The sequence below is a fragment of the Opisthorchis viverrini genome, assembly GCF_000715545.1.
Source record: "Opisthorchis viverrini unplaced genomic scaffold opera_v5_145, whole genome shotgun sequence".
NCBI classification, from domain to species: domain Eukaryota; kingdom Metazoa; phylum Platyhelminthes; class Trematoda; order Opisthorchiida; family Opisthorchiidae; genus Opisthorchis; species Opisthorchis viverrini.
Window position 1 is genome coordinate 1,020,910 of NW_008751802.1, and position 72,089 is coordinate 1,092,998.

General features: G+C 44.7%; 4 protein-coding genes across 4 annotated transcripts in view; 2 read left to right on the top strand and 2 right to left on the bottom strand.

Annotated features, from left to right (window-relative positions):
* Nucleotides 1-5,062: 5,062 nt before the first annotated feature.
* Nucleotides 5,063-56,013, top strand: T265_14129 (hypothetical protein; the record flags this gene model as incomplete). Its single annotated transcript, XM_009172147.1, has 11 exons — nt 5,063-5,154; nt 5,197-5,285; nt 5,317-5,423; nt 5,460-5,616; nt 21,155-21,846; nt 25,456-25,893; nt 38,692-39,062; nt 42,895-43,174; nt 45,346-45,642; nt 49,727-49,864; nt 55,088-56,013. Coding segments are annotated over 11 exons (2,754 nt in total), but the record flags the coding sequence as incomplete, so codon positions are not given.
* T265_06777 (hypothetical protein) lies at nt 30,620-47,459 on the bottom strand (the record flags this gene model as incomplete). Its single annotated transcript, XM_009172130.1, has 2 exons — nt 30,620-30,778; nt 47,223-47,459. The coding sequence occupies 2 exons, from the start codon at nt 47,457-47,459 to the stop codon at nt 30,620-30,622; spliced, it is 396 nt and encodes a 131-aa protein (XP_009170394.1).
* Nucleotides 56,014-60,192: 4,179 nt separating the features above from the next.
* T265_06778 (hypothetical protein) overlaps nt 60,193-72,089 on the bottom strand; it is a gene marked incomplete at both ends in the record, with an annotated part of 11,961 nt that continues 64 nt past the window's right edge. The window contains 6 exons of the mRNA XM_009172131.1: nt 60,193-60,447; nt 63,452-63,550; nt 69,703-69,837; nt 70,923-71,018; nt 71,056-71,157; nt 71,955-72,089. The exon at nt 71,955-72,089 is cut by the window's right edge and continues 64 nt beyond it. Coding sequence (XP_009170395.1) covers nt 60,305-60,447; nt 63,452-63,550; nt 69,703-69,837; nt 70,923-71,018; nt 71,056-71,157; nt 71,955-72,089 — 710 coding nt within the window. The remainder of the gene's footprint in view (nt 60,448-63,451; nt 63,551-69,702; nt 69,838-70,922; nt 71,019-71,055; nt 71,158-71,954) is intronic.
* Nucleotides 63,034-70,562, top strand: T265_06779 (hypothetical protein; the record flags this gene model as incomplete). Its single annotated transcript, XM_009172132.1, has 2 exons — nt 63,034-63,141; nt 70,326-70,562. 2 exons carry the CDS (start codon nt 63,034-63,036, stop codon nt 70,560-70,562), a joined length of 345 nt encoding a protein of 114 aa, XP_009170396.1.

Sequence of the window (72,089 nt, forward strand, 5' to 3'; positions counted from 1 at the left end):
AAGACTTCACCCCCTTGTTTCCGGGTTCTGATGCAATAAACAATGTATGATCCCGTCCCCTAGGACCCGACAGGCCGCATCGAACACTTGACGTGCAGTTTTTAGCTGTGGAAGTCACCTAGGCAGATGAAGCATGCACTATGCTCCCATATGCGCCTCAACCCATCGGGAACTTCCATAGATCGCAAGCGCCGGCAGCCGAAAATTGGGTGAGGCTGTAAACATAATGGGCAATCGCTTAGACTACTATATGCCTCTGGTCTTATCTTAGATAGTGAAATCGTCCAGTCTAGGAGCTTAGCTGGTGAAAGCTAGCCGCATAGGAGGTCGTCTTAAATCTTCTCGACTTTGTGCAACCCTGGGGCGCGTGTTCACAAGCTCTGCCAAGTCATTGAACGTTGGGTCCCGGTCGGTTATTGATATTTCATCTGCCACTTTACCACGTTTGTGCTGCAGTGACGAGGGAAGAAAACGCACTACCCTACAACCGCAAGTGAGTGCAACACTGAAACGTAAAGTACCTGTGTCAGCGTAATTTCACAACTTCGCATTTTTATGCACAAGTACGACAGAAACTTACTGCTCCAGTGGTATGTCGTGCCAGTGGAAACAGGCTTTCAGGTAGAGATTGGGAAGTAATATAAGGCTAATGAAAAATTTGCGTAGAATCTTCGAGCTCTGGAGCATCACAATTGTTCATTGACTCCCTTCGTGTCGCCTTGATAGTAGTCGATCAGATACAGAAGCCTCTGACCTGGCATCCCTCACCTTGCTCTCACTATGTATCTCACATTGGCGCGAGAACCTCCAGTAATTAATCGGACTACTAACAAAGTGTGATAGTTCCAACTTGGGTGGTTTCACAGTGGCTGTCACTGTAGTGATAAAAGCAGCCGGTTTCGGCCCTGGGGACGGCCATTTGATACCAACAGCATATCTTAGAGGGCTTTAAGCTATCTGACAGGGTTTCACGTACCGCGTTACCCAGTCAGTTGAGGCCGCTGGTTCCAAGACCTCACCTGATGGGTCTTGTTTGGCCTCCAGCTCATTTTTAGCTGGCTCGACATTGCTCTGTTCATTCAGAACAGCTCGCTGGAGTTTGAACTCTGACTTGGGACCAGATTAACAAAGTGACTCACAAGAACCGGGGCGCAAAGCAGACTGCATTACAATTGTTTCCTCCACAGCTTCAATAGTGTCCACGTCCTGGACTATTGTCCCCATCGCAATGTTTCCAAAGGTTGACATCCTTATTTTAAACAAGACAACGTAAGTTGTCGAGTGCTTTAACGGGCAAACGGTGTCTTCGAGTGACTCGTAAAGTCAGAACCCCTGGGCTCGACGGCAGATACTCGTCCACAGCAAATGGTCCACATCGATCACAAAAGTACAGACCAGGTTAGCACACCGGCTCCCACGTTAGATAGACACATGTGCGCAAAGTCAGCTAGAATATGTGGATGACCCCAAGGTCAAATGAGTGAAGTGATAAGAAAAAAACAACAGCCACTTCGTATACACGCACTAAACATAAAAGTAGAGTGGGGGTACAAAAAAAGACAAGAAGCGTGAAAGTTTTCAAATGTCAAAGTAATGGTCGACAAAGTTTGAGTGATTAAAAGGAACGCTAGTCACACAAACGTTACACGTAGTGGAGACTCAAATAGACGCAAAGTACATAAAAATGGTATCAGCGTTCATGAATGCCGTGAGGGGGTTGATCCATGGAAAGCTGAACGAGAGACCTGCATCTCCATCGTATGCGCCACAGCTCAGGCACCTCAATTTAGAAAAATTAAGAACTTTTCATGGCCGCCAGCTCAGTAAGCACCACACAGCTAGTGAACGATACCAGAGGGTAACTGTTCATATGTACTTCCGTGACAACATAAATGGCGTACATCGACATCTTTCTGCTCCTGAATAATTGCTACCTGAATAATGGCTGGCTTGCTGCAAAGTTGACATGGAAGCAGTTTATACCTATACACACGGACGGTTATTCGTGGTAGTAAAAATAAATGAGGGATTGCCAAGTGCAATTTGAAGATACGCATTCTGTGGGTGTATCTTATCAAGGTATTTACTACTCATCAAGCTGTTTAGTGCTAATTGCAATTGGAATATATCTGCTCAGGGGGCTGTTAATGAAGCTGATTCCAACAGTTAAGACAGATGATTAAATTTGTCATCAGATTTTGGTGAGGTGCCATCTGTCCATCAAAGCGAACCCAACTTATTCAATGACCATTTGGGAGTACTTTCAGCCAAACATATTGGCTGGAGAATCAAAACTTATGACAGCCTGTGTGGCATCACGAAAATAGATGTATCGTTCAGCTGCTTCTATGCAAAGGAGGTCTGCACACCATCTGCACTCTTACTACACTTCAAAATAAGGTTCTTTTTCAGATCGAAAACCCGCAGTGGATAGACAGTGGACAGAGTGGTATAAACTCCTTGTATGTTTGAGTTCATATGCATAAATATGGTAGCAACAATAACCAACTTGGGAACGTTTAACTATTCCCCCATTTGGCCGGCGCCGTCCAAAGGTTTGTTCGGAACTGTGCTAAATGTCAGGGGAAATAGAAGTGCAAAGAGTCAGTGGCATGACCAATGATGTCGATGTTTCCGGTTTCGAGTTGTCAAGCTGATAATGCCAAGGTTGAAGTTACTAGCGTACAAGGTCCCCTGGCGACTTTCCTGTTTCTCTCAAACAAATGGTGTCTACGTAATAATATCAGCTTTTATTTTAAACTGGTCGGTGGCATACCGTCAGGCATGATCAAAATATTTTGGTCAAAATAAAATCTTGACTGGTGGGATTGGTGTATACCGAGTATTGCATGGAAATGAGGCAATCCCACAAAAAGTAGGTATTATCCGACATCTATTTGGTCACAACCGAACCTGCGCGATCTAAATCCAGTGGATGTCAACGGCAAGAAAGCTCAGTTCTCATGGCTTTATCTATCTTTTGGGGAATACATCAAACCGAAGCAAGGTCAGATCGTGAAAATTTGGAGATAGCGGGCAAAAAAATGACAAACGATTGCGAATTGTGGTAAATTAGAAACCGGAACATAGGATCCGTTGAAACCACTGTAACCATGCCACACATTCCACATCTCCACTCCAGAGTAGCCACCCGTCAGTTAGTAAGGTACCCATCTCCCTAGCCGATATTTTCGCCCTTCTTCGAACCCTTAAGTACTCCGTCGCACCGGAGGGCGACAGGATACCAACCCGTGTTCTGAGACATGGCAGTCAATATGTCATGCCCTAAGCATTTTATCTACTCACTAAATTCCGGAATCGCCCAGTTCCAGTCAAAATAATCTTCATTCACTTCTCATTTCTAGTCCGGATCAAGACAAGCCTCATCCAACCACAGAGGTGTCCACCGCACCCCTGTTTCCACGCGAACCATTAAAAGTCTGGTCAGGGGCTACCACTCAGATTCCTCTGGGCTACAAGTGCCATAGTTGACCACCGTAGCAGCCCATGATGTCAGAGACTCCATTGTAACTATCTATTTGGATATCCGAAAAGCATTTGGCCGGACACTTCATCCGTTCCTGCTAGAGAACCTTAGTTATGCTGATGTCACTGAATTCTTGTTTCAGTGGTTTACTTCTTACTTAGGTAGGACGAAAATGACACAAACTGGCGTTGAACAACCATTTATACTTGTGGTCACTAGTGGCGTCGCTTGAGGTAGCGCGCTAGGCCTGATTCACATCTGCATATTAACGACGCCTTCGGCGCCATGTCTCCTGGTAAACCCTTCCTCTTTGGACGACGATATAACAACCGCTTACAAATTTCTTATCTCATCTTAAGCACTTGCCTTTTGCTAGATCCAGTAAGACTTGAACTCTCTGACTCGCTGATCGGATGTTTCCGGCCTGAGGTTTCCTGCTGCCAAGCCAAAAATATCTTCCCGTAACTACTTCCTCCCAGCCGATGCTTTCACAAGTAATATCAACCCTGCCAATTATTTCACAAAGATCAAAGGTCTTGGTCTCGGATACTCTCAGTCCTTTAGTTCTTCCCACAAAGTTCAGTTCCAGTTCACCCGAGCACGTAGGCTATGTTTTTGATGTTGCAGTTCTTTGATCTTCGAGACACAAAAGTCACAATTTTTAAGCTTCGCGTGCTCCTTGAAAACGTTCGATTCTCAATCGCTAAAAATTTGTTCCCGCATTTTAACTCTCCCTCTCACCACACTAACTCCTTTAGCTATTATGACTCAGACGGTTCGAGCTGAATTTAACTCTCTTAACCATCTGTTGCACCAAGGTGCTTTTGTGTTATAGGCTGAGCCAAAAGTAAATTCACGTACTGGCTAAAAATTTAGTGGCTCCAGCAACTTCTTAGTGTGCTCTTCAGGTTGTACCAACTTTCACCACGACTTATTTCGAGTTTACTAGGCTCTCATCTGGAATCGCTTCCCCGATCTGCCTTGGAGTAGCACACTTGCTCATATTTTTTGCAGTCCGTTGATAGTTCCCTTGCTTGCGAAGCCGCTTCCAACCGAATTAATATCAAGCTACTCGCTGGCCTCCTCTTTGAACACTCACGACGGTACAGATTGAGGGCAAAAAATAAAAAAATATTTATAAAACACCTATCTCCTTGACTAGCTTCAAGCGGTGGTTTCCTGATCTGATTGTGCTTTACGGTAACCCACAGGCGCAGCATACCGGAGCTTCATCCATTTTATTTCGCCTAAACATCATGTATCAATACCAAATGATCCCAGTCAACGGGCTATTAGCGTTCTGCTAGTGTATGATCGTTCTGTGAGTACCGTAAGTACAAATAGGCGCGCGTCACTCGAAAAATGACGTTACCTCCGGACTCCGGTGGTCGCTAGTGTCATGAGCTGCTTCCCATATGGTTCTCGGGGTTCTTCCCCCCCGCATTACAACAGAAGTCAAATGGAGGTTAGAAGATTAAACGTTTCTGCGTATTCTTCTTCTGCATTTTCTTCGGTGATGTCTGGTTCCATGTGTGAAATGACACCACACAAAATATGTACACACTTTTCTTCCAGCGACTCGCTCCTGTCAGTGTCTACAAAAACGCTGCAGAAGAAACGGAAACACCGCCTCCACCTCTTCGGACGCATAGCACTTCGGCTCTTCAGTACGTTCCAGGTGTGATTTATGACGGATTTTTTAACTTTAGGCCACATGAACAATTTGCTCACAAGTTGAATAAGCCATTACCTCCGATCCCCACAGAAGATGGAAAAAAGGATAGAAAAAAGTCAAAAAGTAAGTGCCTCCGTTAGCCTTTATATCTCAGACAAAAATCTCAAAACGAAACCTAATACAATGCCCAACATTTCCGCCCCAATGAGCGTTCTCCACAAGATACACATTACGATAGATCCAAACACCGGGGAATTAGAAGTAAGTTTGCCGTAACATCTAATGTAACAAATATAGGGAATGCCTGAAGAGTGGGTCCGGATTTTCGGCGAGGCTGGGATCACTCAATTTGAACAACAACGGAATCCTCGTCTCTGTCTGAGTGTATTGAATATTCTGTCAAAATCAGAACATCCACAAGAAAAGTTCATGTTTGTCCCTTATGAACAATCGGGTGAGTTATTTTCTGATTATCGCTCTTTTCATTAGCAAACCAGGCCAGTATCTTCCTGGTTTGTGTAGCTATTTCTTAATGGACCTCCTTTATCGAAGTATGCAAACGTAACCGACGGATTCAGCCACGCTTTGAATCCAGCCCCCCACTCCCGAAGTAAGAGCTGTCTGGATAAGACAGGGTCGTCATTTTCACTAGAGAGCTCTTCGCCCATCGTCTCTCATATCTATTCGCTGTTAGACTGTTTCACTGCGGTCAGTCCATTTGTCAATGCCCCAACGATTTCTTCATGCCTAAACTGTCGCCAAGCAAAGCAAAAGTAAAAAAAAAACTCTCCTGCTCAAAAGCCCACATCCACGTTTTAGCTTTCGGTTTTCATGCTGTCTGTCAAAATGGACACTCAGAAGCCGTGCTTTCCCTTTCTGTCGATGTATTTCGTCTGTTAAGCATCCATAGGACAAAAATTCAGTCGTGCACATCAGGACACGCAGGACGGGCTCGGATATTGCACTCAGGGTAGCTGATTATCCTCTGGTATCTATGGTGCGGGTGTCGGATAGCCTCACTTCTGAAATCGCTTTGATACACTGAATCACGGTAAACAGTCGCCTTCGGTTGTCTGGTACAATAAAGGCTAATGCGGTAAACGGCTTTAGTAGTCGTGCCCCCATACGCCCTTACAGACTGCATTTCTGAAGCTGAGAAAGATGGGTTTCATCGAGAGCTGTCAGTCAGCAAGAGGAATGGACTTTGTCATTCTGGTGGGTGATATGAACGCTCAATCTGGATGATTTAGCCTGGAAGCTCCGTTTGGTGGTAGATTACAGGTCTGTGCACAGCGTGCGGATATTGCAGCGGCCCTAACTTTATTCTGAACAGCACGAACCTTCAGCCCAAGTGGTCACATCGAGTTACCAGGGGGCTACCAAACAAAGCCATGCGCTCTGTTGGGACATGTGGCTGTCAGTTGCCCATGAAGAGCCTCACTTAAGGATTTCAACGCAACTTAACTCTGATCTTGTGCAGGCTCTGTTTTCGGTTCGCACCCCCAGGGTTAGGCATGTGGGTGCAGAACAGTTTTTTGGACAAGTTTTGGTAGTTGATAATATGAGGTACTGGGAGCCTTCAGTTGCGTTGATTATGAATATTGTTTGGAGGATGAAAGTGGGAGGATGCAGAAAGCTATATTCCTAGTTTTTAGGACAGATTGGACCAAATCGACAGATGTCGTTGATACCTGCAGATATCGAGGATATAGAAACCATACCAGGAAATAGCGACTACGATGACGCACACAAATCTATCTAATACCGAACATTGACGCATCAAAAGTGTGACGGAAAACATTGGCAGGCTGCGAAGTCTCAGAAGATAAAGAAGGGTTTCGCTACCGGCAACAGTCACGTCCTGATTCGGTAAACCAGCCACAAGAAGACAGGCCTCAGTGAAGCTAATCGTAAATTGTCTTTAGTGATGTGATGAACGCTAGAAGGATCCAACGACCCTGAATGGAACGTCGAGACCAGCTCGCGGTCCACAACAGTAGTCCGGCGTGAACCATCATTTTTCCAGCGCCACAAGGCACCTGGTCTCGATGTTATACAACCCCGCGTTTTTCAAAGGTGGTAAAGTCCCGGCGAGCAGTCTGACGACCCTGTTACGGAAGATTTGCAACGAAAACAGAAGTCTGATAGAATGGAGTCCTTCGACCATAATCCATAGGAAAAGGACAAAAGAAGGCCATGCGAAAAACCGCGGCATCAGCCTGGTAGCCGTGACATTCAAGTTGGTCACGCCTTATATTTCAAAGATCGGTTAACTGTCGGTAGAGACATTCGTGGGAACCAAGTTGGGTTTCGTTCTGGTTGAAAACGAATGGACCGTATATTTATTTTGGCACAGGTTCTCGAACAGTGCTACTTTCGAAAGACCAATGAAGATCGTTTTTTAGTGACCTGAAGGCTGATTTTGATCCTCCAAGTCGTTTGCAACTATGGTGGTGTCTGGCGGCCAAATGTTTTCTCTATAGGTTACACAAGTTAGGACGTGTGCTTCGCGTGTCGCGGGAGTGTCTCCATCGTAGTATCCTTTTCGCTCCATTCTGTTCTGAGAGAAAGCGATCGGGAAATGGATAGTTTGTGACCCAAGGACAAAATATTGTAGCACTAACCAGTAAACTTAGTCGGTTGAAAACTGGTAGTTACGAAGCAGTGTGTATTACTGAATTTTTACTGTCAACGACAAAATGACGATTGAAAACGGTCACCTCCCCGGATGGAGACCCCGGGACCAAACTCAACAATGCTCGACTCTGGTAGACATGACTCAACCATGCAGTCAGTGGCATTCGTGCTTAGAGTCTATCGCTTTCAATGCGTAGCTACTCACTCCGCCTTTCTTCAACTATCTGAATTGGTTCAATACGAATTGCATGCTTATACCACAATCTCCAGTGCTTGGCTATATCTCTTGCTCTTTCATTTTCCCGTGACCGAAGTCATGCACCTTTGTTACATACACTGAAACTACTGTCAGGAATACTGTCAGTGATGAACGATTGTAAACACTGATGCCTAACTTTCGTACAACCGTGTCACTTTTAACCGTCGCTCAGTATTCGTCGTTCCGATCCGAGAAAGCTTCGGATTGAAACCGGTAAGGTGTCGGATGGATCGCATCTCACAGGTTTTTAAAAATAGGCAGCTGATCGAGTGGAAAATACAATTGCACTTGAATTATTGGCTGTTTTATGAGTAGCTGTACGGTAGTGAAGCATTGGTGTTGAACACTGATGTCGTGCTATCGATGATGATTTATGAGTAGCTAGTGTTGGGACGGATGCAGTACTATCCGCGGTCGATTTTCAGTGTTCGGAGACGCTACCACGGTCGGTTGTGAGAAGCAGTGGCACTTATCGAAACTGAAGGTATGGTTGGTGCGACCCGGGTCAGGACGCGAATGTTTTCCAAGGGTGGATCCATCTACGTAGGATAATACCAGAGAGCACCTTGAGGGCTGTGACAACTAGACTGATGCCTTGGTTTTCAGCGCGCGATATCCTTGTAACCTCTTTGAAAATATGAATCACCGTTGATGCTTTTGTTTTATGATAGCTGTACGGTAGTGAAGCATCGGTGTTGAACACTGATGTGCTATCGATGATGATTTATGGGTAGCTAGTGTTGGGACGGATGCAGTACTATCCGCGGTCGATTTTCAGTGTTCGGAGACGCTACCACGGTCGGTTGTGAGAAGCAGTGGCACTTATCGAAACTGAAGGTATGGTTGGTGCGACCCGGGTCAGGACGCGAATGTTTTCCAAGGGTGGATCCATCTACGTAGGATAATACCAGAGAGCACCTTGAGGGCTGTGACAACTAGACTGATGCCTTGGTTTTCAGCGCGCGATATCCTTGTAACCTCTTTGAAAATATGAATCACCGTTGATGCTTTTTATTCTATTTGTATTCTTTATTCATCCCGGGCTAGCTCCAGGGAGATTTGCCTTTCCTGAAGATTGCAGGATGCGACTCTCTGAGTCAGTTGGTCCCTTATGCTGATTCAATATCATCACCCGCTGGATTTCCGTTGTTGATGGAGAAGTGTTTCCGACATCTCATTCAGGATTATATGGTCCCTGAAGAGGTTGGATGGGTGGAGGCCAGTTGAGCTGTTCTTCAAGGTGTTCAGCCCATCATTCGGGAAGACGTTTGTGTGAATGAATTGAGATCCTACTTTTTTCCGGCACTGTTTCTCTAACACTTCTCATCGAACCAAGTCCTTTGACTGGCTAGAATAAGGTGCGACTGTTTCCCAGGCTTCGCTCTTCAACAACACTTTCTGTCAATTCGCCGGCACTTGAAGGATCTGCGTGCGCTACCAGAATCTTTATCGCTGATATTGTTTTCTTAATATTTGTTAGATCCTGGTCCTGACGAGATCCGGTCTTCTATTGAAGCATACCCTTTAAGTTCGGAAGACTCCAGCCAATTCCGTTCAATATTGGGCTATAGGGAGGCTTTGCTGGCGGTGAACTGAATGGCCTTGCATCCACCCTCCCATTTATGAATGGAAGCGAACTGATAGACATGACCACTCCACGCAGTGGTCAGGTTCAAGCCTATTATTCCAGGCTAAACAAAAATATCGTATTGAAAGTCTCCACCGGCAGATGACTGCCACATGGTCTAGCTGATGCCAAGGCTGGTTTGCAGCCGATAGTCTCTATGTAATGCCTTGTGAGGGGTTGTGCTAAATATTTGTTATGGCTAGAAACAAATGATGTCCTGAGCACAACTGAAAAAGTAGCTTTCCGTTACGGATGTGGCGAACGTCATCCCCGATTCGACCGCCAGGATGGGCTTCTGGAAATTCATATGACATGCCAGGATCACGGTAATTGCTGACACAAACAACCCTGACATCCCTTCAAGGCTGTCGAATCAGATCTGCCGTCCGTTGGGGCGTATGCTTTAGCGTGTCAAAATGGTGCGTACAATTGTACGGCAGCAAAGCATCAGTGCTGAACACTGATGTGCTGTCGACGGTAATGACGGTGATGTGTCGAAATGCGTTGATCTTAATGGACTCAGTCAACCCAGCATCTCAAAGGCAGCTGTTTACTGGGGTCCTTTCTAGTAAATCGCATTCAACCCTGGGTTCAAACTTGACTCCCATACCACGGGTGCGACAAGTAGTTGCAACAAAATCGCCAGACTCTCAAAAATTAAAGTGCGAGATATCTTGTTCTTCCCTGAGCTTTTTGAGGTGCATGACTGAAAAAGAAAACTGTTTGGGCAGGAGGTGCCTGTTGACTTATCGCGTACGAATTACGGGCGCTGAAAGCTGCAAGGTGTAGTAGGTTCTTTGATAAGGGTTTATTTTGTTGGACAGAAGTTTTACTACAACATCCACATCATCATTGTCAGCTGTAGGAACCGCGTACTCGTCGTACAGTGGTTGTAGCTGCCGCAGTTTCGTTCACCGATGATTTGGGGGGGGGGTAGATAGCTGCGCATTGCACGCGCGAGCTGCTAAATTGGTGCATAAATTCAGCACTGTTAGTGGGCTGTCAAGTGGTGAAGGGGTTGGAAAAGGAGCTATGCATTGAAGGCAATAGCTTGGATGCACGAGCGCCATTGAGGGCGCGACTGGGCCATGTTTGATAATGTCTCTAGCCATTGATGTGGCCCGTCTTGGGGTCCCCATCCAGGAAGACGGCAGTGACCAGCTCAGCTGAGTTTGCTGGTAATGGCTTTCATACTTCGCTGCCAAGTCATTGTTTGAACGCCTCTGGCTCTCTTCCACCCTTCACATGGTTGGGCGAAAAGAGCCCTTCGAGGAAGTCGGTCGACTGGCATACGCAGCACGTGGCCAAGCCAGCGCAACCTGTGCAGTGTGATCAGTTCATCTATCGAGGGTGAGTTATTTCTCCCGAATACCATTCGACGTACTTCAGCATTGCTGATCCGGTGTTCCCACCAGATTCGGGCAATGCTCCGAAGACATCGATGGTCAAACACTGAAAGTATTTTGACGTCCTCAGCGCGCAGCGGCCAGGTTTCTGATCCATATAGTAATATGGACCGCACTGTAATCTGACACATGCGTCGTATGAGACCCCGCAATGTATTTTTGATACCAAAGTAATGTAAATTGGCAAAGTCAATTCTGGCCTTTGAAATTCGTGCATTGGCCTGGTCTTTCACACTATCGTCAGAGCTAATGCATCTTCCGAGCAGTGTGTATTGTTCCACAACTTCCAGTGTCACTCCTTGATTCTTAGAGGTATGTTCAAAGACTATACGCCCCGCAGCATGGCTTTCCACTTTGTGGGTGGGAAGCACATTTCGAAGGATAGGATTACCTCTGTATGTCCTTTCATCATATGCATATTCCAGGTCGACAAGGTTCTCGGTTGGAAAGGTCACCTAATTGCTTCATTGACAGAATTAGACAAAAAATGGCGAGATGTGTATTGTTAACTTCCAGTGTCACTCCTTGATTCTTAGAGGTATGTTCAAAGACTATACGCCCCGCAGCATGGCTTTCCACTTTGTGGGTGGGAAGCACATTTCGAAGGATAGGATTACCTCTGTATGTCCTTTCATCATATGCATATTCCAGGTCGACAAGGTTCTCGGTTGGAAAGGTCACCTAATTGCTTCATTGACAGAATTAGACAAAAAATGGCGAGATTGCTCGATGATTAAGCGCGAACTCGTTGCGCGGAAGCCCCATGGTTTGAATTTAACCCTGACATCTTCACTGCTCTCGTCTATACTTGGGGAACCTGACAGTATCCGGGACCTCGTAATTCCTTCTAGTTGCATGATAGTCAAAAAAGAATCGTTCAGCCATAGTACCCTTTCGGTGCCTAACTGCCACCCCACCAGAAGGAAGCATGAGGGCTGGTATACTGCCAGGTTGCCCAAGCCTAGACAGGGGAAGTCGAGGGGTAGCGGTCAGGTTCGAACCACGGACCTTCCGGTCCGAAAAGTCGCACTCTAACCTCTGAGCCATCTTGCCCTTCCCCATGGCACCTAGGCACCGAAAGGATGTTACAGCTGAGCGATTGTTTATTTATTATTATTATTATTATTACACCATTTTGTGAGAACGCTTCTGGGGAACTCTCCGTGCACTCACGCACCCACAAATATGTTAATACAAACAGTGCATGATATTCGAGAACTTGGGTATACTTTGTTGCGCAAGCATTTTGAAAAGAACGAAACGACTTGCAGAATCGAACACACTTGAAGTCAAGGAACACAAAGGGCGCCTACACACATACCTATGCTGCAACATTTGACAGTGTATGAAGATGTAGTCCACAAAACCGCCTCCCGACCGGAATTCCGTTTTCTGTTCTCGGGTCCCCTCTTCATCCAACTTCGTAAAAGGACGCAAAATAAGAGACACAGAGTTTTTACAACGAGGGTCAAGCAATTTCCTCTGCAACTGTCACACACTGTGAGTTCCTTACCCCCAAGAATCGCCGTACACCGACTCTTAACGATGACAGAGTTAAGGAGGGAAAGGTACGGAAGGCAGTCCCGTCTGACATCGAATGTAGTGAGCTTCATGTGTCCTCAGCACTTTAGGGCAGGTCAATAATTCGTGGGGATGCCTTTGCTCCACAGCCACTGTCATAGTGTCCGTTGATTAACAGGGTAATTCTCCAAACAGGAAAGTTGACCACTATTGATTACTGAAGACACAATGACCACCGCAAGTTCTGCTAGAGAACAAACATATTAGCTAGCCACCCTCTTGCAGGAGTGAACTCATTGGAATTTTTACGGATTCATCTCTCCGCCAATCTGTGAGGGATAAAAGGGTTGACAACTTGGATATACTTGTTAGGGTGCCTCATTCTGTAGGTACCCTTTCTTCACTACAGTTACCAAGCAGTTTTTTAGTTTCCCTGCGCCTCTAGACCTTTTTGCGTGGAATTGGATACAACCTGTCCGGAATTATTGGATTGTTAGGAAGAGATGTATATATTTTGTTGATGCGCATTTGAAGTCCACTTTCCATTCAGGTAATGTAGTGTCTCCGGAGGATGTGGTGCACGAGGTCAGCCAAACAGTTCAAATTATCATTTCGTTGACATTTGCCAGTCGAGTTAGGAGGAAAAAAGCTTAGCTTTTTCCAGTTATAGAAGCGTCTTCTATTTCTTGAGCGTCAACAATCCGCAAGAACTGTCGTTGTTTCCTGAGGCTTCGTCATTTCCTTTTTTTTTTTTTTGGGGGGGGGGGTTAGTGTGATTTTCTGATTAAGTGTTTCGAGGTGTATGTACCTCAGAATGCTTTCGGTAGGTTAGCAGTAGGTCTCTTCTCTGTACAATCTTTCCCCTTTTCGTATCGAAAATTCTTGTCGGCTAGGAATAGTTGGTGGTCAGCGCGCAGCTAGAGGAGTTGCTCTCCGTTGCCTTTGTCGCCAGCATCGACTCTGAATCAACCACTTGGATGTGGATCCACACGGCCCAGACGGCCGCCTGCAGCATTAATCTCATCCGGATGACCGTATCAGTGTCTCTCCCTTGATGAAGCAGTCCCGACGAATCTCCCTGCGCAGCTTCGGTGTTCAACTTTGTCAGAACAAATCATCACTGAAAACAAGCATCAGTGTTGTTTTCGAGTAGCGTTCAGCCGGATTGGGCTAAGAAACCGAATGCTGAAAAATGTCTGTTCACTGGAATACATTCCGTTACAGCTCGTCCAACCCTCGGGCTTTTTAATTGATCTAGTGACTGCTGACCTGTTTGCCGACTCTGGCGACTACCCTCAGGACTCCCATACCATGTACGGCACGAGCCACAGCTTCAGTGTTTGACCATCGATGTATTCGAAGCATTGCCCGAGGCTGGTGGGAACACCGGGTCAGCAATTCTGAAGTACTTCGATTGGTTTTCAGCAAAAATAACCCACCAACGGTGGATGAACTTATCACAGTTCATAGGTTGCGCTTGCTTGGCCATGTGCTCCGTTTGCCATTTGGCCGACTTTCTCGAAGGTTTTTTTTCACGCAACCACGCGAAGGATGGGAACGAGCCAGAGGAGATCAATCACACTTGGCATCGAAGTATGAAAGCCATTACCAGCGAACGCAGTTGCTCTGGTCATTACCCTCTCGCTGGATGGGTACTCCGAGACGGGACACATCAATGATCAAAGACAATTAGACATGGCCCGTCGAGCCCTAAATGGCGCTCGTGCATCCTAGCTATTGCCTTCAGTGCACAGCTCCCTTCCCAATCGCCTCACTTAAAAGTCTGCTGACAACCCTGTGTTTACGGATCAATCATGTCAGCTCCGGTCTCCAGTGCACAGCTACCTCCCCCACCTACCCAAATCATCGGTGAATGAAACTGTTGCAGCTATAGCCACTGTGCGAGAAGTACGCGGTTCTTACAGCTGCTCCTTCTGCTGATGATGAGTATATGTCAGTGGGCAGCGGCCTGGATAGGGCTATCAGTCGAATAACCTGGGGATGTCTGCTCTTAGGGTATGAGGGATTTGGAAGCGAACAAACCGTCAGAGTAAACGATACTTCCCAGCTGCCGGAGTCGAGGAAGAGGGCTTAGTTGGGGTACCCCTTGAACCATTGACTCGAGACTCTAATGCACAAAGAAGTCGGAGGATGGGGATTTTGTTTAGTGACCCGGCCCCCTAGCTTCTCATTAAAAAACATAACACTAAAGGCAACGAACAGGAGAGTCTCCTTGGATGCCTCTGGCCGGCGGAGGTAACTCAGAAATCCGACTCGAAAGGCCTATCCAAAGAACCCAAATATTTGGGCATAGATGCCTTACTGCTTGTGCTACTGCCCACAGCAGGGGCGTTCGGGACCGCATAGGGTATGTTTAGGATGATTTGCCATTCGCTACGGTCAACCTTTTGGCGATTGGAGTGTACGGGTTTTATGGTCAACCCTTTCTAATCCGCCCCTCGAGAGGTGGTGCGTACGGTGGACACAGTCGCTGAGTCCATGAAGTTGTGTTTGTTGAGTACCCATGGAAAACATATTACTACTTTGGCGCTTATATCACAGAGGATACTTATGTTTTTTACCTTCAGACTGCATCGTATTACAATTATTCGATCGGTGCTCTTCCCGTTGTCTCCCATGGCATAGCTGAACCTCGTGGACCAAAGTTCTAGCCAGTACAACCCGAGCAGTAACCAAACCGGATCACTTCAGGTGGCAGCATTCGGTCAGGATCCAACACCAACTCTGCAGTTGTCAGATAGACATTTCTATGTGTAGCCGAATGGATTACACAGGTGCACAAACTATCACGTCGTGACAGTTTCAAGTGTCTGAAGTGGAATTTAGATGTGTCATGCTTTGACTGGACTTTGTTATATTGTCGACATATGTTACACCTCCGGATCGTCCATCTGCGACTATTGCGAATAACCCAACTAATTGTGCCGCGTAATTTGGTGTATACTTCGCGCGTGCGCAGGATAAATCTGTACCGTAAGATTGAATAAGACCAAATCCAGATGTCATGATTGACCGAAAAATTCACTCACATAGACAGTTGTTTTACCGGAGTAGACCGATACAAGAAGGATTAGATGGCATTCTGTGGAGTTCTTGTGTCAGTTTGTTTCCAAGTACAGAGTTCACAGTTGTGCAATGCGTTTGGTCCTGCTGTCAGGCCACAGGAGACAAATGGAGCCTTTCGGTGTGTGACCACCGATCCATCCTTAGTTTTACCTGGTGAGGATATTGGATCATGACTGCCGAGGTCTTTCAAACGGGTGGTTTTCGGGAACCCATCTCACCTTCGATGGACGAGCTGGCTTTGTGGCTCATACTGGTTAGGTCACGTATCTTACACACCAGGGTGCTGTCTGCTTCCTCCTTTTTATCCATTTACTGAATGGTAGCCTTCTAAGAACGATCAGTCACTGACCTGATATTGGAACACGAAAACAATAAGTGGCAAGGTCAATCGCTTCGGCAGATGGTTTGTCTCTTGGCGGCTCTCGAACAGGCATTTGAGTCATTAAAGCACTGATGGAATGTCCGGATCACGTAGGTAATGATATAACTACATGAGCGCAATCGCCTACGAAGCATAGACGTCCTCACCATTAACAAGCAATGCATAAGGCATTTTCATCTGTTGTGTAGCCTGTAACCAGCTGTTAGCACAAGAAACAATCACTTAGTAAACGGCAAATGGTGAGGATTTCGTAAAAAGATGGAAACACTGGTGAATGTCGGAATCCAAGTTTATAGGAAGGCATAGACATCATCACCCAGTACTGTTTGTCTCGGTTGACAAGCCGTTATAAAAGCTGGTCAGTGAAAGATCAATAATCTGCATTCAATCTCATGAATTGGACATTATAAATTTACCTGGCCTCTTGCAACACAGTTCTTAGCATCATTGCATGAGTTACGGTGAGACGCGTAACATTTAGTCAGTAGGGAGCGTGACAAGGCGCCTTATCCTGACAACTGGTGTTCAGCACTCTCCAAGCGACGTCTCGATCATGGGATTTGCAGAATATCATAAAAGGGATATTCAGTTGAGTCTCCTGCTAACACCAACTCAATATGCAGATACATTTCAGCAGTGGCTTATAGACTGGTGTTGAAGCAGAGCATAAGGTTGTTGGAGTCTCGGGGACTACCTGATGAGCTTCAAGAAGGATAAAACGGATATTGGGATGTCGAAGAGTCCCCAGCAACCTTGCAAGTAGTTTCATGTAGAAAAGTACATTCCTGTTATATCGGTATTTCTTTTGATGGCACCTTTGTCTGAGGGCAACTACAAGCTTCTCCAGTATAATCCTCATACCCCTCCCGCTATCGACCATTCAGATCATCGTCCTTCGACTCCACACACCATACATCTCCGTTTTTTCCAGCTGGAGATACAAGCTTGCGGCAGCATCATCCGCACAGGGACTTCACACACCCATGAGCTTGTGTATGCTCAACGGTAACTCCGCGTAACTGCAGTGGAAATGATGACAAGAGACGTGGATGTGCACCTTGACAAAGTCTTATGAATCATCAGGCTTTATTCAAACTGTCTGGCGTCATTCCCGAGAGGCTGTGGACCACCTCTGAATATCAATACAGAGGCCCATTCAGAGCATCTTGGATTGATTCATTTGCATTGACCACCTTAGCCCATGACTGCCTAGCTGGCTGCTCAGCATGCGGCAGTTCAGACCTAACGAGGCACTACCAGCCCTCGGTTTGCTTGACAAGTAGAGCAGAACGAGGTGTACAAAAAAACGATAGAAAGGAGTCACCGTATCCCTGTCTATCATGCTGATGTTTCTGTGTTCTCGGAGGCGTCAATTGGGAGCAATTTTGAGCGGTCACGAGAATACTCACAGACATAGTACAGGGTTCAATCATTTACTTGAATTCCTGGTACAAGTAGTTAACCGTCTCGATCACTTGAATTGGAACCAGGACATTCGTTATCGATCCAGGGTCAGTGCACAATTACAGTCGCTCGATCACATGTGCGCACATTCGCAAGTCGCATTTACCAAGCAGCTTATTATCGATTTACCCTTGTGCAACGTGCACTCGTAATGGTGGTATCGCTAGCACACCAGTCTACTGACTGAAATCCATCTTGGCTTGAAGTGTGTGATCACACATATTTTGTTCTGCATCGTTTCCTTGCTTATTCTACGCCTCACCGAAAGTGCGGATACCGACGAGCTTACTCACATACACACACATATAGCTCCCACGTTCGCATTTATTTTTGTCGCCTTTATGCCAGTAGGATCTCATAAGCTGACTTCCACGGAGTTAACTGGTTTTCCGGCTGGTCTCAGCACACATTTCCGCGACGTTTTTTGTATTAGCAGGGTAGAACATTAACAATAGCTGAACAAGAAAGTAGACCACACCGTGTTAGCCTTTTTCGTGTCTTCACTTGTTGACTCAAAAAATACGTTTTAAAATTGTATAACCGGGACTAACGTTCCCCTGACGGCAATATTAGATTAAACCCAATACGTGTGCCAGCTACCATTTTGTATCTACCCTATTAGCATTTGCTCCGCAAGATTCTGTTGGCGGCTGAGATTAGTTAATACTTGAAGTGGAAGCTAGGACCCGAGTGGAGTCTGTGGCTCAAACCCAACCATGATTTTTCGACTGATCCTGTCTTGGTTCAGGTAACATGGCGGTTTCTCAGCCCGATAGGTACGCGCGGGAAAGATACCGCAACCGAAGATTTGATCGGCTTTTTTTGGAGTCAGTTTGTGCGATAGTGCTGCAGTCTAGCACTTGCACTTGTACAGGTACACGTATTGTGACGGAATTTTAGCAGGATCGTCTTGTCAATACTCGGTCCAAATGTGTCAAGATATCAAGAAATGGTCTGGAGCTAATAGGATATTCGTCTGTCGAAAAACCGTAGGAAATATGGTACAAGTGGAGATTCTCAAATAAATGGGGGAGAGGTGGCTCAGTTGGTTAGGGCATGAATTTACTGACGAAAAGGTCTGTGGTTCGAATCCGATCTCTGCCCCTCGACTTCCTCTGTCTAGGCTTGGGTAACCTGGCATTATCCCAGCCCTTGTGCCTCCTTCGGTTGGCATGGCAGCTGGGCACCAAAAAGGTGCTATAGCTCAAGTAGTGGTGCTACGAGGAATGAACGACCTCTTCAACTTAAAAGAGATTGTTCATCTCACTCGAAAGAAATCGCTGGACCTGTGTAAAGTCCTTAATTGTAAGGAGCCAATGGGTTGCACTTTTCACTGGAAAATAACCTAACCACAGGATTCTTGAAGTCTTTCTTCATTCGATATCTATTGATCATGTGCTTCCCAGATCGCTGTTGCAAACCACCCGTGGGTTTTTAACTCTATCTTGATGCCAGTAACATTTGTCTTCTCAAATCCAAAATAAAGGAAGGTATTCAATAGCCAGAAAGCGCACATTACTGCGGCATTCTCAGATGTTTTGTATATAGCTGACTGCGACGAAATTAAGCTATATTCTTTTACACTGAACATACGAACGTGATGTGCATTCAAAAAGGATTCTATTGTTGTGCTTTGTTGTGACAAAAGTGTACATCCATTCATCATTTCGAGACGATCGGTTAAACCGCTCCAGAAATCACCTGAGTACAAACTCATCAGGAAAGCCCTGAATGACTGAAGACAGCGAAATGACGATTCCACTGGCTTGTTAACGTTATGGTGTTCACCAACAATATGCGAATTTCAGACATCTGTGGGCATCTACTGGAATCTTACTCAGAAGATGTAATTACGCTGCTGATTACCAGTCGAAGCTGCTTGATATCAAACCAGTATAATCGGCCCTATAGAAATTGATAGCCAGCACATTCCAATCTAGCATGCTATGGCCGAAGCTAGGAATTTCATGCTCAGACTGATAACTAAGCAATTTCATTAATAATGCAACCCAATTATGCCAATATTTTTGACGTAGAAAAATATTCAAGTTTGGACCATTATGGCTAGGTTTACCCAGTTTGAAATTCATCATTTGGATGGTGAATTAGAGGTGAACATCAACCCTCTTATTGTCGAGTATGACAATTGACTATCACGCTAACTGTGGTGTGTTAGGGAATTCGTGTTTAACACCATACCGTAAATGATCTTTTTAACACAATGGAGTACTCTGAGGACGACCAGTGTGGGACGTTGTGAATTTATTCATCAATTCTTGCCAGTTAGTCATTATCTGTTCTGGAGTTGTCATATACGTTTCGGCAAACAACTAATAGCCAGAGCCTGTTTCATTTTTCTGATGGTTGAACAGATTTGCCTCCATCGAAGTGTTTGGCACGGCGCACGAAGCTACCTTACGTCGCTTAAATTTATTCCTGAGGGCCTACTGGAAGGACGACCAAGAGTAGAATCTAGATTTTGCCAGCACGACCTTCCATTGATTGACTTACGTATCACATTGAATCACTACTTGGTCAGTGCAAATACCCTGACAGTTACTGCATCCTGAGTTTCCGAACTTAGTGATTACATGGAATATCTAATGACTGTGAACGAGGCTGAAACATTCGGGGTAACTGTGACTCCGTCCAGCTGTAACACCCTTTCGGTGCCTAGCTGCCATGCTACCCGAGGGAGGCACGAGTGCTGGGATACTGCCACGTTGCCCAAGCCTAGACAGGGGAAGTCGAGGGGTAGTGGTCAGGTTCGAACCACGGACCTTCCGGTCAGTGAATTCGCGCTCTGACTACTTGAGCCATCTCGCCCACCTGAAAGGTGAATAACTGGCCAGACCAGAGTTCGTGCTGCATAAGTAATTGTCGCTTCTTATGCACCTCGGAAAAGCTAGAGTTAGCTCAGTAGTTAAGGCGCCAGCTCACGGACCCTTGGAACTATTTAGTTCTCGGTTTTTGTAAATGATGGGGTACACGACTGCTCGATTGATGTGTGGATTTCATTGCAGACAATTGGGTGTATTCATCAGTGGCTAGGTGTTGGAGGTGTATGCACCTCGGGTAGTTGTAGTAGGCTAGCCCTAGGTCCTGTTATAAGGCCTCATTCAAATAAATTGACATGGCTGTCAAACACCTGTATTCTTACCTGCCAATGATGATGATACCCATCAGGTCACCTATACGTCATGAGACCTCGCTTGATGATAAAAAGTTGGCTAGTGCGCTGATGGTCTGTGTGGAAAAGTCTCGATTCTCTTTTGTTTGGTTCTTTGGATAGGTCGGGTCTGTTTACGGTATCTCCTTAACTTAGCATCAACGTTATCCTTTTGTTCAAACGTGACGCTGTGATCTTTCAACATGGCTTCATCCAGTTATTTGAAATTTATCTCACTTATCCAGCGTTCGATTTGTTTGCACGTGTATCGAGGTTTTGAACACGTTTTCTGTCTGAAGGTTTGGTCATTATCGATTTATCGGTTTGACATTATCGTTCAATAGCCTGCAAAATTGTCTTTGGATTGATGTCTTGCATCTCTGTATAGTTTTCACGACGCCTACTTTTACTTTCAAAACTTCTCGATCATTCTGTTGCAGCGCTGCCGGTGACTGATAATTCACCGTTCGGTGACACAAGTATCGCCCACAACTACGCTGATCATCATTTTAAAGCAAGCACTCCAGAAAATGAGGGATCTTCATTTTATTCGCGAGTTCCCGGTCCGTGCACAGTTGGTGTTCGTAGCAGTAGTCTGAGCAGTGGGAGGGGTAGCAGCGAGGGCGTGGGAAGTCGAAGTGGAAGCGGTAGTGGTGGTGCGGCAAGTCGCAGCAGCAGTAGTGGTCATGGGGGTGCTGGTTTTCCACTTCCTGTGACCAGCGTCCCTGCAAATGGCCGCAGTTCCGCTCCTGGTCCTAATAGCATGACAGTAACCTCAGGCAGCCACAGTAGCTCTGGCAGTAACTGCAGTACTGGCAGTCTCACTGGTGGTATGGAACTGAACAATACAATGTTGGCTACAACTCAGCGAACTGGACCAAACAGTGTGCTTGTTAATGGCCATTCCACTGGGAACCACTTCCATGGGGGTGTAACACAGCGTGTTACCGCCTCCGCGGCCCCAACCGAATGTAACGTTTTACCAACGTACAGTGGATCCAGTTCGTCGTACCAGCCAACCTCGTTCCAGTCCATGGCAGCGCATACACCGCCTGCGTACACCCTACGTCAAATTCCTCCAGCGCACTCAGTTGGATATCCATACACATCAACGGCGCCTACCTCGGAATCAGTGAGTTTCAGTTCCGATGAAATTCATGCACTTTTCTCATCCGCTTAGTACAACATTTGGTGCCTTTCTTCTATAATTTTATGTTGAAATTACCATCTTTGTTAGTACAACCCCATTTGCTTCCAGAGTCATACATCCAGCGTCTACTTATAGAACCAAGAACAATATTACTAGCCGTGCGCTACCGACATCGAGGAGTCTGTTAGGCTCAGCAACATCGGTCAAAAAGAGCAACACACATAGTTTGTTCATACCTTTTGCATTTTGAAAATATAGGTGCGCTGTGTTTCCGGACACAACACCCTAATACACTCTACACGATCCGGGACAGCTCACCTTCCTGTCTTCTCACTCGCTGATTGTCTGATGACCCCGAAGCGGTGCTTTGTAATGTCGGTGATGCGGGTATTGCGTATGAAAACCAGAGGCGTTCTCATTGATCCTGAACCGACGGCTGTGTGCACTCAGACTGGCTAGATTCACCAAAACCTTAAATCTATGACTCAACACTCGAAATCCGTTTTCTGTCTCTACCTAGTAATGCTACAACAGTGAGGCTCTCAAGCAAGGGACTTTCCAGGCTTCTTCGGTGCGGAAACTGCACAGATTTCATTCTCACTGGAGACAACCTTAGAAACCTTGGTTATGCGGACGATAGGGTTCTAATTACATTCGTAAACAAAACCTACTAGATTATGTGATTCGGCAGGTGCTTCACACCCTAAAAGTGCGAAACGCTATTGCACTACACTGCTGAAGCCGATCAACGCATCAGAACCACTTGAGGTAGTAGACAACCCCACTTATCTGGGTAATTGCATCACATTGGACATTAGTATTTTTGATGGAGTGTATGTCAAAATTGCCCGATTTCATTGGGTTTACTCTAGCGTGAGCATCTCTGGAGTCAACTGGGCATTAGCTTATCTGTAAAAGATATGAGTTATAACACAACCGTGTATACAATGTTGCTTTACAGTTTTGAAGCGGAGCCACTGGGCTTTGGAGCTTGGGATATCTCAGCCATTAGGGAGCACAACTATCAGTCGGGATTTCCGTGGCTCTAACCAAATCCCGGCATTTCAGTTGTTCCTGCCTATGGGTTGGCAAATCGACAGTATCGTAGTCGTTCCGCTTCCTTTGAGTTGCACGGTAGCTATGCACCGAAAGTGTACCACAACCGAACGATTATTATTATTTGTTTAGTTCACGATAGCATTTTTGGTAGCAAGTACGTGAGAAGCAATGAGGGACGGCTATTTACAAGGACCTCCCAATTCATCCCAATAAAGTTAGCACTTAATACAACGAAGCTTCCATCCAGCGCAATCGCCCGCCATTAGCTGGATTGCAACGAATACAAAGAATCAAGACAGTCATTCAAAGTCACAAGCTGCCGGAACAACAACCGCCTATTATGTCTCGCTGAATCTGCGGCGATTCGCTGCTGCATGCCCAACTGGTGTAAACACCTGGAATTTGCGGCTAGTCTTGCCTTTAACTGGTTAAGCTGGCAGCGAATCACGTCTCTAGCTCTAGTGCTTTTATGCAATCGGAATGTTTTCACTGGCCTGCATGTTTGTCTGTCAAATTATCTGTCCGTTATCCTATCATATCCTTGAACCTGAGTGTATGTAAACAACTGATAAGATGCGCGAGGTAGCTGACTTCTGTTATGCTACTTCTTGTTCTTGTGAACTTCATGAAGGGAACTGAGTGCATAAAAACTGATTGCTCATTTTCTTCGGTTTTCATGTTCACGACTTCCCTTCCTTCTACACTGTCAGTTACCGCATACCTAAGTGACCCAAACCACCGTACCAGCATGCACAATTCAAGGCTGTCAAACCGGACTTCACCTCTGGTTTTGTGTTCTTACATTTGTGATTTGCTGAACTACTCAGTCATTCAGCCTATCACACTAAAGGTACCCAGTGTCAACTGTCTGTTTACATTTGCTTGTCATCCTCCGTGGGTCTTCTCTGAAGTGGGTTCAGAGGAAGTGGAAGAGTCTACATGCTTCGTGTGGCTGGTTCGGCGTGAAAGCTTGCGTAGCTAGTATATTAACGAAATCAATCCGACGTATCAGGTAGTATACGCGCCTTACGACTCCCATTGTAATCATTCATATTATCGCGGGACAGTTCAGACATGTGCGCATTACTCAACACCCTATTGCCCGATGAGTGTTCTACTCCCTGTTACTGTGTTTACTGCCGTCGTGTTTTTTCCGACCAACAGCGATGCCCCCTCCTCAGTATCTCGGAGCCACCCATATGCAACGCCTGTAATTCTTGCTAACTTTTCCGATGGGCACAGTGAACGCGTAGAATGGTTTGCCCGGTACTACAAAGTCTGTGGCTATAGAACCCAGCTTCACTAGACATTTCTTCAACACCAGGCCAAAAAGCTGTTTTCTACAACGATCAACTTGGCCAATCTGGAACCAGGATGCTGCATGGTATGGGTTCGAGACGCAGGGTACTGTTAGCCGCTAACTTCAAGGAGTATTAAATATATTCATTGGTATATGTATGTGTCCGAAACCACAGTGCCGTTTTGTCCTCCGCTCTACTACTACATCAGTCTTGCTTCATTGCTTCTTAAAAGACTTGATGAATCCTTTGCCTTATAAATGACTGGAATTTGATGGCACCTATTGATTTCTGCGTTTTCACTACACTGCCGTCTACCAGTTAGTTTCAGAAGCGCTACTCGTCATCCACCAGCTTGGCGTCCCACAAATTTGCTGTTCCCTATGTATTTAAAAGAATACCCCGTTGTAGTAGACCATGGTGACGGACGGAACAAGTGTTACCACACGCCGTTTGCGCTGTGTTGCGTGTGGGGCGAGATGGCCCAAGTGGTTAGAGCGTATATTTACTGACCGGAAGTTCCGTGGTTTGAACCCGACTTACGCCACTGGGCAGTTAGGCACCGAAAGGGTGCTACAGCTGTACGGAGTCATCAACACTGTTGAATTGATCGTTTGTTAAGCGCTTTTGAGAACCCTCGCGGAGGATGATTAAACACTAGCCATTTGATTCTTTTCGTGTGTAACTGAACCCCCGGGAACCCGACAATCCGATGTGAGTCTAAGGAAGGTTATTCCCAAGTGCGAACGGATACGTGTTTCGCGGTCCTCGCACTCACAAGCCGACGTATCGTGCTCTATTAACGTGACCTTGTTCCGCTGTTTGAATGATGAGGTGGGTTGAAACGCCATATCATTCGTTTCATTCTGAATAGTGACCAGTGAATATCTAACTCTGCTTTCATGAACGAAACTACTCACAAGGTTGCTGAAAACTCTTCGGCTCTGTTCTTATGTCATATGACCCTCTTCCATGCTCAACTGATGGAATCCAAGTCAGCGGATGGGAGTCCGTCCTCAAATCACAAAGACATCGTACCATCTATGCCCATCCGTGTGTTGTACGGTTTTTAGTTTGATGCATAATCAAATTAGTCTAGTTTCTTCTGAACATTACTCACACTTCGATGCCTCTATATTTGGATTGCGGTGCAGAGCTATTGCATCTTTCAGTTTTGTTATATGGTAATCGTACAACTGTTCGGTCAACGTGCCCAACTTTCCCAAACCCACAGATTATTCTGACAGCTCCGACCACGACACCCTCTTCGACTGTTTATCACACGACGCAAGGGAGCGCCATTGTCAAACCACTCAGTGATAACCAACCCCAACGTGACAAACTGCCCTATTTTATGCACAAATCCCAGTGGCATTCAAACGTGACAGGACACGTCCCACTCTCGCCTGGCTTACCCAGACGATTTGTTGATGGCGTTCTCCCTCCAGAAACTTCAGCCCATATTCAGTACTCCTCTGGACAGTCTTCCCCTTCACCTGCTGGCTCCGCTACGCCTGTTCCGACTCCACGCCGTGAATCCTTAGCCGGATCAGTTCCAATGCGAGCTGGGCCTGCTCCTCCTGCTCTTGCAACGCATGAACTGTCGTCTGACGCCAACTACACTCTTACTCCTCCTCCGGTGGCTACTCGTCCAGAGAAGACAAAGTCTATTGTGAGTAGTGCGTTTGTATTACTGGTACATGGTCCATTGTTTTACATGAGACTTCGGCATCTCAGAGTCCGGATCACTTCGGTTTTGAGTTTATCACCATCGTCACTGGACTCCATATTTCGTCCCGAAGACTTCTGGGATATCATATTTTCAGTATGGGCTGGAAAGTTGTTAAGCCACTTAGCACTCAAGGATACCGGTATCTTCAAGAATGCGGGCGGCTAAAATGCCCAAGTTTGTTGCAGTAGAGCAGCAGAAATACCATGTCAGTCACCCGGCATCTGAATTGTCGGCGGTTTCTCTTATTTAAGCCATTCGCAACAGCTTGCTCCTCCGCAGCAAGTTCACACTCCACCCTGGAGGCACGACTATGTGTGGCGGTGTCGTAACTTAGACTCGTGATGGTCCGGTGTACTCAAGGAGCTACTAGGTTCTTCCACTTTTTTGTCGTTTCGTTTCACCCAGCACGACCCAACTTACTAAGACTGTCACTCGATGGAGCAAAATAGGGTGCAAAGTAACACCCTGTAGAAGCTGCGCTGAGTTTCACGGATATGAGAGCTTCTGGGTACAATCTAAGGGTTATTACTTGGACAGTGTCTGGCTTTCATAATTGAGTATGAACATTGGTTTAGGGATATTTTTCGTTACAGTGAATATAATTACTCCTGTATGAAGTGGTTACGGACCCGAATTTATATTCCAAGGTTGCAGCATCAGTCACAGATTCCTACACTGTCTATTTATCTGGCATCACTCAGCTTGTTTACTTTTCCTTGATTATTTGGTTGTTCTGCAGGCGAACGCACTTGGGTGCACCGGCCACCATCCTTGTTTTACTCGCTGTCGCATCAGACAACCATCTTAACCTTTTTGAAATGGGGTTATTTCTGCATTTTGCGTTTATCAGGGACGCTCACATTCCACCGATTTTGCTACAGTACAGGATCACAGTATCCCCTGTTCCGTGCCGTTCCCGTTCCGTTCCCCTGTCTGTGCGAGGTTCACTCCCCCTTACCAACACTTTGCACTTGGCTTCCGTGATATTCATTGCTTTCACCTCACACCTTTCATTGATGCCTGGGATGTGCTTAGGCCGGTTGGCAATAGTAAGGAGTTCAGGGCTAATGCTACGCTTTCTGTGTTAGACCCCGGTTAGCTTGAATAAGAATATTCTCCAGTGTTCACAACCAACTTCATTTCTTACATCAAGAAGTTTGTAGTTCTGTTTACGTAGATACACTGACAAATATCGGGTTTTGTTTTCTTATCGATTGTGCTGTGTGCATTCCTGTCATAAGTCCTGTCTTTATCGCACTATGTTGATGCGTCTTAATGTCAGTTGAGACACTGTATGCTGTTTCTACTCATGAATTGCTAGGCGTGGTTTGTATCAGCCTTACTGCACCCTTCGCCTCATTGTCACACTTCTAGTAGTTCCATCCCCTTAACCATGCCATTAACTCGTGTGACTTGTGCGAAGTGTGCAGCAGTGTTCAGGCTGTTTTGTAAAACGTGTAAAACGAAGTTAGTGCGCTCTGTCGTATCGGGTGATCTTAACGAACGCCAAATTGCTTCCCAAAAGCTATTATACCTGGTTATAATATTTCACATTCAAACGCTCGTCATTTCCACCTTTGTCCAATTGGGCGTGTGTAGTTTATTTGAGTGGTTACCTGATGAAGGTGCCAGTGGATCAGGCTTTTGGAATATATTCTGGTTACAAATCACCCGTTACCATTTTTCCTATAGTTGACTGCCTGTTATGTTCTTCACTTCTACCATGTCTATATAATGCGGAATTTTCCGTTCAGAGTTAATTTGGGAGGATTATTGGCTGTTGGCCAGATGGCAGTTGATCCGTTCACCGAGCTTGGCAACTGACTTGCAAGCGCTTAGTCAGCATGCGAGCCACGCATATTTAAACATATTGCCAATGGAGAGATCGTACAAAATCTGACCTTTGTGAGCTCTTCCGGTTCACTTGATTCCTTGACCCATGATCTCTGATCCCCAGCCTTAAAAACATCTTTTTTTCAGTAAGTACGGATTCGCTCATGGTGAGCACTTGTTTTAAACTTGCAAGACATCTGGTATCTTGTAGGTCAGTTGTTCCAATCCCGAGTGTAAGGGGAGTGTCCGAGCTTTTGGGCTATTGGGTGCCGTTTTGTTTTGCCTTTGGTTTATTTTTTGACGTAACGCGAATGAGTACCAACACTACTTTCAGTATTACGGTGGCTACTATTTTTAGGTGCATTCGCAGGTTCATTCAACCCTTATTCCAACCTTCATTCTATAAAATTGAACCTGGATAATTTTGGTGCATTTAAAATTTTTAACGATTAATGCGTTTGGCTTCCTTTGTTTGAGCGTTCTGTGGAATATTCTGTCTTCCTCCTCTCTTCAGTTAGAGTATGGTTGAAACAGAGATTGTCCGACTTGGGACCGTCATAGGAGGTTTCCCGGTTGACTCCAGTTTAATCAGTTTTACTCCGCACAATAAGCCATTTACTGGTTACCCACATGCTACTATTGGAATTCGAACTACTTTACTTGTTCCGTGCATATCGCCGTAACAACCGGCACTGTGCGGATCACATTTCTTAGGGACTGGATTCTAGGATAGGATTCTACCCTATAGCGAAATGGCGATATGGGTTTCTGCCGCCGTTCCAGCAGATACTCCCCTAAGTCACTTTTTCAGTGAAAACGCAAATCCTTCAAACAGTGCTGTTCCTGAGCTCTCTTCAACAGATCGGTACACGACGATGAGCTGTACAACCGAACCAAGAGAAAGGCTTAAAACTTTCCACTCAGATAAAAAAACAGTTAGGTCCTCCCGGCCGTTTGTGTGTGTGTGCATATACTTCCGTGCTTCGTTTACACAAAGCCACTATCCTGAAGGAGAGTGATACCCGCCAAATTCTTTCGACAGATTTTCGACACCTTACATTTCTCGACATTTCGTTACACACTTTCTTCCTACTAGCAGTCGCGTCTCTCAACTCACATGGAGGTAAGATTGACACCTTTCTGCACTTTATTTTCATGGTCTCACTTCAACACGAACATAGGTTGTTTGAAAGTCTTTTCTCACACTAATCGCTATTTTTGGTGTTCCTACACTATATTGTGATCGACTGTGAAAAAGTTGCACTGTTTCATCTCACGTTACTGAAACCGGATAGCTTGGGGTTGAATCCGAGTTACCACCAATAGACTGTTCTAATTTGATCCACGTGTGTCGACCCTGTATAGCTGTGCGTGCCAGTTGCTGTGGTGAACTATGCAGTGCTTAATCGATGGGCTGGTTGATATGGTGCAGCTTACACTTTCTTACGCGATCACCAGATGGTGGTGGTGATGATCCACCCGCATACTCTCAGTAGTGAAATTCGGTTGCCTGCATGTCACGTTATTTTCTTTCACACGTTATGCATACCGGGAGTGACACGTGACGGGTGATTGATAGCAGCAATGCAGCTTGAGCACTCAGGTAGAAGTATGTTCATTTGCTTAGATTTGGGCCTAATTAACGTGACAACCAAATCGTTCGCACGAAAACACTGCTCACTTAGTGTGTATTCAAAATTCCACTGAAGGGTATGTTCAACAGGAATTATGGTGGTGGTGGAATAAGAACAAATAGGGGAACGCGATCCCCTTCTGAAGTTGCACCAACTTATAGTCTATAGTAAGCAGTGCTTGGTTGCCTTACAGATACTGAGCTCATGATCATAACAGGTTTTCAACACGCGATTTGAAGATCTTCACAAAAATGCGACAGAATACCTTTTGTTCTGTTGGGAAAATTAGTGTCCTATAGGAAGGGGATGCTACAACCGATTTCCACTTACCCTGCATGAAGTTATAGAATTGCTGCCATAAACAGTGGTACCCAGGAGCGACCACTGGTCCTATACAAGTGCTGGAAAAGAAGACCCTGATATTGTATGAAATTCGAGACAAGCAGTGAGTGGAAACTCGGAGAAAATCTCCGTCCATTTAGAGGAAATGTTCAGCCGTCATTTCGGTTTTTCAGTTCATAAACCGTGCATCGAAATGAAGTGCTTTAAGCTGCTACGGATTTATCCATCGAGGATAACGAGAATCAGGTAATGAGCATTTCAGGTTGGGGGCGATGATCCAATCAGTTCAATGATGTCTAGTGGTTTTGTTTGCCCGATGCGGTAGGGCTTCAGAGCTGCACAGTGAAGGCAATAGGTTTGATGCAAGACTTTCATTGGCTACGTGACACATGATGGTTGCGGTAGAAATATCGGACTGCGTGGGATCTGAGGTGCAAGCTGATGTGACGTGGTTCCTATTCGCGTGGACCCAGTTTAGAGTTGTTTCTGGTCAAAGTAAAGGATGAAAGAACCGAGGAATGGATTCATTGAAAGTGCTAGTTCTTTGGTCACTGTCGCCAGATCTGCATTAAAAAGACAGCTCGTAGTTCATGACGTTTACAGAGTATGTTTGTGTTTTCGAATAGCATGAAAATGACGAAAATCGTCCTCAGGTATCCTTTTTATCCTCAGTTCTTATTTTGGTGTTCAGTACGAATGGATGTGACTTTAACCTAACACAGCTAACCGTTTCCGATAATTACTTTAACCTCACCTGACCAGACTTTCCTGTGGCGCCAAATGGCTGTGAGCGATTCATGCAATCCGCAAATTCTGCTATGGCTATGGAAGACTCACGTAAACGCAGTTTAAGCCATCTACCATGCAGATTTGCCAGTATTCAGCACTTGCAGAAACTCAGGTACAGACTGGAAACAGAAGCTAGTAATAATAATATTAGCGTTGTTACTTTCCCCGAATTCTCCACTAATTGCTTGTAGTTCCAATGTCTTTCCGACAATCATTTGAATGGGAATCTGATAAAACTAAGAAAATGGCACAAAATTATGCGAACTAATTTTCCTAAGAGTTCAAACTTCTCAATTGAATAATACGCGAAATACCGTTAGTAGCCAAAATGTCTTGCGGTCGGGATTGAGCGCCGTTATTAACGCTAGTTGTGATCCTACTTAAGCACCACCATCTTACTGTTCATTCACTCTCGTACAAACGCTTTCCTCGATGGGATGTGCATCGTTGGAGGTCGTATCCAATGCTGCCTGGTCTCCAGAGACTTTCCAATGTTTCCATTCCTAGTGTTGTGGAGTTTAAGGTTTTTCCTTGCATCTCTTTGCTTTATCGTGCGAACAGAGCTCCACTCAACTCGCAATCGATAGTCTGCTGAATCATGCAATCGGTATCTTGGAGCTGCTCTTGAAATCGGTATTGACTAGGAAAATCACTGACCACACAAGCATGCATATTGTCATTAGATAAGTTCCGTAACATTGATCATTCATGTGTGGTATCTTTGTAGTGCCTTACTGCCATGTCACCAGACTAAAGCACGAGAGTGGGGATACTGCCAAGTTGCCAAGTAGACAGGGGAAGTCGAGAGGCGGAGGTCGGTTTCGAACCACGGCCCTTCCGGTCGGTAAATTCGCACCCCAACCATTGAGCCTTCTCGCCTCAGTAACATTAGGATCGCATGGCAGTCAACCATAGCATCATGAGTACTACACGTACCGAGATGCTTTACAGTTGAGTTGGTATTCCGGGTGAGGAACACTGGCCTGATGTTTTCCAATGCCATATAAGGATGGGCTTCGCGACAAACCATGAGGAATGTTGTGCCCCTGTCTTTATTCTCCATACCTTTGTTCAACTTGACTTATTAGACGTAGGATGATCAGGCAGTCAACAAACTAGCTTCGGGACGCACAATATAGTGGTTCTTGTCTATCTGCACCAGTGGTGTCGGTTAGTCTCTAATCCACCCCGTGTATCAGGAACCTCTGGGTCTTTTTGGTGCTTGTATGATACCTAGTCAAACGAGGGACCTTATTTACTGTTTCGTTTGCTCATTGGATGTACTTATTGTGTCGCGATGGTTACAATCGTTCCTCTCTCATGTTCAACCGAAACAGAATGTCTCGTCAAACTCACGTATGAGGTTTGAACATCACTGGAGTGTTTCAATGCAACGGATTTTGGTGGGCGGCACATAAGTTAACACGCCCCTAAAACTAGTTGGATCGGTTTTCGGCCTGTTTTTGCTGGGTGTCAATTGGAGATTCGTTTTTTGTTGGAGTAATGGGCTGTTCTCGACCTATGCGGGCCCTGTTGAAAGAAGTATTTTCGTTAAACATACTAAGGGGTTCTCGAATAGTGTTCCGAACACGTTGGGATCCTACACATTTTTGTACAGCTTTTACCTTGCAATGGTTTGCACCGTATAGCTATTGATGCAGGAGCAAAAGTTTCGACTTCTTAAACAGCGAGGCATTTTAACTTAAACCAGAAACGAAGCTGTATGCAATCAGCTTACACTCTGGCGGTCAGCCGGTCGTATGGTTTTTCACAAAAGGAATAAAATCGTTAACTTGGTGAATTTTTTCGTGATGACAGCGGATCAGTCTGAGGGTTTGCCCGAGTCAGTTGGATGAAACATTGGGTAGATTTATTGCCAGCAACAGATAACCTTTATCACGGGCACGATAGGTCATTTAGGACCATATCCAGACTCTCGACACGTTTGTGGTTAAGGCGCGATCTTACTGACTGGAAGGTTCGTGGTTCAAACCCAACCTCTGCATCTTGACTGCTGTCTACCCTTGGCAACCTGGCAGTATGTTAGCACTCGTGCTTCCTTCGGGTGACATGGCAACTAAACACTGGGAGGCTGTCACAGGTGAACGATTACAATTACAATTATTATTATTATTATTATTATTATTATTGTTGACCTAAAACAACCTATTGTGGTGTTTGTGTTCCGAAGATATAACGCAAGAGTTCATCCGATTTCACTTCACATCATGTATCTTAACGTCGTAAGAGGTATTCTTTTGGAATTTTCTTTTCCTAACACACTGTCCAGTTGTGTACGCACCTAGCAGATGCGCGACAAATGACCATTTTTGTGGCCAATCAGCTGCTTTGTGCTCTCAGCTGATTTCGCTGCTCACCGCTTGATAATTTTGCACGTGTTGGTCGCAGTTTTCGCCATAAGTGTAGAAGCAACCTTACAGTCATTTTGCTTCTGTTCGTAACGCCCTTTTTCCACAAACAAACCAAAGAAGTCATATGTAGTCGAACTCACCGTCCCGACTGCCGTCAACCTAAGTGACACGCTTTCAGTAGCTGTCTACATGCCATTGGAATCCTAAACGAGTGCTTTTCACTTTAGAGCATTCCGTACGTTTGAAACGCAACCAGTGAACCCTGAAACATTCTTATTTTAATTATGCATTACTGATGACCTCATTGTTAATGATTCATTTCCCTGTGCCTCTTGATCACTTTTAGATGAGACCTCTAGTGGCTGTCCAACTAACCACCTAATTTTGTCCGGCGCCGTAGCACACAGTTTATAAGACAAGGAACATTACGTTATGTGCTAAAGAACATTCTTAATGTTGCCTTATTTGTGTGCTTGCATCTGTGTATGCTTTCTTCAAGTGGGAGTGGACCGAACGACATCACACTGTCTGGCTTTCATTCACAGGTTATTTCGCATCCTGAATAACCCGGCCGCTGTCCATGTGTTTACTTTAACGGGATCGTTGGTTAGTTGTTTTTTACTGCGGAAATCAATCGATCATTTCAGTGTGCTGGCGAGACATCTGTCTGTGCCCTCCTGCTCCTTATCGGAACTCCCATTTTTAATGAACTGGAGAGATTTTTTAACCAACTTTGATGAGCACCATCCCTACCATTTAGGTCTACGAATTGTGGCTGTTTGTCGCTTTCGTTTCACGATAATCGTAAGCTTCCCTCTCGTTCTTATGATTATTTGGCCCTATTCTAAAAGCGTTCATCAGACGGTTATAAAGCCTTATACTTCAGGTGATGTCGTTCATTTTCGCCCTCTCGACCGATGTGTGCTCTCAGTTGTACTGACATACTACCAATTTAAAATAGTATTTATACGATGTAACTGGATGGTCAGTGCTGAATTGTATGTGGTCGGTCGCTTGTGCCTGTCGCTGTATTACCTGACACCGTGGTGGCATTAATTGGTAAGATGACACCTCAGTGAATACAATTGAAGGGATAGTGGGTAAGGCTCTGCGAGAAAAAACCCTTTTGAAGGAATACGGTGTGGGTTTTTCACCTTAGTTCACTCTACTTGCTCCGGCCGTTCAACTTCCAAATCAGTGTGTTCGGGTTGCTGAACAGCAGTTGGTGTGCTTAAGTTGCACTTATTTGATTTTCGCCTAATCAACGGTGGGTGTTACCTTGTAGTTGAGCCAAGTTTTCTTCAAACAACGTCATCCTAACCAAAGTGCGTCGTTGGTGTGTTCGTAGCACACATGCAGATTTTGTTACCCTTTGGTTTCAACTTGGCCCTTGCGAACCGATAAACCGCTGACTTAACCAAAAGCCTGCGCATCGTTAGCCTGACTTTCCCTTTTGATGGAAAACCTGATCACCGGTTTGAACCGAAATGGCATTGGACAGTCTCCACAAAGGCCTTATGAATAATTAAGTGGGTCTTCTAGGATGGAGTCCACATTGGTTGGAATTGCACTGGTATTAAAGGACTATCCCCTAAATTCACTATAATCATAGCAAACATTTTTTCAGGAGGATTTGGTAAACAATCAGTGGCTTCATAGATGGACAGTGTTTCGCTTTTGGCACAAAAGTTTCGTTAGGTCCAGTGGATAGGCTATCAGGTTTGCCGAGTTTTGAAGCAGACGGTGAGCCAGTCACGATAACTCTGCACCAGGAACTAGGTCAATCTTGAATGTCCGTTAAAAGTCCTTTTCATTTATTATGACTGCCTGAGTTTTGCGGCCGATGCCGAGTGGTTCGAGCGTCAATGAGCGTGGACCCCAATAAATACATATGGCTGTAATGGACAATGTGATTGGAAGTTATCGACCTACTTTAGGATTTGATTTATACTACCGACCTTTATTTTCTCCTTCGTTGCGCATATTGATTTAGTGTCTCATTAGTGTTGTAGGGCAGTGGAAATTCGGTATGTGGATACCTTAGGTGATGGTAAGTTGTTGATCGCATACGGATAATGTGCGACATTTCCCTTACACGGGCAACCTTCTCTTCCTTAGTTTGAACCTCTGATGAAGGCTCCTGGTTTTTCTTCCCACAGTTTTGGTATCTGACTTTATGCATAAGCTTCTTTTGATATTCTATCCTGGGTTGCATACTTCACGAATCTCGCGAATTTTTCACGTGAATCTTTATGCAAACGGCCGAGTCATTCGTCTGCGCTGATTAGATGCCATATGCTTTGTGAATCGACCACACGGAGCGGGCCAACAGAAACAGGCTAAGTATATAAGCAGTTGACGTGTAGGTAATCGTAGCAAACACCCACCTGTGGTGATGGTATTCCACAGTATAAAGACTGCATATGATGTGGCTAGTTTCCTCGGGCCATGGGAATTTCGTTGTGCACTTGTGAATGTTGGTATAAATTGCGTAGCTTCTGCATCGAATAAGTCTACGTACCCTGCATACGTTGGAGGTTCCCTCAACTGTTCGCACTGGATTGGTAGGTTTCTTGTTATTTTAGATTTGCTGCTTCGTAGTCCACCGTATGAACAACACCGATCAAATTGAAGATTTATGCGGAACGCGCTTCCTTGGGTGAGGTCTACGTGATACTCGCTACTTGACCAGCGACGCTTCAAGATTCAGTGACAAACTGAAGTCAATGCTAGCGAATATACACTCATTTGCAAACTAATTTGGTTCTTTCGAGAGACTCACCTGGATTGCGCCTACCTGATGAACCCCAAAGAAGGGCGAAACCGGTCGTGGGCTATCGATGGATTTTCAGCAACCTTATGAGTAGTACATTACAAATATATGAAGTCAATGCTGTTCGTGTTGTCATTTCCTATCTAAATTGCCTAGCTGAGTGTTGGAGATGAACGCAATCTGGAAGTTCGTGGTAGGCTATCAACAGGCGCTCTCCTCATTGCATTTTGAGTTTCTTTTTACGCTAGGACCTTTATCGAGTACCATTGCCCAGTGTTTCAGCAATGGTGTTGCTGTCAGTGATGACGGTAATTACCCGAGCTATTCATATGCTTTCCTTTAGGCTACTTTATCTCATTTCGTGCCCGTTTCCTCTTGTTTGACCTTTTTGTTTACAACATGTAAGCATTTTTTTCATGTTCCCGACCAATCGATGCCGTTTACGGATGTACTATGATGGTTTCCCATCTGGTGGAGTATGAAGGTGCCAGCTAGGGTTTTCCGCTCCGGTTTTCGTGTTCACTGTGTTTGTGTGTGCGTCATTTCTCGGTTTCGAATGTGTGCATGCATCACACTCTGTACGTGTGCGTGCAACTACCTACCTATTCACAGCTAGAACACTTGGGTTTGTGTATCAACCATGTTATGGCTTGTTTATGATACTCGTGTGCTGCGTTTGGTGTCGGTTACCAATTTTCGCTGGAAAACACGTGACCGTGCTGCAACTTTTCATCCCTGTCGAGAGAGTGACTATTTGGCTGTACACCCACTGAGCAAATGCCGTTTACTTTCCCTCTGTTTGTGCACGCTGTTTCTTCTAACCACTCCCTTAATGCTCAATGGCCTCGAATTTACTGATACATGTTTCCACACTATCTCGTTATGCTTTTTCTCTGTGGTAATGCGTCCGGCGTTTTTGGGGCCTACGATACCAAATCAATCGATAGCGTATCATTTCAAAGATCTCAAAGCTCACACCCATAATGCAGTACCACTCTGCCGGTCGCTACACGTACTCTTTTTCCTACTTTTGGCACGCACCGTATTTGACCATGACACAGAAGGCTTATAAGCGTCAATTTTCCATTTGCAATCCGAGATTCGTGTGACAACTGGTAGACGTATTACTGTCCGTGTTCATCAACCATCTGTTGACTTCGAATAGCTTAGACATGTGGTCCCATAAAGTTGGGCTTCGGCTAAGTTTTAATGGAGTCCACCTTTCATGGTCAAATAGTATATCCTGTACCGACTGTTCGTCGTTACTCTCGAGCCCATAGACATCATGTTCACGTCTTGTGAAGAACTTCAAATAAGCTTGAACCGAAATGTGGTATTGGCCAGTTACGCCTCGGGCGTGACTAACGTTTGGTGAATTCTGTCACTACGTATCTTTCGAATATCAACACGCAGCGGATGTCGCTGAAACTCGAGCTCTTTCAATAATCAGGACCCATGAGTGTTGCACCGTCCGTTTCTTGAGCTCATCCGACGCGAGTTCTTCAGTTTGCTCATAGTTAAACCTTACTCAACTAGGCGCTCTGTCAAGTTGGTTGCAACGTGACAACAGAGCATCAGCAGTTGAAATACACTTGCTTGCTCATTAGCAGGGCTGTGCAGACAATTACTCAGGAAAGTCATTTTCCTGAGTAAGTCTGGTGGTAGACCTCCCTGCCGATTTCCCATATTCTACAGGACCCTCTTGTTAAGAGCATTCCGATAGTTTCACAGTTACTGAGGGTACGGAGGTTGATGACGATTCTTGAAGCCGCTTCTAGGAGCAGAAGATACCAATACTTGTGCGTTCCAACTGTGCCGGTCTGTGCTGTGTATTTTCTAGTATCAGACAGTAGTGTTGAAGTCAGTGGGTTTTTATCTCATTGCAACACAACAGATTATCCGTGTTATGAATCCACTTGCTGGATTTTGACAACAAGCTTTTCGAAATTTTATCCACCAAGTCAAGCTTACCACATTCCGACTTGTTTGTGAGCTAATGCAACAGCACTCACCTCAATAAGGGATGCTCTATTGAAACCATAAACTCCGTGACCTTTTCTGGAGCCTCCTAGAAGAGTTCGAAGCACTGGCATTCCACGCAACTTCAGATCGGACACTACAAGCCACTACACACTACAAGTATGTGTCCAAAATAACGTGTCAATATCCTGCCAAACTCAAATTCAGAACGGGCTATTACTATATGCTTGACACTTACATTTGGACCCATCCGTCTATATGCATCCTCATTTCGCATGTATCGTCCTTCATGATTGCCTTGATATGAATATTGCTGCATGCTTTGCGATTCGATTACCCATGTCTAAACCCTGGATGCGACTACATAAAGAGTCAGTCGGTCATTTTCTCAGGTAATGAACCGTCCACCGAAGTTCATAAACACATTAGCGAACTACACTCAGTTGCATAGCAATTTGATTTTGACGGGGAATTTCTCTGGAACTCAGCTCTATCTCTCGTTTGGTGTTTTAATCAAATGAATATTCTGCACCAGGCTGTCTCACGTTTCACTTGGTACGGTATTCCAGATATCGCGTACATGTACAGACGTAATATACTACTCGTAAGATTGCAGAAAGCTCTTCGATAGCCCTACCACCAGTGTTGCCGTTCCTGGGGCTCATCAGGTAGGCGCACTCCCCGAGCTTTCGTCAACCCTCCTTCACTTGTACTCATCATAAATGTCGAAACTAAATTGGTGTGCAAACGAGTGTGAAAGTCTAAATTCGTGCAATTGGTTTCAAGTAGGATACAAGGTTGACGGAAACTCTAGGACTGCGCCTACCTGACGGACTCCAAGAAGGGTGAAACCGGTCATGAGCTGCCGAAAAGTTTTTAGTAACCTTACGAAAGGTGTATTACGACTATGCATAGACTTTATATATATATATATATATATATATATGAGCTCGATGGGTACTATTTGGTTCTTTTAGCAAGTGTCACTTATCATGTGTTCTTTTTTGGGTTCTAGTACACCAAGCCTGTCGAAGCCCAGTGTGATGAACACCTAATATTAGGCGATGAACAGGATGCATCCAGACGTTCCTTGGAAACCCCGGTTCCACCACAAACGACCGCCTTAATCTATGGTTCAGAAAACGAAACAAGGATCAATGTCACCGAATTGCCCACAGTTCATTCAGATGGGAATAATTCTTCTGTTCATGCTTATCAGCAAGCAAATGAAAGCCGACCCCTCAAGCCAAACACTCTGGAGAGGCATGGTCAAAAGAAGGTTCGTCCAAAAATATCGGATGAGGCAATACAGGAGAAGTTACGAATGATCGTCAGCATCGGTGATCCGAACCGAAAGTACCAACGCCAAGAGAAGATTGGACAAGGGTACAGTTGTTTCTCCAACAATGCCCTGCTCATTGATATAACCCAATTTTTATTTTGGTCAATAGTTTCGTTCGTTTTACGAACGCTTATCAAGACCCGTATCGATGTTCTTGTATGCACGTCTAATTGTTTAGGGGATTTTGTAGCATATGGAACTTCCGAAAATTTTCTTCATATTGTCGCGTATACTGTCGATCATTTTTGGCAGTACTGAGTTTGCCGCCTTCCTACTATCAGGTGATGCGAGAAAATCCATGTTTAGCTGCCATAACTTCTGTCAGCGGCCGGACTATCCTATCTTGTAGGTCAGAATGTGTGCGCATCTCTCCCTGTAATTTGTTGACGGTAAACACTCGGTCGACTCAGTCCAACTGTTGCCTATGCTACTTTGATCCATTATACTACCTGAGTCCTAGTCTTCATGTCGAGGACGATAAATTTTTTTCTTTGTCGTTTTGAGGCTATTGAAAGACCCAAGTTCGCTAGCGCTTAAACAACAACAGCAGTGATGTGCGGGTTCGATGAAATAGTAACGAAATAGTGAGGTAGGTCTCCTCAACCCAAGATCAGTAGCGTTTTTTATGTTGAATACTGGGATATCCATGCACTCCAAGACCGCAAAAACTATAGTTTCACACTGTGAAGCCTCGCGGGCCTATAGCTGGTTACTGTGTGCCTTCCGAATGCACGGATTCTTAGTTTGCATACACACACTATCAAATTTCGGATTTGTTACACTGTAGTGACAACACGAGCGCAATTAGTGTTGTTCTCGCATTTCTATTGCTAGACTTACATGGGAGTTTATCCCACCCAGAGTCACTCATCTGGCTTTAAAGGCGTCGGATGGTCCTGCGCAGTATGGTGGATATTACAGCATAGAATAAATCATCAACCACATGTCAAACAGTGATAGCGTATAATATCTGGTCGGACTTGCAGAACTACGGAGCTGTTTCGGATTTAAATCAGAGCACCGATAATATATTGAATTGTAGTACGAGCCTAGTACACATGTAGAAATACAAAATAGGATCGCTCAAAATCACACTCGCCACAGGTTGAATTAACGTTGAGGTTTCTGCGGTCCGTCCGATCTTTTGTTTGTGACTGTGCTTGTACATGACTGCTTTTCGAAGATACCTGTGGAAACCTCATTTGAATCTGAAAGTACAGCAAAACCAGTGTCCCTAAAAATTTATTTAATTACCATGATATATGTGTGATGACCAGTCATCTCAGTCCATTATGAGCATCGTGTGCTGGCCTGTTTTTTAGAACAGTGCCAGTTGATGGTCGTAGATCATTTCCTCGATAATAGGTCACTTCTGCAGCATTTGGACACCACGAACTTCTCTGGATAGTTTCAAAGGACTTTCACCCACCGTACACTGAGAGATATTCCGCTGCTGAGAAAGAACAGTAACAGCAGCTCTTGGAAGGTGAAGAAATGTGGAAGAAACAGCACTTTCACTGCCTTCACGGAATTCTCGCTAGTGATATTGAGAGGCAGTGTAAAGGTATTCGCATCCAATGTCATTGAGTCAGTTACCAAGTTTTAACTTTGAAATATGACCTGCTGTCAATCATGAGAACCTTCGGCACTCCTTCCTGGCTGAAAACGCTCCTCAATGCCCATACGGAATTATGGAGTTGCATCCTTTCTGAGGAGGACCTCAGCTCATTTAGAATACAGGGCAATAAGTACCAATGCGTAGTACTTCTTTAACATTAGGCCACCATAATCTGGCACGCTGCTAAGCTTACGTTGATGGAATTTTCTGGGATTTATGTCGAAAGTGAACGCAGATCTTTGCCTTTCGGTATGTATCGGAACTAGACCATCGGCAGGTGAGTCTTGTGGCTTCACCTTTTGCACTCCAAGATGATCAGATTGTAGATAGTCTAATACAGCACTGCAAAGAACTGATAGAATCACCACCTTGTCATAAGGTCACAGTATTTCATCTGCATAATTCATCGTGTTGAGTGAAGTAGCTCTTGAAGCACCCTTTTATTATTTGGACTCCAACGTTTTCAAGTTTTCAACACAAGACTGAGGTTGTGCCTAGTGCTACGTGGTAATTAAGAGTGATTCACCGGTGAAGGGATCGGACGACAGTCGTATCGTTGCGAGGCTCGTTATGTGAGCGAGAGTGACTACTAAATAACCCCAGGGTGGTAGGGAGCTGCACTGCGTGGGCATTGTGGCCCGTCGTAGACCACATTGGCTCCGAAAAAGAATGACTGTATCATTGAACTGGATATTTCGGGGGACAGTCCAGTTTGGAAACTAACTTCCAACGGGACTGCGGCCCCACCGCAGAAACGTGAACTATGAACGTGAGATCTGGTGCTTCGACCACTGGTAACCATCAAACAAACGAGCAATCATACTGCCCTTCGGTGTGCACTCTGTACTTTCAGAGTACAGACGCATACTTTAGAACTTCAGCTGCTGAACATCCGCTGTCACTCATCAAGGTGAAGCGGTGAAGGGGTTGCTGAACGCTCTCAACATCTTGGTAATTGTATCAACTGTGACAAAATTGTTTGATGTATTCAATACACTAATTTTGAAGGCCCGAATCACAGTTGCCAATTTGCGCCAGTTGTGGCATAAAAAGATACATTTTATTCAATGTTGCGTACAGCGAACCACGGCTTTGTTGCATGCTTACGAGCAATGATATAAGGTGGTGAATAATCTGGGCTCCTTGAAGTCTTTCACTTCTGATGTCTCAACCGTTTATGGTGTTAATTTTTGTCACTGAATTCGCAACGAAGTCCTTGGGAAATGGGTGTTTTGTCCTGGGACAGGTACTTTATTTGCCTAAGCTATCGCAGCACGATGGACAATTGCGAATTGGTCTCATCCGTCCCTGCTTTCATCGCTTGACTGTCTAAGTTTAGGAACTTAGCTGCAGTTGTCTGTCTAGAAACCCTGTCTTCTTTCGTTGTGATCCGACATTCAGCTCAAAACTGTTGCCCCTTATGGCTGCTGTCATGTGAAAGACGATTTGTCATTTTTGCAGAAAGTAAAGGTTTTCTAACCTTTCTCTAAAGCTTCTTGCGGCGTTGGACTGATCTACATTTCGACTGCAAACGAAGACTTTGTCCTTTACCTTAAATCATCGTGTATCTTTGAACTGATGAGGTTGTGTTAGCTCGCCACAGTTTATTTTTTACGCCCGTTGCAGGATGCTGGAGGCGCGAAATCGCATTGTTTTTTCACTGTCGTGGATGGAGTTTTCGGACAGGATCCACGTTGGGTTTTCTCTCGTCTTACCACACCAATTACCCTCTTTCACTATGGTGTTCCCAGCGATGTGCATGAGTTTGCCGGGCCGTTTTTTTGCTGGCTCTATGCGTCAGTGCGATACCCATGAAAATGTTGACTTGCTCTGTTCTACCCTATCTCAACTCAAGTTCTTTACTGGGTGACTACAGCACAAAGCGGCTGCAACTAAAGGCCCCGTCGTCTCTAAGCTACGATTATTGCACAGGCTGTTGTATCCTAGTGCATGTCCGCGAACTGCGATGCATCTAATCCGGTGCTCACGTTTTTTATTGTTAGAGGAGAACTAGTATAATCGTTTAAGCGACGTCAAATCCCACCAATTGTTGCTGCCAGAGGAATGGTAGGTTACTTCAAAAGTGCAACAACGAATTTGGCCAGGCTTATCAAAAGCAGTCACTGGAGAAAGGATGATTGCCGTAAAGCGGTCTCCGTCAATTAAATAGTAATTTTTACCACGTGCATCAACCATATCGTCATCTAGTTTTCACCTCACTGTCATCCTCCTCATTTCCAACCGTTTTCTCCGATCAGTGCTTCTGGAACAGTTTATGGCGGTATCGAGGTTGCGACCGGTCGACGGGTTGCCATCAAACAGATGAACTTAAAACAGCAACCAAAAAAGGAGCTGATTGTTAACGAGATATATGTGATGAAAGCCAAAAAACATCCAAACGTGGTAAATTATTTGGACAGCTACCTTGTAGCTGATGAACTCTGGGTTGTCATGGAATACTTGGATGGAGGCTCTCTAACCGAAGTGGTGACCGAAACATATATGGAAGAAGGGCAGATTGCGGCTGTTTGTAGAGAGGTAAGTTACTCTGGCTTATTTTATATTTTAATTAGCTGTTCGGTTTTTTTAACTTTAGGGCCATTAACCGATATCCGTATGCCGCATGTGTGGTTTTAGGTCTTCAGCTGGAGGACTGAAGTGTTGCTGCGGTAAGAGAGAACCGTTTTGGAGAGAACCATTTTTGGTACAAAACGGAAAGTAACTTGATCGTCACTCCTGGTTAAGCTGGAATGTTGGGTTTGGCAAGACTCTTTTAATTTGACCTCGTCGCGGGTACTACTAATAATGTTAAACTTGTCTGTCTGTCAAGTGATAATATTGTGTAGACCCGTAGTTAAATGCCAAACTATATAATAAATTGAACGTGTTTGGAAGTGGCAGTTGCGCTTGTCGGATCTTTAACGGCGCGACAAACAGAATGGAAACTAGCGACATCTCAATTTGGCCGTTTTCGATCAACTTCCGTATGTTAGTGACCTTATTTCCAGCCTAATGCACCACCAGATCGTATGACGTGGGTGTATCTATCCAAATTGTTTCGTTGCTATGTTTCTGGACCTGGTCATTGATTTCTCTGTTACGGTTACCTGTTTTGATGGTGGAAAACCAGTCAGTGTGCCTTCCACCGCGTCGTTACCTATTCCTGGTGCTGAGTGATGCGTGAACTGTGGTATATCTCTTGGTTCGTCTCCTGTGTTTGGTCAACCCGTGACCTTGCATACACATGCCGTTTTGTTACGGCCGACTCTTGCACTGGTCACGTTTGGTAAATCACGCAAATATATGGGTAGATGCGCCACCTCATATTTGCGCACTGCCACTTGTATCCATTGGTTTCGTGCTAGCGTGAGGATATGTACAGCCTAACTTCTCTTGTGGGATTACAATTGTTCCACTTATAACCTCGGAAGCAAATTGACTCCGATTGCCCAAGCATCTATTGTTTGTTGTTTGTTGATCTTACATAGTCTTCTTAACGTCTACTTTTTGATTAATCCTGGCGTCGTCTATGGTAACTGGACAGTCATTGGCCCGTATTCACGACACTTGACGCATGTCGGACTGCATTTGTTGTTGGCCGCTTTTGCTCAGTCTCTTTGATCCTACAGCGTACATCGGTTTTTCATACACCCAAGGAACCTTTGAAGATCACCGCCTGCGGCGGAAACAGTAGGAGAGATACCTGAGAGGTCTCGACGATGTATGAGCAACCATAGATTCCCAGTTGATGGGTTGGATAGCTTTTCTACCCTAGATCCCATAAGTTAAGGTTGGTTAGATATACTCCATCTCAAACACGGCGTTTTTCGGACAGGCCTTCAAAGTTAAAATGACCTAGGCAAACATGAATAACTTCAGCAGACCGATATTTTCATGTGACCAGACCAATGAAAATTAAGAAACAAAACACATGCACCAGGGAAGTACTAGTGAAAAGAATGACTATTGTTCGAAGGATTATCGGAGCCGCTGAATGCCATCCAAAAACACTGAGGCTGACATTTGGATGCAGTGTGATCTCGGGATATTTTCCCGGGGGTGAGAAGAATATGAATGAACAACGTCGAGTGATAGTATCGACTGATTGGTGGCGGATAGCAGATTTGGAGGGAAAAAGGTGGAATAAAAGCAAAAGCCTGGATGAAAGGCAGTCCGCGTTGACGTCCAGGTTTTTCAGTCTGCATCATCTTATGGCTTTTTAGCTTAGACTAGTTCTAGTCGCACTCTATAGGTTCAGTTTAGCGTCACAAATGCAGTTTGACATGCCAACCGTGTTCGTCATCCCAGGGATGGATGTCGGTGGGTGGATCACTGATCAGTCTTTTATCGAAATATGTGCTGGTAGTCACTGATTTGCTTGCAGCCTTCACAGTTAAGCAATAGTTGTTTGACCATCACAGATTTAAATATTTTTCCTAAGACAACCAGAGGCCTTATAGTGCAATATAGAGGGCTAAGGCAAACGAAAAGACGTCAGGCAATAACCCATAAGCGTCATGTTGAGATGGAGATGGGCTGCAACGCATATGCGATTTTCACTTGCCTTCACTTCCAGTGACCTGTTCGCTTTCACCTGTTACTAGTTCCAACTCCTCAGTAAACAGAACCAGTTTAGCTCATTTCAGTGCTCTAATTTTCTGATGCTTGTCTCTCTCACGCCATCCCTACTTCACTGTTTACACATATAGTGCTTGCAAGCATTGGACTTCCTACACAAGAATCAAGTCATTCACCGTGATATCAAATCCGATAATATTTTACTCGGTTTGGACGGATCAGTCAAATTGACGGATTTCGGATTTTGTGCCCAGTTGAGTTCGGAACAGAACAAACGCTCAACCATGGTGGGCACCCCGTACTGGATGGCACCAGAGGTAGTCACACGCAAGCAATACGGGCCCAAGGTAGATATTTGGTCACTCGGCATAATGGCAATTGAGATGTTGGATGGTGAACCTCCTTATCTGAATGAGAATCCCGTGCGCGTAAGTGGTTTACTTCCCGTTTGCTCACCTGTGAAACGTGTAAGAAAGTTCTACTTCAATTCTGCTCCACCTAATACAGCTTTTCTTCGGAACGACTACTCCTGACGATGACAACTTGTGTACCGGTGACGATTTTTTCAGAAATTAGCGAATTAAGTTGAAATCGTATATTGTTGAAGCATTGCTCCCCTCCTCCCTCACCCAGAGTTTTCCACTTTGTGACCCCTCTATCCGAATCATTGGGACATACAAACGTCGAATAGCTGTAACAACTGACACATGTGTTCACCAAAAACACCTCGTGATAAATAGCCTACTTGTCGATTTGCGTTCAACTTCTGCTCGACTTACCGGTTTCTTCAAACATGACAGTGACAGGTCTTCTGTTCGTGAACTGCAACACAGGTGTTAACAGAGTTCCTTCACTGACGCACAACTAGGGTTGTCGATATGAATCCAATCGGCCTCGCACTCATCAAAAGATATCGCGATATCTCGAATATCGTGCCAACTGAGTTATGAGGCGACCTGTGTGCAGCACTTTCAGTTGTAGAATATCATAAACGAGAGATTCAGTTGAGTCTCTCGTGAAAACCAAATTGATTTGCAAATGAGTGTATTTCTCGAGAACAGTGCAATTTGGATTCAAATAGATCATAAGGTTGACGGAAACTCGGGGACTGTTCCTACCTAATGAGCCCCAAGAAGGGCGAAACCGGTCGTGGGCTGTCGAAGAGTTCTCAGCAACCTTGTGATAGTTTCGTTTATGAAAATATCGCGACGTAATTCGCTCTTGGGGCGTTTCCTGTAACTATTGCAAGCTTTGACTGCTCTTCCAATCATCAAAAGCGTTGCGTTACATCATCTCGAGGTCGTCTTTGCAAGAGAATAGACTGTCGTATCGCAGCTAGACTGAGTCAGTAAATATACCAGAGCTTGACTCCATTAACCTCCGAATTATTCCCAAGTGGCTGAGTACTTGAATTGCTCGTCACGAGGGTCTGTCTAGGCTTTCATTCTAAATGGTGACGTTATGTGTTGTTTAGGGGGAAGCCAAATGCATTTCGTGTGGCATCGTAGTGTTGTTTTTTTAGCCTGGAAGTATTGGTGTTTCCCATGACTAAATCGTTCGGTTGCAAGAACTATTGACAGCTAGCCATGCATGACTTCACCACTGCTTCATCATCGTCGGACCTTGATGCTGTGGCATCGGTTGTTTTTTTAGCCTGGAAGTATTGGTGTTTCCCATGACTAAATCGTTCGGTTGCAAGAACTATTGACAGCTAGCCATGCATGACTTCACCACTGCTTCATCATCGTCGGACCTTGATGCCGGTAATTACACGGTACATTTGTTTCATTCAGTGTGTCACGCAGTCTAAAGTTAAAGCGTTTAACCAAGCCTTGAGGAACTGAAGAAATTTGAAGTGATTTTACGACCAAGTACGCACGTTTACAGTAGTTAGGGGGATCAGGTGTTTTGGCACTCATCTTGGTGCATGCAGCATTCGTTCGCCGGTATCAGCTCTGATAATTCACCAGGATAACGGTGGGTTGCTTCGGATCCTGCACAATATTACCACAGAACAATAAAATATGGGTTCGGGATAAGCGTTGACGGAACTCAGTTCTATCTTGTGACATTCACGGTGCGAACCGCAGTAGAGCGTCGAACTCCCGATAGCTATGTTATTGGAATCAAGCAACGTGTCAATATGGCTCTTCATCATGAAGTCTGTGCTATACGCCACATCAGAATCACGCAGGAATGGGGATGGGAGTGACTCTCGTAGTCCGCCGATTTCGGTATTCCCCATGGTTGATTACTCCAGGTAAAAGCACTGTGCACTTGTTGGTAATCACCAGCAGCACTTAAGTCACTACGCATTCCACTTGTCGAATGAACTCATTACTTGAAACTTCAGACTCAGATTACCACATACATACTAAATGTGCTCAGGAATGAAACATCCCACAAGTCGTCTGGGACTTCTACCGTCCCTGAAAACCCACCCACGTTAACTACGTGGGCAAGGTCGACACTACATCCTCTCTGACATCTAGCTAACCATACTGCTAATCGAACGTTTGTAGATGTATGCTTTGATTTTCAGCTGTTGATCGGAAGGCCGCAATCCGAAACTCCCTAGAAGCTCTTGGGGCTATTCACTTTAGGAGTGAAACAGTTTCTCGTTCACAGGTTACAGACAACAAAAGTTCATTTAAAATTACATGCCGAAGCGAAACCCAATTGAAACTAGTACTCATATTACTGTTTTCCAGACTGTGTGACACACGTGCGTCAATTTAAGCAGCTCGAAGAACAGTTACCCAGTAAAATAACCCAGCAACTCGTGTCCCTACCTGTCCCTATCACATCAGGCTTTTATTGTAACAAAATCCTTGACCTGATGTCGGTAATTGCGAGGAGTTCGATTAAAAGATAGAGCGTACTGGTAGAATGAACGACTTATTCTCTCTGACTAAGATGACACTCTTGACCACCTACTCATGATCGGCTGCTTTTAGTTACCTATTCTGAGTATGTAGATTTCATTGCATTAGTCCATCTTATCATATTTGCATCCTTAGCTGTTTCGGAACTTCCATGTCCTTTTCCTGAAACGCCATGACCTTTATTAGGAAGAATTGTTTCCCAGTTGGGAAACACCATTATATAGTTTTTTGTCGTTTAACTGTTGCGCATGCTCGATCTTAAAGTTCAGCGGAATGCTTTTTTGATCGTTCACTTTTCTACACTTATGGAGGTGATGTCTGGAATGTATACTTCTCCCGAGCCTTTATCACTGTTGTATTTATTGTTTTTCTCATTTCGCAACTTTTTTTCCTACCTTTGCACGCAAGCCCATCTTGCGCAAATTTTGCTGTAGTGTATTTGTTCGGCAATTCTTATCAGATTTCCATGGGGCGCATGACCTTCAGTGGTAGATTAACGCTAAATTTTCAATATGGTTTGGTTATGATTAAGACCGAAACACGTGACATATTCCTAGTTTCCCTGAGGGTGAAGTTGCGATGCGTTCCTTCAGTTTTTCGGAAGCAGACTTATTGGAGTTCACTGTGGCAGGATGTTGAGAATGTGCTTGCCGTGGACAGAGCCACTGTCGTCTGATTGAATCGCTACTGGGTGAAGCTCTGGGAGCCTGCGAAAATTGGTTTACTCGTCGTCGATCGAATCCATGTGCACCGGAAGTTGAACTGAGGATAGGTCGTTTGACATATTGCTACTGATTTTTGGTTCATACAGGAGTACTCTGGGGTAAAATTGTTGTGCCCAAATATAATTGTATTCATAACTCTGGGGCCTGCTTAATCTCAGCCTGCTTGCGAAGCTTCAGGTCGTTAATGTTCGCACACGAAGGGAGTAAATAATTAACTGAAGGTAACACGCACACTTAGTCCCTATTCTAGCTGTTTCGTTTTTTACTTATTTTGAACGCTTTTGCTAGAATCAGAAGTCAATATAAGCGTCGTTTGCTGGTCCTCGAGATTTTGTTACACACATACCATTACTAGTCGATAGCATCAGTATGTCTTGTCAAAGTGGTAGGGTGCTGAACAGCTGAGCCACCACCTGTACGAACATTGTCTTGTATACCAGTAATCCGTATCTGTGCACTGTATTTACTGAGAACCTATGTACGCTGGTCGATGTCTCAGGTTCCAAAATTTTTTTCTGTGATTCTGCCCATCATTTCACCTAAACACCCGACAACCTACTACACCCATTACAGTTTCTGAGCCATATGCCACGGTACTTTGGTATAGGTTGGCATGAATTACAGTTGGTTCCCCTTGGCTGATATTCAAAATATGTCGACTTTGTGCTTAACTGAACACCATTCCTTCAGCGTTTTTTAGGGACTTTGTACTTTGGGAGCATGTGTCCATCTAAGGTTATTCGGGAGGAGTACATCCTTCCATCAATCTTGATTGCTATAGTGGTTCTATCGACACAAAAGCCTTCCAAACGATTGAATCAAATTGTTTACTGTACATATCATAATCGTCCTTTTGCTAGCTTTTATCATGTCAACCTTTTTTCCCGCTTTTTTGTTTGAAGGCGCTTTATCTTATTGGGACAAACGGAAAACCGGAAATTAAGGAGCGCGACAAACTGAGCCCAGAATTTCAAGATTTCCTAGATTTGTGCCTAGAAGTCAAGGTGGAAAAGCGAGCGACCGCTCAAGAACTGCTACAGGTGAGTGTGATCTAATTGTCGGATTGTCAGCAGTCACCATTAATCCATTTCGGTACCACTGACCTCCGGTGAGAAAATTGTTCCGCGAACTAATTTGTGTCATTTCGTATCGATGGTTTATTCGTTGTCTATGCAACTAGGACGAAGATAACCGTAACCAGCTGAGTTTCATACGTCCCTATCAATGGACTTCCACTTCCAGGGTCTCTTTCGTTAGTTTTACTATAAGTTCTTAGCCTTCCACTTTGATAGCTTTCACTACACGCCTATTGTGTATTCTTCTATCTCCTAGTTATTTACAGTTTTGTTGTATATAGTTCTCCCCTAGGTGCGCGGTCAGTTGGAAATTATTTTGTACATCACCACAAACTGCTCATTTTCACTCATTTCGCCTGTCTGTCTGAAGGTTTTCTCAACTTGTTTTGCTCAAACATCACGCTTATCGTTGTGCTGCAGCCGTTTGTCAAAGTTAGCTCTACGTTCTATTCATTGTCACAATTTTCTGTTCAAGGTCAAACGAAATTTCATGTGGTTCCCTGTTCCCACATATGTCATGTGCTAACCCTGTTTGGGAAACAATTTCACTGTCGTTTGGATCACGATATACGTTCCTAAATCTAGGTTAGGATCGCGCACACGTTTCTGTGCGAACATATTCGTCTGCTCGTGACACTGATTGGCGATGTCATACGGCCTTATTCTGCGGTCATACTCCTTCGAGAGAAAATTTTTGGTAACTCATTCTCATCACACTTGCTTCCTATGCAGTGATCGGGGCTCCGATCCGTACACTAGTGTGCAATGTATCACCTTTCTCTGAAGTCCATCGTCTTCTAATTGGTCAAGCGTTGTCATAACAAAGATGGAACACGAAACTCGGGGACTGCGACCCAAGATGGGCGAAATCGGTCGGAGGATGTCGTAGAATGTTCAGCAACCTCATGAGTAATGTGTTGTCCGAGGATAGAACATCTTTTCGCAGTGCCATTGATTGGCACTTGTACTACTGGGGATGTTGCCTTTACAGCTATATTTTCAGTGTCACCCATCCCAGCAGATGATGTTTTGTTGTACCGTTAAGCCGATTAAATCAGAATTGCTCCGCTGTTAAGATATTGCCAACTCATGAACGACGACAATGCTTCGAATCATATACCTCCGTTTTACTTCCTAATTCACGGAATACTTCCCCGAACCCTTACGCTAACGGATGCTTCCCTTCAAATGTGGTGATTGTTCTTGTACGTGACACTTCGATTTTGAGATTTTGTAGCTGAAGTCTTGTTGATGGTAGTCTCGTGGTTAGCAGCGTCACGTTGATTGTGCTTTTTGTTCCAGTATGTCATGATTTTGAAAGTTCGTTTTTCCACAACTACATAGACACAACTTCGTAAAATTTGAATGATGGTGCAACTGGGCATGGGTGTACCTCAGGACTAAAGGAACTATTTTTATCGAACAAAACACGTTCCACCGATCCAATTATTTGTCATTTATTTGACTGAAAGAATGTGAGATAGATAAGGAATTAGAATCTCCCTGGACTTCACTATCAAGTGTTTGGAACCACCGGCTTGGTTAAACACTAGTCCTTCAGACCAGGGGAAACGTGTAGCGACCTGTAGCATAAAATTGAAACAGCTCGAGGAATCCTACACCGGTGAATGTTACTTTTTGATTAGAACTTTAAGCCTGAACACTGTTCTTGGGGCTGTCCGACTTTGGGCATCCTCGTAGAACCCTGGCTACCACACAAGTAGGCGCTTAGCTAGCACGTTTACCTCATGCTACATCGGCTATCGCTTGGTGGCATTAGTCTGGACATCCTATCCTGCGTGCTGGTTGGTACAAGTGAATACAATTCTGACTTTGCAGATACCCCCAATCATCACTAGTGCTTTTCACCTGCATTTCGCTTGTGGATCACCCTTCAGTATGGTGATGAAGTACTAGTGACCACCGCCGTCATCCGGAAAGGTACTACGGACCAAATCTATAAGATTCTCATTTTGGTTCCGTGTTTCATGTCCCGGGTTTGCGTTTCGTAGATGTCTCATTCATTCATTCATTCATTTCTATTATGTTGTATTGGATTTTTTCTGCTCATCGTGTTTTGTGTGTATTCCGTATACACATCTGAAAATGACCTGTCGTTGTCATCTGGACATTCCTGTCCGCTATTCGTACAACGGTGCTAGAAGTGACTTCAGTCACCACTGCCTTATAGTCCAGCCTTTGGCATGCTGTATGCTTGCCATGCCACTCTCGACATACATTGCGGAATCTCAAACGTTCATTTGAATCCACATGATTCGACAATTGTCGGCTGTCATTTTGATATGCTGACCGGTTTAGAACCATCCCTTCCTATTCATCGTCCGGTTTTATTTTCCCGGATTTACACCGAGTACACGGCGTTCGTATGGCTGCACACGCGGCTCAGCGCAAACCACATGTGACACCACCCGTCGTGCACGTGAGTCCGTAGTCGAGACAAGACAAATAGAGCAAGTTCAGCGGCAACCATTTGTTATAAGGTTGTCTATAGTGAATATGGGGACCAAGGTAATGTAACAACGCACCGTGTATTTCCTTGAGATTCAGGACGTTCCTCGGGCATCTAAGTAATTCACTTAATTGTTTCAAGTCGTTGTACACTGTTACAACTTGTGCTTTATCTGCCCGATCATCTGCTGAAGTTTAAAATATTGTTTCCAACTTTTGCCGCTCTAATATATATGTTCGAAGGAACTGTACAATGTGCGTTCCCTTATCTTCGGGCAAATCACGAAGAGCCTTATGCAGAGCTGACTCCAATCGTCTATTCAAATGCGTCGATTTCTTCTTTTGCATTTCGAGGCAACAGTCGCTACGCACAGAGGGGTCAGCATTATTTCTTTGGACAGCCAGCTTTCACACGCAAAGTTGTGGACGATCGACATGTAAAGTTCTTAGACTGATCGAGTATTGAAATCATTTCAGACTTTCGATGATGGTCCCAAGTATCTCATGCAGATGAGAACTACTCTGATTCCCGCAGGATACAGGAGGACTCTGTATTGAAGAGTCCGATTTTCCCTCAAAGGTGTGCTAACGAGTTATGTATTGTGCTGAACTTTTGTTTATGGGAACAATTTAAAAAAGAGGAAACCACGGTATTCCCTGCTACACTCGCGCACCCGTCCAGAAATGTTGGTGTATTGACATGTAGAAAGTTGTTTTCTAATTCCACCTTGGTAGTGATGGATTCGCGGCTGTTTTAGCGAAAAATAAGGCACGTTCTAAAATGGGTATATGCCCCCGCAGTCTGCCCTTTTCGATGTGAGATCATATTGTGGCAAACCACTCAGATCGTAGAATAAAAGCGGAATACACACATTTGTGTTGCTTAGCCCAAAAACTATACCCCGATCCTCATGCATGGTGGGTTTGGACAGTTAGTTACCATGATCAGCTCAAGTGGTGAGTTCCGTCGTTAGGATTTGAATGCCTCCATCAAACTTTTCAGTTTGAACGTTGTCATTCCATTGTTTCGTGCCATCAGATCTCTCATGTGATCATTCGTAACCGTCAACTTACAGTCTTCGGCAGATATGTAACTCGCCCCCTCAGTCTTCATCGATTCATTTCAGCAGCGGTTCGAACTCTTGCATACAGGGTAGTATGGCTTATGCATTCACTAGTCCGATACGCTCTTTTTCGCTTTAAACTTGCCATTTTATAACCTTAAATGACACTTTGCAGGTGTGAGGCGCATGCCAAACAGTCAGGCGGAATTATGTAGATTATTTAACATTGTTTGCATTACCACGGCGTCAGATCCAAGAATAGCCATGTCGTCTGCGTATTCGACATCTGTGAGTGGACGCCCCGGGAGCACTTCGGCACCACAGGCTTTAGAGGCTGGTGGTGAGCCTCCCATGATCGTATGAGTGACGAAGTTGAATAGGAAGGGTGACAGAGGACAGTCCTGTCTGACACCACTTGATGTGGTGAACTCAGAACAGAGCTTCCCGTAGACCTTCACACGGCCGTGGAAGTTAGCGTACAGCGCTTATGGAGGGTCAAGAATTTACAGGGAACACCTTTACTCCACAGACACTGCCATAGTGCCTGTCGGTCCACAGAATCAAAAGCAGCTTTCGGATCAAAGGACACAACCATCGTTGGTTACCGGAAGCAGTGTCGCCGTTCCAGAATTTTTCGGAGGGTGCAAATGTGATCGATGCATCTTCGTGCACGACGGAACCCGGCTTGGTTTTCACGGATCTGTATCTCATGTGCGAATGAATGGCGAACAGTTTGTGTGCTTACTTTCAGCGATTGGTGTCGGTTGACAGGCGTTCAAGATCCACCAGTTATTATCTTCGCATTCCGCTAACCATGTATTCGCTAATGGGCCGATCGTAGATGGATTGAATACTCATGTTAACTAAGCACTAATCTCATCGCGCGATCTCAAATGGACGTCATGGTCAGCCTCAGAACCGGACGCTGTTCTCTACGGGAGTCTAGCCACGGTGATGTACCCGAGAATTGAGGGTGTTCAGTGGTATTCTGCATATAGGATGGATTACCGTCCCTGGGAACCTGCATTCTGCGAATCTGTCCCAGACCTCATTCTGTATCCCTGGAGCTAAGATTAGTCGTAAAAGTCGACCGAATGTCCGCACATGCGGATCGAACCCAAGCAAGATTTTGTAAACAGGTTCCGACAACAAAATTTCCTCAACGGCATCCCATCTCCATATTGCTCTTGATCCACGATTGTGTTTAGACGACCATGAACCATTTGGATCATCTTGCTAGTTTGACTTCCCACCGTTTTGGGGTAACTAGTTCTCAGCTGATTTTGCAATTAGTTTATTTATCGATATTCCTGTAGGTCAGCACGAATGAGTGGTATTTTTTCACGGGAACTCGAACATATTTCTCCCCTCTTGAACTACCCGATTCTTATTCTTCCGAATCGAGGTGTTTTTTGTAAGTGAAGTGAAGTTGATGAATAACGCCACAGCCAAGCCACGCCCATCTGAGCAAATTTAGTACCTTTTCAGTCATCAGCAGGATTGCTAGACATATGTGCTGTTTTGCCTTATTTTCGTTGCATTTAATTAATATTGGACATAGCGAGATCACATTTTACGCATCTCACATGTCTGTGATAACTATACCGTTGTTCATGCGCCACGTGAATCACTTCTCTTCTTTTCATGCTTGCAGCATCCGTTCATCGTCAAATGTGCCAAACCACTCTCCTCCTTAACACCACTTATTTTAGTCGCCCGGGAACAAGCACGACAACACAATGATTGAAAACTGCAACATCCTCGCTTCATGAAGACTACTTTGTTGTGCTAACACTGGTATATCCGACCCATTTGGTTTTACTGTCAGAGCCACATTCATCTTTTCCGCTCATCGCCTCTGCCTTTTTATCCCAAAACCCACCAGACATATACGGGGGCGCTCAAAGTTATTTTTACTACCCTCTGACAGGACATGTCTCGTTGCTGTCCTAACCTCGACTTATGTTCCACTTCCTTGTTGATAAATCGCCCACCTGCTCTCTTTTTCACTACCTTTAGCATATTTTCTCTCGTGACGGACACCGAGCTATGGAATTGTTACAGACAGATAATTTTCGTTCGTTCGGTTAGTACTTGCGCTACACACTTCCGTTCTCTATCCTGAATGGAGAACCATGTATATATAGGTCAACAATCCTACAAGCTTTCCGCATATTTTCTGGGTTTCAACCCGTACTCTAGGTCTTTCCGTTGGTTTATTGCTATTTGGCTTGTCGATCCGACTACGCTCTCCACCGATTCACTGTGTTACTGTTGCCCAGTGCAATGTGGACATACAAACCAACCTCTTCCCATGGTCCGTCAAATTACCAAATACCCTTTGTCTTCCTGACCGTTTATCCATACTCATTTCTCCTGTGTATCTGACATCCAGACTGATCGGGCGGCAACGGGCAGCTTCAGACGCCGTCCGCCCATCGATCCTACCTGCGGGGACTCATCACAAAGCTGGCAACATATGACTTCATTTTTGTCGATATTCTCGAACAAGCATATTACTTTGTCCTTTAACTGTAATTTGGTTATCTCATCTTTGGAAAATCTTGTTTTCGCGCCATACTTTCGTCTTCTTCAGTGCTGCGTTCGGTGGTCGGCGTGGCTTAAACCCGTGCAGAGACATTCTAGCTCATTCCTCCTAAACCGGCACACAGTACGTGTCGGGATAACCGAGTAACTAGATTTATCTGCCGCTTGTAATCTTGGGATACGACAGTGGTGTAGTTACACTTTACGATAAGTCACTGCATGTATTTGACCATGAATCCTTTGAGGTGAATGAAACTTGCTGCATGTCGGTTGTCTTCGGTTCACGAAGGCGTCGGCTTCACTGACAAATCCTATCGAAGTAGCTCAAGGGTTTGTGACAGATTCGGTACAAATCCAAGTTTTCAATAGATTAACCCAATGTATCGGTACTTGCTGCCCCGAACCCCGGGGCAGGCGACCTTAGATTACTATGTCCAAGTAAAATGACATGGTTGTGCAGCGTTGAAGTAGTTACCTGACCGGAAATACCGCCAACGATGATGAATACAGTATTTAGCTTCATACCACACAAACCCATGCAGTCGCGTCAGCAAACGGCGTATAGCTTCTGCAGGCACCGATGGTGGAGAACCTTCAACCACTCTTAGGCACTGGATCTCGCAAACCGGATATATGGCAAATTTGTATATCCTGGCGCTGGTATTCAGGCTGATACCATAACGTTCCCACGGCGCATTCGTTAATTAGGAATGTTGAAACCGTCGGTGCGGGGGACAACGTATTTGGTAAAAAGGCTAATTCAGCCAAAGCAACTGATAGTCGGACTCGTGTGAACGGATTCCCCCTGGTCTAAGAATTGGGCTTATGCGTCGTTTCGACTTCGTGACATCGGTTTCCAGTTCAAGTTTGAGGGCATTTGAGTCCGATGCTCACGTTCATTTCCGAAGACATTGAGGCAGAAGCGGATACTGACCTTACCTTGAGCAAGGTATAACCATACTACGTTGACCAGCCTAACCGAAATACCACATGCCAGGATAATCCTAGCAGAAATCTACAGAGCTGATGAAGCAGATGTCGGTGGGTTGTTACTGCTTCAATCGCTGCTAGAGAACAAACCGAACAAGCAGTCAGTTTCTCAGCTAAACTGTGCACCGAAGTGCAGTGGTTACAACTTATATAGTTTCGTTCACCGAAGATAAAGAGAATGAGGGGATGAGACCCATGCGTTAGAGGTGATCGCCCAATCGGTTTATTGACGTCGAATGGTTCTGTTGATCCGGTGTAGCAGGGATTGAGTGCAACGCGATAGTTTTTGCTTTGTGAGTCACCGAGGGATGAAGATTTGACCGGTGCAGTCTCACTCACAGCGGAGTCCTTCGGTTTTCTTGTGTGAAGGCCTCGTTCTTAGTAAGACGGCGTCGAGGGAGGCGGAGACTGTCGAAACGGATAACACTGATACCGTGTTAGAGTTTATTTCACTCTTCTGAGGCTTGGTTCCTCCGCGTTGGATGGTATCGTGCAGGCAGTGAGCACAGTTGTGGACTTTCAAGGAGTGGTCCCTCAGATCATTAGTTCACCGCTTTGCTGTGCCTGCAGTCCCCCAAGCCAGCATGTTTTCAAGGGCAAAGATATCTCCAAAGCAGATGAGTGCCATTCGTTTTTTGCTGAGAGGGAGAGGAAAATACATAGAGCCCAAAAGTTGCAATGGATTCACGATGATCCCATGAGACAAAATGTACGACTTCTGATATGTTTGAAATGCACTTAACCGAACACTAAGTACGGCTCAGTTCAGCTTAAAAGCTATAATATTTTTGATCCAAGCTGTTTGTTTTGTTTCTGGAAATGACGGCAGGACAGCCGCGCACCGAAGACAATGACGTAACAGTTTCACCGTCCATCTCCATTTGAGTAGAGGAAGCGGGGCAGTGACGAGGCAAGCTTGCCAATATCGCTAACCGTTGGTGTGTCCCTTCCTTAAGTTCCTATCCAGGACAACGGCAGCCGCCAACACGATTGGTAAGGGTTTTCACATTTCGCCGTCAAGTAACAGGCTGGCCACCTTTAGGTCGTTTCCATCCCCACCTTCGTCACATGCCTGGGCTAAAAGGGCCGTGCTAGCCAGACGTTAGAATGAGCACGTGTTCAACCAAAGTGTGACTACTTTGTCTGTCGGTTAGCTAGTATGGTGTTCCTCGGCTTTGCTGATGCGAGTCTCCAACCAAACCCGGGCAGTGGTTCGGAGACCCGGCAGTCAAAAAGTGGATCTTTTTAAACCTTCACCACGTCTTGGCCGTCTTTTGTATACCGAGCACAATGAAACCTACCGCATTGTTGCAAATCCCACCGTCGACAAAATGTTGGTTTCACAGTTACACTATGACTTTCGGAAAGTGGCGAGCGTCATCCGGGCCTTTCCGACTAACCAGTTCACCGGAACCCATGCAGCTGCACAGGTAAACGAGTCGGTCCAATCCGAATTCTGATCCAGAGGCATACTTGGAGCCGTTCGGAGCTCATTCTGTTTCCGGATCAAAGACCAGTCATCATTTTTAGAAAAAATGTGTAACCTCCCCACTAGAATGCGATTTTAGCCGACTGGGGAATTTCTGCCGTAATCACCAGTGAGCATATCCTCCAAAACGCAACAATAAATGTCTCATTTGTCTTTTGATTGAAAGACTGTAACATTCACTCAGGTGGTAAACCATCAAATCCAGTCTACGGCCGACCATCCAAAATGTATGTGCACTTCGATGGGATGTTGAGACCTGTTTGGTTAGTTTGACCCTTTACTTTCGAGTTCCTTACGCACATTTAATGCGTGTAATCAAAGGGATGTTTTGCTTCCACACCTCCGGTCGGTTGAGTGTGACATTCGGTTAAGTGAGGAGAAGCTGCATCCCTTGTCCGATACCTTGTGAGGAAGAACGAGACTGGCACTCAGGAAAGCGATAGTTTGGGCGTTTGAGCCATGCAAAAAATTTTACGCATGACTCCAGTTGTTCAATTCCTCTAATGCTCTGAAGGCTAGTTCAGTCGGTGTCACCATCGTTCACATGACTCAATTAAGACTACTTCTACACCTAGATAAATCGGAGCAACAAGGTTCAGTGGATCCGGGGAATGCAGCTAAAATGCTACCGAAATGCTTGATGTTCGACACTGTCAAATTTGGTGTGTAGTCCAAGGAAAAGAGCTCCACAAGCAACAACAAACATGCGGAAGTTAGACGGGCTCTGCAACCATCATGGTTTTGTTTCCGGGGATGAAGATGGCAGATCAGTGGCAACTGGAGTCTCTTGAGAAACTTATGCTAGTCATAAGAAAGTGCTAACAAGAAGCTCTTATGCAAGTCACAGTTGGATTTTCTGGGCGAGCGTGTTCTGTTGGAAGCAGTGATGCAGAGCTTATCCATTATTGAGGCAGTCTCTGCTTACTCATTAGTAGTGAAAATTATTTGGACAAGACATCAAAACCGATGGACTTTCACGTCCGCCAAAGTGGCCTCTAGTTACGTTCATCAGGTCGTGACGTGTATCGGTACGCTGTACAGTACAGCATCTACCTCAAACAGAGGACGCTTGCTGGACATAGTGAGAACCATCCCTTCTGAGAAATCCACTTGTTAGTTTTGTGGAAGACAAACACCCTTGAAGTAAGCATTCACCGTAGATCCCCTGATTTACGATCGTCTTATTGTTCGGCCAACATGATCCAGCTATTAGAAAGCAATCCAGAAGTGAGACAGTCGGCTTTCCCCTCATATTTGTTTGTCTTGTTGGACTGAAAAACATGTCACCGAGATTGGATGAAACCGTTAGCATAAGTAGCAGTCATATGCTTGTGAGTGGAATCAGAGAAATATTGCGGAGTATTAGGAGTTCGGATAGGCTTTGCTCACCATCATCATCCACGGCAGCAGACCCGTAACGAATGCCGATGCCTCACTACCGGACAGAAAAGAATGCATAAACAGAAGTGAACGGGAAGGGAAAGATATATCAGCATTCAAATGATAATCATCACATTATGTGGATGATGCATTCGTCAACTTTCTCTAAACCCAAGCGCACATACAGAACACGACTTGTGCGCGGTTCACACACCACAGACGTTTCAATCACCACTCACTAGGTAACTAAGTAACCAAACAATGCCGAGTACGACGGCAGATTAGGTACGCCTAAAGCAAGAAACAAACAATAGAACGAGAACCCTTTGAAATAATAGATTCATATACTTGGTGTAAACACATCGTATACTAAGGCGGATTACTAAAATAGTGCATTCAAATACAGAAAATAGCAGATAGTTCATCACACAGGCAAAGGAAAGTGGAAGTAAATACATTTGGGATTTAAAAATATTCGGAGGTGGAAAATGCCTTCTGTTCCATCAACCAATCACAAACACGTTCAAAACGATTGAGTGGAGCACAAATCGACATTCGTAACTTTGACGGAGATAATGAACAGGAGGAGACGGAGTGTTTTTTGAGTGCTGTAAAATAGAAAACAAAAATCCTCTGGTTTTAACCCCCGAAACCATAAGAACTAGAAAACATAAAGCGGGACCTGAAGCAGTCACAGAGGATGCAACATACGGCTAGTTTTTTATCACTGAGGAGCACTACGCTAAGAAAGGCTCGCGAACAGCTCAAAGCAGGACTACCCGTCCCCATGAAACATCATGGGTAATGGTGGTCTGGACGTGCAGCTGAGAAAGAAGCCACATCATCCTCTGAAAAACCTCTGGGTCAAGAAACTTCAGTCAACATACAATTATACTGGACCCACATCCCTTCCAGCGCGTTCTGGCTATCAGTCAGTAAATAGGCCTAACAATGCAGATGCACACATCAGTCATGAAGCAGTTAGAGAGTTGGAACATCTCAAAAGGACCTGGACGTCCGGCCCTGATAACTTTCAACTGTACTATTGAAAGACGGTGGCTCACTACTGGTAATACAATTCAGTATTCTGTGAGAGGCCACTAAGTCTTTAGAAGAAACGCTCATTATAAGGGGTACAACATCATTCGTCCTTATTCACAAAAGGTTGGGATTGCAGTAACTGCTGTGGAATAAAATGATAACCACCATGCTACTTCGACTATGTCCAACGAGAATACACTAGTCGTGAGGAGCAGACTGACTTTCGTTCGGGTCCAGAATGTGCAGAAAACATTTAGCTGACGGCTACTGATCTCGATACATCACACATGGAGAGGACCGACTCCCCTAGTCGTGTTAAATAGTTAAATAGTTTTAGAATCCGTTGATGGAAGTGGTTTTTAGTAATACTTACTGTTGATCGGAGTTCAGGGAAATGGGTGAATAGAACTTATTTTCAGTCCCATATTTTCCTTTCCCTTGCAAGGTCAGTCGGAGTGACCGAATCTCCCAGCTTTTTATTCAAGCTAGTTGTTGACGGCGATGCCAGTGACTATCCGACCACTGTTTGCCACCTGGCTATTCGTTTCCACCTGAATAAAGCAGTTATGGACACATCCCAGAAAGCATTGTTAAGGAATTTTTTGCGGAAGTACCATACGTTGCTAACAATACGGACAGGATGGATGATGCCAGCACCCTGACTAGTGCTAGCGCTCATTAGAACCTCACGCTTGGACCCTCTGATAGCTCTCAACGGGCCTCGGTGCGTTTACCAGACGACCTTATTCTGTCGAATACACACTGGCAGCATCGGCTTGTACGTAACACACTCGCGCCACGCAGGATGTTTATAACTTAGCCTATCATGTGCACACATCCAGCAGATCAGCCACTGCTGACCGGTGGATACGTTTCGAATGCTAACCCTCAAAAGACACCACTTCAAGCTGGTCCCCCCTGACGCTTCTATCGAATTCTATGAAAAATTCAGACCAATTAATTACTTTGCATACTCTTGTGAGTTGACCACACATGCAGTAGGACGGTGGAATATAGAAAATATCATCCAGGGACTGCACCATTGCTTCCGATCCCATCTATGAACATTCGGTGTCTTGCCTCACCCGGAATTGACCGGTTCGAAAGATATCCACATGTCCAGGCTCGAATCAACAAACATTGTATTAAAACAATGGAGATGCTTCGGACGTTGGCTAACAGTACAGTATAGTTGTTTTTTATCACCAACATCACTTCGAGATGATAAACGTTTGAAAACAAACCGAAACACGGCCGGCAACTCGCACGTAGGGCTACCACAAATTCATTTACAGTGCTATGGAATGGGAAGGATGAGTTAACAGTTATGACCAGGAGGTTCAGTATGCTGGAAAGTATACGATAGTATCAAGCGCACGAGCAACAAGACATTAACAACTTAGTCATGTTGCCCTTTGTACAGTTTCAGGAAAAAGTACCAACTAAAAACCCACGTAACTTACGAGGGGCAACACCTGAAAATATTGGAAATGGGACCGCTTTGTTCCAACCATCAACAGTTGTAAACCCTGTTGATTAAGTTAGTACAACCTGGCAACTCTGGACTAGCTATAGCTGTATATTGATGAGCTGATAACTGCCAGCCAACTAGTTTTGAATCTGATCGGATGCATATGGTAGTTGCACTCCGAAAATCGTAACAAGGAGAGGTCGTTTGCCTGTGGCCGATCGCAACAATATGGCCTCGATGAACTCCAGCAGTCATTTTGTGCCCTAGCACCTTCACAGCGATGTTGTGACTCATCGCTCAGCATCTAGGGTAAGTTTATTAAAGCAGTAAACGCCAGATGCTCAGGATATTCAGTTAGCGGTCGAACTTTGCGCCGCCATGCTCAGCGGACAGTGCGAACATCAGCAGTAAGCTTCTTTTATGGGAATGATCGTTTTGCTTCACCCAAGAATTTCTACTGAGGTATAGGGACAGATGAAGTCAGCCGGCGGAGTCGAAGAATGAAGAACGGTAAACATTCACACGGTAAGTTTAGAATTTGTACGCCTTGTATGTACAATACAATACAATACAACGCAATACAATAAATTACGAACAACTCGTGGAAATGGCATACCGACACCAACAGTAACAAAAAATACCTAAAATCGTTGTTGTAACACACTTTCGGTGCCTAACTGCCATGCCACCAGAAGGAAGCACGAGGCCTGGGATACTGTTAAGTTGCCCAAGCCTAGACTGGGGAAGTCGAGAGGCAGAAATCGGGTTCCAACTACGGACCTTCCGGCCAGTAAATTCGCTCTATAACCACTGAGCCATTTCGCCTCCCACCTAAAAAAGTTATTTTTCGTCTTCCACTAGTTTATCCTGAGAAGAAACCACTTTTTTCGACGCCTTCAGATTGCCTCTCTAGGAGAACGGCAACTCAATACATACGTTCGTGTACCTTGATCACACATCTCACGCGGCTACGTTTTTTTCTTTAGGCCATTCAAAAATATACCCGCTTAAAGGGACTCTCTTTATCGATGATTATTCAATAAATTATCACTCGAAAGGGAACTGTCATGATGTGCGAAGTCAGAAAGGGAAATACTTACTAGGTTCGGATTGCCTTTCGTTCAGATGTACTGGAATACGGGGATCACTGAGCCAAGAAATTATCCGCGCTCTTTTGGAGGAAGGGGTTCGCAATGAATCTGGGGCACAGAACAGAGTACGAACAGGACAAAAATGAACAAGAAATAGTGGTTTGAGAAGGGGAGACCGTCAAAGATAGGAAAAAGAGGAAACTGACTCAGAAATGGGTTCAATGCTAATATGAACGGCAAAATGTAATAGACTGACTAGACGCCATAACACGAGCTGGCCGGTTATTTTATAATTAACGTTTCACAGACAGCCGAGGAGATATGGTCACTGTACTGCTGTGATACGCCCTTCATCGATGCGTGCGTTCATTTAGTTTAAAGAGGATTCAAGAGTGTTCTGACGAGTGTTTTTATGGTATGTCAACTGGATATATCTCTTCAATTATTCCATCGCCAACCTTCGACTTGTGAAACTAAGCCGATCATCAAAGGATTTGCTACTTGGCCCCTACGTTGGTTTTGATTGGCACTGACTTATACCAAAAGGACAATACTCGTCAGAAACCGAGCGCCATCCATCCACATCTAACCGGTTGTGTTCAGTGTTCACCTACAATGGGGAACACAAGTGAGACCTCTCTGTCAGGGAGAATTGGTCAAATCTAATATTTCCGTATTAGCCGAGTAATTCTAAAGTAAGGTACTTAATGTGTCTTATATATGTTGTCACTACATTTCATTGTGGTCTGTTTATTTGCTCTCCCTCAATATGATTCTCGTAGAATGTGTATTAAAATGGGGTACTGTTCAGGATTTCCCTGTAGTCCTAAAATTGGTTTCATATTAGTCACCATTCATTGTGCCATCATCCTTCGAGCTGTTTGATTGGTCGCCGTCAGATTTGTCATCACGCGAAGAACAATGTTTGTGATGAAGTTGTAGACCTAAAGCAATGTTGGTGCAGTATCCAGAAGTCGCACGTCTCCCAGTCAAACGTAATCTAACAATAGCCGGATTAGTTTTCATCTTGTCACGTAGACAATGAGGTCCACTGAGTGGAATTAGACTAACCTGTTAGTATTTGGCAATTTTTCAAGCTTAGATTATCAGAACAGTCTATGTGTAGTTGCTTTAAGGACACAGCCGTCTGAGAGTAGAGTTATTAATCCATAAAGGATTCACCTGCCTTATGTGACTTGAAGGGGTATTTTGGAGCACTTATCATTACGATTCAGGGGTGAGCGGACTGAGACCTATTTGACCTATAGATGTGCGCTCAGGAAAAGCACGGTGAACGTCCCCTGGCTTCAGTATTTCCCGTAATCTTCGCAGTGATATTCGTTAACTGCCTTAGATGGATCGATGTCCCGTGATTTCTATACGTTGAACCTGACGGTTTTCGTTCTACCTGTGGAAGACGTCTAAACAAACAAACCAAAATAGAATACCGGCAGTGGTCCCCTGTTTCGGCATAACGTTTGCACCTCAAAAGTGCTGTTTGGCATAAGAACTTCACACACCCCTTGTAGTCCCATTATGAGGAAATTGAGTTCGTTGGTAGGTTCACTTATTGATCTTTGCAGAACAGCAGGTGCTTGACTAGCAGCAGTATGCATGTAATGTAACGGTCTGCAAGCGGGCACTAGGTAGTGAGTAGAATTCACTTGAACAGTTGATGTGACCTACCAGGTTAGGTCGCCTTGCTCCAGCATTATGCTCAGATGTGTTTATCTGTGATTTGAGAATGCGTTGGCACCTCGCTCTTAGACATTTTCTGTAGAGACAAGAGGCTGTTTATAATAAGTTCCCAGAGCTTCTTTTATTTCCCACCCTTCACTAGGACTTCTCCCCAGTGGTTAAGCACCAGTTTGCACTACTGGTGTAGTGCTGTTCATAATGACGATGATGAAGGCTAGGATAAACTTATTTCGTTACACGACTGTCTGAGGAACTGGGCCACTCAGCTCCATCACGAGCCTTACGACTGAGTATACATCGAGCAAACCAGCACACCAATACTTTGAGGCGTTCATAGCGCTGGGCAGAACAACCAAACTAAAGGTCGTTGAACTCACGATCTATGGTACATCTCACGAGTTGTATTAATTATATAGAAGCCACGGAACTACTGTAGCAACAGGCTTACTAAGCAGCACAAGGAATCCGTGCCGGAAGTAACCTGTACAAATGAAAACCGTAGGACCAAAGCCGTCAAAACGTTTCGACCACTTTTTAGGGTTTTGGTATTTCACTCGATAATCCAACGCTAAATTTGAGGGGCCGGAACGTAGAAGTCATTTTGGGGAACGAATTGGAAGGGTCACTGTATTACTGTTCGACATGTTTGGACTGGCCCTCCTCGAAAGATGCTCAAGCTTCCCGGCTTCGATTTATTGGACCATGTACATTCGGTCAAGCGTTTCGTTGATATCAGCCAGGTTCAATGTAGAATTTAAGATCCCGGAATTCGGAACGATCCTGATGTTCTGGACAGTTGGGATCTCGACCGCAATATATCACATCAAAACAATGACTCTCCCCCGAACTATCCGTGCCTACGCAGGGTTTGTCTTTACGCGCAAAGCATCATATGGGCTGCGAAAACAAAGCCAGTTTCGTCACGACTAACTGTACCTGCCGGTTTGCATTATTCGCGAACGTGTCCAATACCAAAAGTTGCGATGGTTAGACCATGTACCGCACACGCCGAATCATATCTTGCCGAAAAGGGTGCTGTTTTCCAAGCCCAATACAGAGTGGCGGAAGCGGAGAAGGATATGAAAGCGACCCTAAAAAGCCTGGGTACTGTCGTTGCGACTCGCCTTCCCAGATAGAGTCAACCTGATCCCATGGTTAGAGACGGTTAAACATATGGCTTCTAATAGACGTTCTTGATGTCTGTTTCTATCTTGATTATCTGGTGTCTCGGCGTGTAGAGACCTCGAAGAGACTATGGTAGGATAACAGTAGGTATCTTTGCCATCCACTTTTTTCACAATAAGGCTTCCAGCTAAACAACGGTTGTACGCAATCAAAGTATTAGAGTTGAATATTAATACTGTGTTGATGATGACAAAGATTCTGCCTCAGGGACCTTTGGACAATAGTTCTGTAAATTTTTGTGGCATAAGAGGCCTCACCATACTCAACGAGAATGACCCTGTGAATAGTAAATAGATATCTGCTTTGATCAGAAAGTTATGCAAAACATACAAGAACTTATCTGCTCACGTTGTGGCCGCAAATGAAGGAATGATATCAGGCTGTGGCAATGCCTATCCGGCTTTAAAGTCAAGTACTAGCGCTCGTAAAAGTTGACTGATAACTGTTGTCGCAAATAAGCTCAAATTATCGCTCATTTTTAGTTAGTTATTAACCACAACATTTAATATTTGTGTAGTTGGCCTCCCTACTTCAATAATATAAATAAGGGAATGTCGTCAGTATTGGACTTTTCAACGGTCCATACCATTTGAAGTTGGTAAGTTTTATATGATTAATTCGTGTATGGCTGCATCGTAGACATAGATTATGAGTTCAAATTTTGCGACACTAAAAGGATGTCCCACACTTTACCGTTGATCGAACTGACCATAAAGGTACGTTAGGCTTCCCCTACATTCTCCCAAGAGAGCCTGTCATTTTTTTAGAATCTAGATGGATAAGTTTACCGAAATAACAGTTCACGTTCAAATACTACTCAAACAGATAAATGCCTATCTATCGGGACACATAGACAAATGCTGTAAACATTAGGAAGAAATTGAAGAACTGCCTCCTGTATCGGGGAAACCGGTGTGATTCTCTTTTATATTCAAAGGAGATAACATATTACTCCTTGTCAGAAGCCATCCGAAAGCAGCTGCCAAACGTTGGTGAGCCTCCACATCCCGCCAACAGATCACGAGTTTGAACGCCAGATCCAATCTTATACTTGAGCAGAATGATCAGGCCTTTGGGAACCGAAATCAAATAGCACGCCCAAAAACGGCTCGAGAAACCTGAATCTCAATGCCCAAACCCCGTCATAGCCTGGCCACGTTATTAAACCAGTGACTGCTGTTAAGGTAGTTCGCATATCAAATTACAAGCACAAGCTTTACTCCGAGAAAACTGTGTCGATACATTGTTTTAATTTTATTTTACATGCACACAAATAGTCTCCAACTAATGTTACACTAGTTTCGTAAACCAGAACATTTTATTCTACTTAGTCATGTAATTTTATAACATTACCATTTATTGTTCTGCGTACGTACCCGCTTTGCGTTTCGTTTATCACAAGCAACTCTAATCCTATTTCTGGTCGATATTCATTCAATTACCTTCGATTGCGTTTGTTATTTGTCTGGTTGTTTATTCTGATCATCTTAATCAGGTAGACCAACCTTCTTGGGTGACGTGACCTGTCGAACGTTTCTCATTTTACGTAGCATCACAAGAGAAACTGTTGAGCAGTGATCTAAATGTCCACGTGTAAGAGAACTTAAATCCTGAATTCGGCTCAAATAAATAATACTGGAAATACGCCAGTAGAACCAACTTTTTTATCAGCCGGTGCGACTGCTGTTGCTGTTGAAATAACAGAGGTCATGATGTGTAAACTGAGGGTTGTGCTTCTTTCAGTGCGAACGATTTGGCTGACATCGCCTCAAATTGCAGAATTACTAAGGACGCAATAAAAACTACTTTGGTGCGAATGGGGTGGCAAGTTTGTCTTTACTTCTAGTGATAGACCAGCTACAAACCGTATTAGCAGGACACACCACAGATCTACCGCCAGGAAGCCTCGACTTGATGTTCTGCCACTGTCAGGATTCAGTCACTCACTGCCAGTTTCGAAACAACGTTCTCCAACTTTATGAGCACATGTTTTCGCTATGTCCCACAAGGTTCCTGGTTATCGATAGGTTTGGCGTGTTGACAAAACCAGCCATAAATGGCTTGGTCGATTCAAGGGAATTCTAGAAGCTTAACTGCCACAAATCTTTCGTTCCAAAGCCAACAATAGAATTAACTGGCGTCTCTCCAAAACAGAGATGGGACAACATGATACATGACAAGTGTACACACGGGTGAGCTTGATCAGTATAATTTTCCCTTCTAGTTACAAGGACTTCTGAGAAATGAAAACAGATTGCTTGGTGGTCACGTAATACGTTTCATTTCACCCAAATGACTCATGAGCTGTGCGTAAGGTATGTCCATCCGTGAATTGGATAGGCCGCCACTACGAGTGAAATAGTTCATCAGACGATCACTTGTATCATTACACTAGCTAAGCCGTTCATTTTCTTGACAGTCGTACATATGGAATACGTGATATCCAGATGAACCGTCACTCCCGTCTTGGAAACAGTGCTGCTATCCTTCCGTTAACTTCCCCACAGCCCACCACGTATGTTATCATTCTCCCAACTAGCGGCGTCGCATAAGATCACAGATGACCGTCGGTTCAGTCGCGCAAATTACGCCAATGGGTAGGGGTACCTGGAACAGATTTTCAAATTCTAAGACGTGACGCCTGCGTTTTCAGCGTACCTTGACCCACTGGTAAGCTTTCATGCTCACCTGTTTTTGTCTTGACAACCGGACTAATGAAGACTGACAAGCTACGTGTTACCAGTTCCTGGAATAAAGATTTTCATTCCTACCATTTAAAACTGGTTTACGTTGATCCGTCGCTAAAGTGCTAGCCCGCACGTCCGTAAGCGCAGTCGGTTCACAGTGATGGAACCAGGATTCTCTGTGTGGAGTTGGCAGCCAGTCAGACGATCCAGAGGCTGTTTGCCCCTGTCAGAAGTTTGGGAATTGTTAAATTCCGTCATTCCGAGAGCGGGCTTCGCCCTCGGAGTCAGTGCTTTGAAATTATTCCTGGGAAATGCCACCACTTGCCAACAGTCAAGCGCTTATTCACATTATGGACAACAATGAAGGCGAAAATTGTATGTGGTCAACACTAAATTTTCCTAGTGCGTCTTCTTCGGGGTGAAGACCGTAGCGAGTAACACTCACCATATCTCTCTGTAAGAGTTATACAATGCTAAAGGAGTCAAATATGCCAGCACTCGCGGTGAGCTTGTGCCATGAACTTGCGAAATTAATTACCCTCAACCAAAAAAAGCGAAATGTGACACCAAGTTCAAAGGAAAGTAACCAACAATAGTAAAACGGTATTCAAACAACCTGAAAAAAAGACATGTCGAACAGTGTTCGTTCTCCAAACTTCTTTGAGTACACGACATAATTTTCAAACTCACCAATATACTGTACACATTCAAGGTGGGTTTCTGTGTTCGCTGATGTTGTTCCTTTGCTGCTTGACATTGGTGCATTGGTGCGGTCTCTGCTACTTCGCGTATCAGACGCAAAAGACGCGCTGTCTACGGCTGTCGCTAATCGGCACAAAATGTATGAAAAGGACCAGTAAAAATACAAACTGTGTTCTATGAAAAATTCTAAGCTGGTCGACATGAACTTACGTACATTCAACAGAAACATCCGAAGGCTAGATAGCTAAGCAGTGAACTGATATAGTCATAACACAGACTGGTAAACCAGTATCAAGGCTATAAATTGTTACAAGAACTAGAGTGGGACATTAACGTTGTGCGGTGCCGATCACAATTTAGATGTTTCACAGTGTAGTAACAAAATGACTTAAAAACCTAGGCAGAATAAACTATGAGGTAATATAACCTTTTCCTATAAGAGGTAGGACGAAATGTAAACCATCACCATCTATCACACTCCTTACATTTGTCATCGACCAAATACATCGAGAGGTTTCCTTTATCTCTTCAGGATGACTCATGGACATAAGGCCACAAATGTGTCATCCTTTCCCCCACTTTGATTATTCTTATTCTCGTGTGGTACGAAGCACACACCTACCATCAGCCGTAAGCATCACGGTCGTACGTGGGCTGGGATACTGTCAGGGCACCCACACCCGGAGGGGAGGACGATTAAGGTCCTCAGCCTGAGCCTTTGGCTCAAAAGCCTAACCGCAAGGCATTTGTATTCAATACAAATGCATTACCGTTTCTACGGAACAGGCCACCACATGTTCCAACCCCCAACCGGGAGGGCCAGGAGACTGTGTTCGTCAGACCTCTAACTATTGACCAACCTGGAGGCTTCTGATGGAAGACGATATCAAGGGTTCTCAATGTCTCAGTACATGCTCAGTATACCGGTTAACTGGTACTACCGAGTTAGAGAATTTCCCGAACCGCAACTAAGAGACGTTTGAACAAAACTGACCCAGATAGAGAACCGAGACAGTATGTTAAGCACTGGTAAAGAGGATCTAGTCATGCTGCCAACGGTACTGCATTCGATGTACCAATGCGACATAAGCCTGATTTACATGAGCCGAATTAGCTGCGCCAAACAGCGGGACGAAACGTTCTCAAGTGTAGTTGTGCTGGCCCAAACAATGCAAACACAGCTTCGAGAAACATTAGAATACACATACATGAAAATCGACGCCGCGAGTGTTTTCTTCTGGGTAGTTGATGCTGGAGCCTCCGTTTAACGCTCTGAGAAACCTTCAATACTGCCGCATCGAGAACTGAAATGAATGCTCGCAACCAAGCAACCGTACTCACGGGTCATGGCAGTGCCGGAGCCCAAAGAAGAACCTGAATGAGATGTCATGTTTGCACCACTGTGATCGACATCCAACGGAGTTGAATAGGCAATCGGTTCTTCTATACACGATAGAAAATCTTGAAGCGATTTTCGAAAAGAAACACAACGGACCTCCGGGTACCTCAACGTCCAGTTTACATAGATCCACAATATCACAGTCTGAGAATTCATGCGAGTACTGAAGAACACGAAAAATATAAACCGAACTGGAACATTCTGATACCTTATCGATCACGGCATTCAACCTAACCTGAAAACAAGAATCCATCGCCGATGGTCAGAGTAACCCGCAACGGGGATTGCAATCTGTCGAAGCTGAAATCAAAGGAAAGCAAGCACAGTAACTGATTCATCTTTCTACACTGCTTTCTAGAAGAAGCGATAGTTTTCGTGCACTTCAAAAAGTCTGCTTTCCGCGATAATGTATTGTAGCAATGTATTGTTGTATTGTTCACTTAAGAAGGGTATGGATTTTGATAGAAGGGACACGGCTCAATGGTTAAAGTGCGAATTCACTGACCGTAAGGTCCGTAGTTTCAATCGCACCTCTGCCTCTCGATTTCCCCCGAATAAGCTTGGGCAACCTGGCAATATCCCAGCCCTCGTGCTTCCTTCTGATAGCATGGCAGCTAGGCACCGAAAGGGTGGCTACAGCTGACAATTTTATTGTTTACGGACTTTGGTAGGCTAACTCTCGTCTGTTTGGAACCAGTTGATGGACGATTAGAATCCTTTATGAGTTCTCGGAAAACTAACCCAAAATTAACATATTTACTCGGCAATACAATAACGCAATCTAGTCTGAATTTGTTCTAAATACCGCTGATATAAATTTGACAACAGCTGAGGGACGTACCACCAAAGACGAATAACTGATTTCTACTATACTGGTAACCAATCAGCAACACGACGAAATTTGCACCAATATATTTCACATAACCGATACCAGGATGAAAATGCGGTCGATAACGACATCTTTGACCTTTGATAG